The sequence below is a fragment of the Haliotis rubra genome, unplaced genomic scaffold (genome assembly GCF_003918875.1).
Source record: "Haliotis rubra isolate DU_JTF1 unplaced genomic scaffold, ASM391887v1 Scf187, whole genome shotgun sequence".
In the NCBI taxonomy this organism is placed as follows: domain Eukaryota; kingdom Metazoa; phylum Mollusca; class Gastropoda; order Lepetellida; family Haliotidae; genus Haliotis; species Haliotis rubra.
Window position 1 is genome coordinate 160672 of NW_025765858.1, and position 72089 is coordinate 232760.

Genomic DNA, 72089 nt, shown 5'->3' on the forward strand with positions numbered 1-72089 from the left:
GGCTTCGCACACAGACATCCACACACTGATACAACAGAAACGTTCTTCAAAAAGGTATCAAAACCCATTAATTCTCACACACCAACTTTGGGATGACCGTGGTTATTTTTTTGCAACTATTTTGCATTGGATTCTGTGATTCTTTGACTGGCACACCAAGCAACGTGGAAGCGTTCAAGATTCAATGAAACGGGACGAAAATGCCCATAATTACAGATTCCTGATTGGCGGATAATTAGGTGTTTCGCTGATTTGTGGCTCTCCCAAACTGATAAATAAATAAAATATTCATTTTGTGCTGTCCCTCCTCAATCATCCCATAATATTATATTTCGCTTAAAATTAGGTTAAAAACCCTTTAATCATTATTTCATGACATACATTAATACCGGCATGTGTGTGTCTCCTTATTTACAAAGGTGTTAACCAGTAGTCATTAAGTAAGCGCTTTTTGACCTTTCACCCATGAAATAAATGGAATTGTACGAATAATACAACGGACATCAATACAATCGGGTTTTTTTAAATCAGCAGGCTCATTTGGGGCAACCTACTTTATTGTTTTGAGGGAAAATTGAAAGAAGCCTGAGTTTGATGAATCTAAAAGAAAATACTTTAAATGTCAAAGAAGACGACCCCAAGAACCATTATTCCACGTCTTCAAAGATCAAACGCTAGCAGCTAAATTGCGCAATATAGTTCATTTAACTGGTAACACTTCATGAGCTATTCTGCCACTCTCGGAGCCTGTAAGAATTGAGCACGTTTACATATTAGGGGCCCATGAGGCCCCAATGAAGCATATGGTGCATCTGAAGTCGATGACGTTACTCGAGCAATGTAACAGCTACACCATCGCCTCCACGTTGACTGCAGTTGAAGACCAGATTAATATCCTGTGATGCGGACACCCCAGGGTCTTCGTTGTATCCAGATCAATATCCGTTAATCTTTTATCTCCATCTGACTGTGTAACAAAATATGTAGGCGAGATGTAACTCGAATTAACATGGCTCAACATTTAATGTATATAGAAAAACCTTAATCCCTGTATAACACATACATTATTTGATTGTAGGTTTTATTTGTTTGTTTGTTATTTACCGCCATGCTCAGCAATTTTCCAGCTATATGTCGGCGGTCTGTAAACAACGAGTCTGGACCAGACAATCCAGTAATCAACACCATGAGCATCGATCTACGCAGTTGGGATATGAATACACGTGTCAACCAAGTCAGCGAGTCTGACCACTCTATCCCGTTAGTCGCCTCTGACGATAGGCATTGGTTACTGAAGATCAATTTGAACCCGGAACTTAACGGGTCTGGATCATCACAGGTAAAGGGGAAGCGTATTTACGAAACAAAAGTGGTTTTGAGCCAGTTTACAATCTTCAAGCCGTATGAAGACTGTTAGACAACCAATGGACGTCAGTGTAGGCAGTAACAAAACCAAAATTAGTAACGAGACCAAAATGATAGCATCTCTCCACGCTTATTGTGAATCATATTATTATTGTCATTATATTTGTTCGGCAATAATTACAATATGGTTAAGTGACAAGCATCTGAAAAGCAATATCCCTAAAGGTCATTGTTTGACCCACTGGAATCTGTTTCGGCTTCTACTCAACGTCAGCTTCGAGTCTGGCATGGACGTTTTATACTGAAACGATGTCGTATTGGAGGAACTGGTCAATTAGTTAGACATTATTTTGACGTGCCTGTCAAATTATTCTGTCAGTCACTGTATGCTCCCTGTGAACAGTCACAGACTGGGAGTTTGCTTGTATATACAAGAGTGTGTATATTCATTGTGAGTGAGTGAGTGAGTGTAGTTTTACGCCGCTTTTAGCAATATTCCAGCAACATCATTGTAACCATGTGGGGAATCGAACCCGGGTCTTTGATGAGACGAGCTAACGCTTTATTCACTTGGCTTCCCCACCGCCCCCACGGCATAGGGGGATTCCCTAAATGTGACGTCACTTTTAAGACGATTTACAAAACCCACTCAGAGGCGGTCATTGTGCCTTTATTAAGTTTTTGATTTGCAGCAATGCCAAAGGTGAACATTGATGAGGAGACCTCGACTCCGGCAGTAGAGAAACATCCATGTTTGTGTAATGTGGAATCAACCAACAATAAACATGCACACACGTCTTCAAATGCCCAGGACCCGTGAAGTTCCGGGTTAGAATTGGTCTTCAGTAACCCATGCTTGTCGAAAGAGGCGACTAACGGGATCGGGGGGTCAGGCTCGCTGACTTGGTTGACACATGTCATCGGTTCCCAATTGCGCAAATCGATGCTTAAGCTGTTGATCACTGTATTGTCTGGTCCAGACTCGATTATTTACAGGCCTCCGCCATACAGCTGGAATATTGCTGAGTGCAATACAACTATACTCACCCACTCCCTCAAATGCTCAGGGAGCCATGGGCCAAGTGCTTGAAGGAGCAAGTGTATATCCTTGAATTGATAATGCAAATACGTCTGGTTTTCATATCTGTAAAATGTATTTTTCCTTTCCTGAATTTCATTCCTGATGTATTTCCATAAGATAATATAAACATTATTTTACTTAGGTTACTTAGGTCTCGTACTTGTGTATCAGATCATGTCTTCTAGACTCTCTTCATACCCTACAGAATCATTCTACATGTGAAATGGATGCACAGACTGCTTGAATATTGCTGCGTTTTGCGATTGATATTGCTATGTGTAAAGAGAAAATGGAAAATGTTACTTTGCAAGCAAAAATGTTCACAAAGATAAACATTTTTCACAATTTCAAAGACACGTTTTACTTTTTTAACGAATGCAAATCAGCAGAAAATGTTTTAAAATACTGAAATCATAGGAATGATTATTTTACAATTTTACACACCTTACAACAGACATTTCTTGTTTTAATAGTTAAAAATGGTGACTTTAAATGGTTTATCATTGTCCCAAAGCAGAATTTTATTTCAACCTTTCTTTCGGACATCAAAATCACTGTGACTGGTTTATTTCGGCATGGACGAATATAGGACAATTTAACTCTTCTGAAAAAGCTGCATTTCACCTAAATATGAATGCATTTGAGAATGTGCTTTCGGTATTTGCATAAAGCTGTGTTGTTAAGCTTTCTTGTAAACTAAAACCTTCTAACATATCTTTGATAGTTTTTCAGTAATTCATAAAGGTAGGAGGGTAGCGTTTCTTTTTGGCGTCTAGTGTATTTCACGTGGAATCCATATTTGTATCCTTTATAGTGTTTAAACAACAAACAATACTAACGAATCTTTGCAATTGTTTCACAATGATACCTCTGGTTGTCTTAACACGTTATGGACGTAAACAGAATTGTCAGTTGAAAACAAACATATTAAACATTAAAGATCACATATGTTGTGATTAGTCTTACAGACATTTCATGATAAACGTTTATGGAAGATTTCTCAAGGAACAGTTACAAGGTGATTTTCTGATTTTCAAACAGAACGGCAAAGAATAACCGAGAATTAATTTCGTAGAGAAGTACGGGTGGTATGTCAGGTATCCCCGACGAGATATTGCTGGCATATTGCATAAACCATGCCCACTCACTCACTTTCAACAGACAAATACTAAACCGGACAAATGAAAGTACACGCCTGTAAGGTGAAATTGACTTACACATTTACACAAACGTCATCAAAACTTACAATTCTGAAATCACAACTATAGCCTATGATTCCCATATGGAATACATCACTTTCTGGCGGTGGGGTAACTTGTCACGCTGAAGACCCAGAAGGGCGTTGGTGTAGCCTAGTGGTTAAAGCGTTCGCTCGTCACACTAAAACCCGGGTTCTTTTCCCACATTGGTGCAATGTGTGAAGCCCATTTCTGGTGTTCCCCGCCGTGATATTGCTGGAATATTGCTAAAAGTGACGTAAAACTAAAATTCACACGCCTTGTCACTCAAGACCCGTTTCGATTCACTACATGGGTACAATGCTTGAAGCCCATTTCTGGTGCCCCCCTCCGAGATATTGCTGGAGTATTGCTAAAAGTGGCGTAGAAACTAACTCAGTGACTTCACTTTCGAATAACCATTTTTTGTTTGTGTGCATAACAGCCTCTATCAAATATGGATGCACTTCATTTCAGTTCGACAAAAGTTAATATTCTAATTGTAGAATTCGAAAATCACACAAAGGCGGAGGCGGAAGGCGGCCTCGTCAAATCAAGCTGGTGGTTGGCCTTAAGGTATGGGGCGAAGTAGAATTTCCACAGTCTTAGATGAAACCTTCTGAAGATGCGCTTAACATCCCCTGTGGCACAACACGCGCGGGATTCTTCCCCTCCGTCCTGCAGTCGTCCCTCCCCGCCAACGTAGTACAGAATTAGATCTATACCGTTCAGTGCTCCAGGCACCACGGTCTTCATTGTGTTCCGATCGATATGCGTGTATCGGGATGCTGGCAGTCTGCAACCAAGCTCCGCACACAGTTCGGTATTGACTCAACGGAGAGAGGGTGGTTGAAGCAGTGCATTGAGCTCGTTGGATCACTCCCAGCTTGGAACCGGGGATATATTTCTGTATGTAATGAACAGGGGGTACCGTGGTTGAAACTGTGCTGGCTGCCACGATGGAAAGGAATGTGTTTGTGTTTATTCTGTTTGCCGGAGCAGTGACATGCGTCAGAGAAGGTAAGAATCGGCCATTCTTGTCACTGAAACCAGAGTCATTGATTTGGAACACGATGCGCAAGCGCTATTAATGTTGACGTTTGTTTTTATTCTCTTTTATTGAAGCTGGATTCGTGTCAGGGTGTTTCTAAGCTCTTACGCTGTGCAATAGAAAATGTCATAGCAACAGACTCTAAATAGTTGTGCGTGGGAAGTGATGTTCGCCGGCCAACATTCAAAGATGAACAGATCCAGGAAGGTATCAACGTAAACAATATTCAAATGACGTGGTGGTTTAGCAACAGAATTTGACCAGTGATTGTGGTAAAACCGACCCCTCTTGGTCCGACGTTATGTCAAGCGTCCATCACCACAACAAAGATTATTAGGGGACACTCATTGCGACCCACTTCGTGATTGGTTTATTGTGTGACCTTGACCTTTACGTTAGGGCTATTAGTGAGGTTGTGACAGGTCCTCTATTAGTTGCGGTTAAGATGGCAGAAATTGCGTTTGTCAACTTAAGGAGATGAAGTGAATTTAATAAGCGCGAAGACATGCTATTTACCACGAACTTGATTGCACGCGTTTAATAATCACCCAAGCACACTCGCACGGAAAACAAACTGTTGAATGGTGGGTTAAGTGTAAATATAGAAAATCGATGTGTTCTGTATGCAAATGAAATTTTCGACCTGCTTTCAACGAGTGTCTCTATCGACAATCAACGCGGTAAGATGGACGTGTTCTGTCATGGATGATAAAACATGTTTGAGTTGGATTGTTGGGCTTGGCAACAGAGCATGCCCTGGTAGCCCGGATTGCTTGCTTAATTGACGTGCCCATACTGAAACTGTAGCCTGTATTTATAACACTCAATAGCTCTGTTTCCAGGAATGTTACTGGAAGGATTAATATTGTCTGGAGCTAATGTTGACTCACCGAAATACACTAGACTCATAGGACAGTCTGTGGTCAGTATATACAGTACAATACAGATGACGCTGCTGAGTCAGCATTTTGCAAATCTTTGCCTGATAAGCATTATAGCTTGTTTTTGTTGTTGTTGTTGTTGTTGTTGTTGTTTAACGCAATCAGAAATAGTTGATGTGATTATTCCTACAATTCCAACCAGCCCTACCTGTGGTACATTAATAATAATTGATGCACGAATTCTCAGTTCATACTTTATAACGTTAGCACATTAAGAATTGTTAAGCAGGTGTCAACTGCTTTGGAGTATACACTCACCTTTTTGCGAACACCTGATATTGTCTCTATTTGCTGGTATTTCATAAACACATGCATATGCTGTCGTCTTATGGGACAACGGAATCTTAGAGTTATCCGTTGTCATGGAAATGGTTTCCTCGCACTATTTGTGTTAAAATGGATACATACGTGAACAGTGAAACTTGGTTAATCTGGATATTGAATGTATGAAAACACATCCATAAGCTGTGTTACGAATGGGACAAAGGGATCTACCGGCTTCCCCGTTGTCATGGAAATGGTTTCCACGCTCTATTCGTGTTTAAATTAATATATGCGTATAAAGTGAAACTTCGTTAATCTGGACACCGAATGTATGAAAATGTGTCACATGTGTTATTACTGCGGATCAGGTCTGCAGACATACAGATGTACATTGCTCCGTGTCGATATTTCGTTTACCTGTATTCTGTTAAGAACAATGTAGCGGGTACAATCTGTACGGAATATACTCAGAATATCAACCACTGGTTTGTATAACCTGGACACGTTTGGGGTCGCCATTATATGTAAACGTTATTGTTATGATGAATGCTATTGTGTTTATAAACGTAATATATCGTCATTAGACCGTGAACATACGGGTTAGAATTGGTCATCAGTAACCCATGCTTGTCGTAAGAGGCGACTAAAGGGAATCGGGTGGTCAGTCTCTCTGACTTGGTTGACACTTGTCATCGTATCCCTGTTGCGTAGATCGATGCTCATGCTGTTGATCACTGGATTGTCTAGTCCAGGCTGGATTATGTACCGACCGCCAAATAGCTTGAATATTGTGCGGCGAAAAACTAAACTCACTCACTCACTATAGTCATTAGTTACCACGGTAGTGAAAATTCATTATACTATTAGTAAATATGTTGGGCAAGATATGCCCTTGTTCTGAAGTGAAAATTCATTATACTATTAGTAAATATGTTGGGCAAGATATGCCCTTGTTCTGTTGAATAAAAACAAAATGTTCCGCGTCGTGCATTATGGATTCTGGCAATCTGCATCGATGCATAAGTGTCGCACAATGGTATGGCGTAGAATACTGTTATGCATATTTAAGCAAGTTTTGAAATAATTTATAGGTTTGGCATGGTAGATCGATAATATGGCATTGTTGAAATCGTTTCCTTTCATTGCTTCGAGGCTATTAAATTATAAATATATTGTATGCAGATATTTGCTATAAATGATCTGTTTGCCAAGATGGCTTAAATTGTTCACAAATTATATGTTCATATTCGTTCAGAAAATAGTGCTCTTATGAATATTCACTTCAAAAATATTTATTTTTAATATCAATTATGAATGAAAATGTTTATTGGCCCTGTATACAGAGGAACCTAGTGATGGAAATAAAGTAACGTTCAATGCCATATAAGATATTCCCGTTATGATAATGATCACTTCCGTCATGTCAGATTCCTAGGACTACAAGAAATATACAGGATACTTCAACCAAAGTGACTCTTTCAGAGTGGTTTGTCCATGTTAAATTGCAACACGGTACCTAAAACCATTGCTAGGTCGGTCTAGTGAGTGAGTGAGTTTAGTTTTACGCCGCAATCAGCAATATTCCAGCTGTATGGCGGCAGTCTGTAAATATTCGAGTCTGGACCAGACAATCCAGTGATCAACAGCATGAGCATCGATCTGCGCAATTGGGAACTGATGACATGTGCCAGCCAAGTCAGCGAGCCTGACCACCCAATCCCGTAAGTCGCCTCTTACGACAAGCATTGGTTACTGAAGATCAATATTCTAACCCGGACCTTCACGGGTTAGGTTGGTCTAGTACAAGTAGACACATCCAAGTATGCATCCACCGACCATCCACACATACGCGTACGTAGAACAGGCGGACGGGTGAACAAAGAAAAGAAAGGGATGTCCGTTTTACCAAACGGCCCACCTTGACAATAGCTACTTGTTCTATGTAATGCCACTTGTCCTCCATCGCATTACAATGTAACCTCACTAATTCGGAACACCCAACAATGTGGAAAGATTGCAGAAAAAGTATACAGAATCTGAATAGATTTTTGTTACAAATATTAGGTCCATATATCTTGTGATACGGTTATGTTAAGTGTAGTTATGTATCTATCTGTGTACTACTAATTACAGTGGGGCAGTGGGGTAGCCTAGTGGTTAAAGCGTTCGCTCGTCACGCCGAAGATCCGGGTTCGATTCCCCACATGGGTACAATGTGGGAAGCCCATTTCTGGTGTCCCCCGCCGTGATATTGCTGGAATATTGCTAAAAGCGGCGTAAAACCATACTCACTCACTCACTCACTAATTACAGAGACAATCCCAACGAAGTAAGTGTGAGTGGGTGAGTATGGTATTACGCCGTTGTTAGCAATATTCCAGCAATATCACGGCGGGGACACCAGAAATTGTACCCATGTATGGAATTGAAATTCGGGTCTTCAGTGTGACGAGTTCCAAATAAGTAAGAGGTATTCTTTCAATTCAATATATACTCATGCCAATAATGGTTGTCACCCCCTTCAATGTTTTTAATTGGAGAGGGGGTGTGGGGAGTGGGTGTGGGTGTCACCGTGTGTGGGAGGTTGGGGTGGGGAGAGGGGTGACAAGCATTATTGGCATGTGTATGCTACTGAATATATCGGAATATATATAAAGATTGCAACGTGTACGCGAGTAGAACCACGAAATTGGGACGCACAAAAGTGGACGTTAAACACCAAACTTTATGATGATGATGATGATGTAGAACCAGGTAATATAACCCCATTTAACCGCTCATTTCAGATGGTTAGATTACAGTAAAAACTCAAGTTGTTTTAACAGTCAGGCACATAGCTAACACCCAACTGCACTTTGTAATCAATACCCCTTTTCATTTGTTGTTTACAAAACAAGGTGAAATGGGGTTTAACGTCGCACTATATTTCGCTTATATGACGACGTGAATGTGTGTGTATGTGTGGCTGTTTGTACTAGCCCAGACTGAGACTTAACCTGGTTTTATAGTGCTAGCTGACTGAGATACCATGCCGCGATTAAGCATAAATAAATGCCCCACTCTGACACATTATACTGACTCCGATCCGATCAGGCCTTGTTGTACCAATTAATGCCGAGCGCCAGGCAGGGACCAACAAGTACCATAATTTAACGTCTTTCGGTATGACGTGGCCGGGGATCGAACCCGTGAACTTCCACTCTCCGGCGGGAGGCTCTAATCACTACACCACGGAGGCGGTCTTACAAAACAAGAGTCGATACAGTTAGCTTCGAATGACATGTCACTGAGAAAGTAATAAATACAGAAAGTGCTATAGAAGTTTCTGGAAGTCAGCTGTGACAACAGCGCTTACCATCTAAATTTATTTCCTTCAGTAAAACTTACAGCAATCAATTTCACGCCCAGTTATTAATCCCTTCCTAATGAAAAAAGTCCCACAAAACGTGACGAGGGTTTCCAAATCAATTTTGAAAGAAGTTTCATCAAATTGTGGCCGTGGCGTCATTTACCCCTCACGCAGATTCAAATTGGATTTATGAAAATTGACCCAGTTCCGTAGAGCGATGTCAGTACAAAGTCTGTGTTGCACGGGAGTCCGCAAAAGCTCTAAGTTAGCCTTGATGATTGGGGTTAATTCTTATGCATCGAACTGTTTAATGTTTAACGCCGCACCCAGCACTATGTGGCGTAGTCTGGACCAGACAATCCAGTGATCAACATCAAGAAGCATTGACCTACGCAGTTGTGATGCGTTGTGATGCGTTGAATACGGTGATATGCATAAACCAATTCAGCTAGCCTGACCACCCGACCCCATTAGTCGGCTCATACAACAAACATGGGTTGCTGAAGACCAGCTCTAACCCTCTATCTTCACGGGTTTGCATTGCACTGGCGACAAAGGTGGCTCAGGGATAAATATCCCCGGCGACTATCTGCCGCTGTGTCAAGTCCCAATTGTCATATGGGTTCGAATCCCATTTATGATCCTTGATGATGTCCCTGTGGTATTTTTCCATGCTGTATACCCTCCCTTGGACTCGGCATTAAGAGAATATAACAAGAATTAGTCGCCTCCAATTTTGTTAACTGGTCTAGGTTTCCATGTTACACTACGCTGCAGGTTTTACACGAAGTGACGGATGTAACGAACTTTGTGTTCTCCCTTCCACTTGCTTCATGCTTTAGTTGAAAAGCACATACCCACCTGAAACGATGGGTCCCTAAAGTTCGGCAAAACCGTAGTTTAATATGTATAATACGTTGAGTGTACAAATCATAAACTGTACTCTACCCAGCATAAAACAAACCTCGGTTATAACGACCTGAAATGATGGGTCCCTAAAGTTCGGTATAACCGTAGTTTAATATGTATATTTCGTTGACTTCACAAACATAAACTGTACTCTCTTCTGCATAAAACAAACCTCGGTTATAACGACCTGAAATGATTGTCCTTAAAGTTCGGTATGACCGTAGTTTAATATGTATATTTCGTTGACTTCACAAATCTGTCATACAGACCCTGAAACAAATATATTTAAGAAAGCCTATGCAAGTCTAGATTATGTGGCAAGTCTAGATTTCCATGTACAGATTTAGGCTCAGGGCTCATTTTCATTATATTTGTTATTATTATGACTGTTTTTGTCTGTAAAATATGTTCATTTTAGAGTTGTTAGTCTACACTCTTCCCTGCACTCCACTCTCGGTTGATAGTCGAGACGGGTTAATTGCTGGCGGAATATCTTGGAGATGAAGATATAACCTACTGTTTTTACCTGAAATTGTGTACGCCATGGCCTGTTGTGGGAGTTCTATGGTGTCAGTTGGCATTTCTCTCTATTGTTTCCATCGATGTAAATTTAAACGGCAGATTTTGTTTTTTCAAATTGAACGTAATCAATACATAACGTGTTTGTATTTAGCGACGGTGGGCAAGCCTTATTGTTAATGCTTTGGGTCGTCACTTCGAAATACTGTTTCACTTCCCACATATTTACAAAGTGTGAAGCCCATTTATGGTGTCCCTGTTGTGGTATTGATGGAATGGCGCTAAGGGCTACATAAAACCATACCCACTCCATGTTGATTACAGATTTGAGTGATTTTTTTTAAAAATGAAATATTATTGTTTATTCCCTAGACACCAATATTTCATTTGTATTATGGCTGTATGGGAACAATAGAATTTAGTCTGGGGAGCAGTGACAATACCTTCTTCACAATATCTTTACAATCCTTTTAACATTTCTAACCGTATTCACAAAGCAGCACCATTGACTACTCTCCCCCCTTGAACTCCCCACAATCCCCCCTGCCATCGTCTACTAACGTCCCCATCGCCATCCGCCGTTGCTTCCTTTATCATCCACTGATCCAACACATTCGCGCCCAGCTGTTGTCTTTTATGACATCATTTACGATGCGAGGATGTTATTCAAGATCTGCTGATCAATATGCACCAGTGCTGGATCTTCCTAATCAAAAACATGAAGCCTTTTATTGCACACTTCACTCACAACATCTTGTAAATCTGAGACCTTGTTGGGGTTTAGTGGACAAGATGTCGCAATCCGCAATAATCGATAGACCGTAACTCGACTTGTTGTACATCGGGCCTGTGGCCTTAGCGAGGTCTTTTTTTCCTCCTGGAATTTGCTGTGACATGTCTGTGACATGTTGATGAGTCGGCGTTTATTTTGACCAAATGATTGAAAACTAACATTCGATTTGCTATGCTTAAGATTACCCACATGGGTACAGGGTGTGGAGCTTATTTGTTGTGTTTCGTATGTCATGATATTGCTGGAGTGATTGTACATGCGTCACTCACTCACTCACTCACTCACTCACTCACTCACTCACTCACTCACTCACTCACTCACTCACTCACTCACTCACTCACTCACTCACTCACTCACTCACTCACACACCACCCACACCCACCCACCCACGCACCCACTCACTCACCCACCCACCCACTCACTCACTCACTCACTCACTCACTCACTCACTCACTCACTCACTCACTCACTCACTCACTCACTCACTCACACACACTCACTCACTCACTCACTCACTCACCACCACTCACGCACCCACGCACCCACGCACCCACCCACTCACTCACTCACTCATCCACCCACCCAGCCACTCATTCACTAACTCACTCACTCACGTACATGCATGGCGGACGCCGGGACAAACCCGTCGTTAACATACAACAGAATGTCCCAGGCTTTGAAAGTACAAACCGGCAAGACAGACACCTTGCCTGACCACTCCATCCGATTTAGTGACCTCTAATTCAATTCTGATTCCCCTGGTTACAACAGAGGCATGAGGGCATCGATATGTCATGTTCCCATAGCAACGGATAGGTCACAACTGCATGTCATCAATACTCTCTGACCTTACAGAGACGTTCATAACGGTTTATGATAACATAACCACAAAATCATCAATCCGCCAATGTTTAGGTCTCGGTCTATCCCAAGATTCCCAAACGGGACCCTTAGAAAGTATAATCACGATCACTTAAGACATTTGTTCGGATGTTAACTCTTTGGATGTATGTATATATTCATACTGCCTACATCCGCAGCGGAATTGCCTTTCATCGTTTAATCCATTTTCATCGATTATTAGTAGTCAGCGCCCGTGTATGAAATTTATCTTAAATCAATGCATATTAATCACGTAGACATCTTAGAGGCCTCACGTCAAATAACGATTATTGACTTTCAGAAGTATCCTAGATGAGTTGAGGCTGAAAACTTGGTGCCGATGTTGAGATGTTCTGATGGGCAAACCATTTATGATGCTATGATTGTGGGATGGGGGAAGCAGGAATGATGGTGGACACAGGATCTGTTTGGAGTCAGTTCTTGACATCGAAAGGGAGAAGTTACATTTACTTCTCAAGGGAGTGGTCAGTATGGTTTTATGCCGCTTCTAGCACTAGTCCAATAATATTTGGTGATCACCAGAAATTGGCTTCACACATTGTTATCATATAGGGAATCGAACCCGTGGCGTTGGCGTGACGAGCGGACAGTTTAACAATGAGGCTACCTCACCGCTCCTGCATTTTGCAAGAGCGCATCCAGTCATTTTGACATGAAATGTGAATACATAGCAAACAAAACACCCACCCCACCCCACCCACCCCCCCACCTCAAACGGACACCCAACCCAACTCTCTATGTGAAAGTGTGTTTAGTGTTTACTAAATGCCCTTTATTTGTTGCTTAACGCCGCACTCAGCAATATTCCAGACAATCCAGTGATGGATGTTTTGAGAAACTATCCATGCCCTGGGGGTATAGCGACACCTGGTCAAGCAAATCACAGATCCAGATGTCACTATTTGTATGGTCGCCACTTAGTATATGTTGTTTAGGGCGTATTCTTCCATGTTGTCATCACGAGTTGTTTCGTAGAATACATATTCACACTCTAACATTCATTGTTCAGAATGCTGAGTTTCCGGTTTAGCGGCGTCCGGAATAACGAGACACTACCACATCAAAACAAATCCCTTTCGAGTTCGTTAAATTCTCGTCACAAGCCCTGATTGTGTATAGCTATCAATGATTATACACGTCCATTGCAAACGCCATTTAGGTTTGAAAAGCCTGTTGTATTACCGCCGGTAAATAACAAAGAGCGAATAGCGATAATGTTAGCAGATGTTCCAGTAAACGAGATGTACATTTCAAATGTGCTGCGTCCCGGGATGCCAGCAGAACTGACACAATAGCGACAAAAACAAACGGTTCCGTCAGCCCATAACGCTTCGCAGCGCCATCTAATGGCGGTCGCTGGTTGTAACATCGCGCCCTCTAGTGGTACTGTGGCAACCTACATCCCAATGTATTGATTGGCTGGCGTCGGTCTGCGACATACTGACCCCGGCGCTGACCTGTTTGTTCACGCTCATTGAGAGAGCGGGAAGCCAGGAAACGTTCTTGATGAAACAGAGCATCCTTAATTTCACCAGCAACCATGTCAATAGCTGTCAGTGTATTGAACTGGTGGTCTGATTGGGTGCCATTGTTGTAGCATCCTCTCGTACGGCTTAGCAGTAATACATTGCAGATGATCTGATGTGTCAATAGCTGTCAGTGCATGGGACTCGTGTACTGATCTGTTGTGTAAACACTCCGGAGGATGATAGTGTGCAGTGACGTGTGTGCGTACGTGCGTGCGCGCATGTGTGGGCGTGGAGGGGTAGACGGTGATGTGAGGTGTATGTATATGTTGTGTGGTGTCATGTATACATAGAGCCCAGGTCACAAATCAGTTGAAGTTAAGCAACGTTGGTTGTGGAGAGAGCTTGTTTTGGGTGACCATGTTTGGCAGTTTGACTCCTGAGGGTTTCTACAACTTCAGTATTGCGTCACAACGAAGCACACGTGACACATCGTCACCTGAGAACCAGAGTGTTCTTAGTCCCAAAAACCTTGTTTCGAGATAAACGGCCCTAAAGATTTGTATGTCTGTAATTTGAATAATGTTATACCTAATTGTTTGAAACTTTGCATGGAGATGCAGTATGTCAAATATCACCAAACCATCACATATCACTGACATTGTTGACAAAAGCCTTAAAATATTGATTGGAGATAGAACAATTGTCAAAATTCAACATAACTTATCTTGAGTTCCAGAGTGTTCTATGTGCCCCTAAAGCCATTAAACACCAAGAGAAACGCACACAAAATTAAACAAACAATTAATGAGATGTTTTTGTGTGTTTGAATAACACTATCAAAGACACAAAGACCAAATGTGGCCAAAATAGCTTTAATGATCAACATTTGAAAACATGAACATTTCAAAAGGCACAACCAACATTAGCTTCTAATAATTTGATAAGCAAATTTATTAACTAGAAACTAACACGCAACCTCTTTTCCTTTGGATCAGATATTTTGAGGTGTCATTCATTTTGTCTCATCTTAGGCAAGTGAGTTAATGAATTGCCTCTGTTCAACCAGCAGTGAATGGGTACCCGGTGGGACTGTCATGTGACCCGGATTCGATTCCCTGCATGGGTATCAATGTGTGAAGCCCATATCTTAAAGAAATGAATTCTCAGTAATAACTGAAATGAGCTTAGTTCATTTGTCGGTCGGAGTTCTGGTAGTAAATTATTTCATATACGTCATCCAGATGCCTCAAAGTGGTTACCCTGCTCGACACATTATTCCCTACAAGGGTACAATGTCTGAAGTCCATTTCTGGTGTCCCCGCCGCGATATTGCAGGAATATTGCTAAAAGCGGCGTAAAACTAAACTCACTCATTATTTTACCTGTCAGGCATCTAACAACCTTTGTGGTATAGTGGAAAGAGCATTTGTCGGAGAACAAAAGGTCGGTAGTTCGATCATGTGGAAGCGTCATACCAAAAGACGTAAAAAGAAGGTATTTTTTGTTACCATTCCTCGCCCTCGACACCAATGGGGTGAAAAGAGCCTGGTCTGCCGGAATCAGGACAGTGTGAGTGGGGGATCCATGTTTAAAGGTGTGTCAGTTGGCTGGCACTCGAAGTGGCCACTCTCTCCCTATCACCATTAAATCAGCAGTTGACTTTAATTCCTTCAAACGACTTCTCAAGACTCATCTGTTTTCACTGCATTATGACTAGCTACTAGTCCCTCATTGTATATATGTATACTAGTTACTAGTCCCTATTGTATATATGTATACTATCCACCCACTTTGTTAGCGCTTTGAGCTTGGACCTTGTGCATGGAAAAGGCGCATTATAAGTTCACATTTATTTATTATTATTATTATTATAAGCATGATGTGTCTGAAATAATGCTAGCAGCCACACATGCACAGCACTTGAAGGAGACGTCAAACCCAATTACAAATGATAGGTGAATAATCTAATTTGGAAGTGTGTTTGAACCCCCGGGCGAAGATCTACGCCATCAGACAACAACCGCACAATCTCAGCACTCACAGAGCCTGACCTCCCAATCTATTTTGTTGCCTCTTACAACAAGGACCTGTGAAGATCCGGGCTAGAATGAATCTCCAGTAACCCATGCTTGTCGTAAGGGGCGACTAACGGGATCGGGGAGTCTGGCTCGCTGACTTGGTTGACACATGTCATCGGTTCCCAATTGCGCAGATCGATGCTCATGCTGTTGACCTCTGGATTGTCTGGTCCAGATTCGATTGTTTACAGACCACCGTCATATAGCTGGAATATTGCTGAGAGCGGCGTAAAACTAAACTCACTCACTCACTCACTCTTACGACAAGCAATATGGCGAAGAGGACTTCCCACCGGCTTCCCGAACGTTCAAAGTGAAACAGAAAAATCTTTTTGAAAAGAGAAAACAGAACAATAAATGATATTAATGTATGATTAATTAATTTCAAATATTCAAGAGGGTTGTAGAGTACCACAATCATTTGAGATGATTCAAAGCGAATCGATAGTCTTCAGTGTTTTAATCTACGATAATGCAGTCGTCACATCTATGAGTGAATATGATTTTAGTAATATTGCAGTTGTATCATGGCGGAGGACGCTGGAAATGGCCTTCCCACAGTATGTCCATGTGGAGAATCGAACCCAGGTGTGTGTGTGTGGTGGAGGGGAGAGGGGTTAAGACCACGAGGCTAGCGACATGTTTGAAATAACAAACCTTAATTTTTGTCACATATTCGCGTGGACAATTCTTGCCCTGGAGTGATTCTTGTTCACAACAGACTATAGAGACTATTGATTCCAGACAGCGCCAATTAATTTTAGATATAATGATGACAATCGTTACTTGACGAGACCTGTGTTAGACATTAAGTATATCGATTTAAAGCTGGTTCCAGAAATTGCTTGAAAGAAATGATTGTACACGATTGGTACCGGCGCACACTGGAAGTCCTGGAAGATAATGGGTAAAAATGTTAGCCTGCGACACACACACCACCACCACCACCCTACCCACCACCATCCCCACTCACACAGTCCTTATTGGGGAAATAACCCTAAAAACACCCCAATAACAACCACAAATCCAAAACACACACATATACTCACTTTGTGAAAACCAGTTCACAAGCCAACACGGCCACTTCCACCCACAGACCCACACACCCTGTCCCCGACCACCCCAAACACCTCACCCAAAAGCCGGATACAAGACAGTCGTTTCGCCTGATATCAACTTGGTTACAGCAAGTACACAGGCAAATGATTATAACCTGAATTAATAATGAACTTCACACCTGACAGACTACATATTCCAAGGACATCAGTATTGATTTATTTGTTAAATGTTTATTCATCATTTGTAAGCTGAGATCCTATACGCATATTTCAAGCTGCGGGGTATGAGCTGTGATGTCTGAATTCACAATACCGAGGCCTTGAAAGCGACACCCGTTTATCCGGAACCTTCACAGTCGGGACACCCTCCAATAAATACTGTTTACAGCTTGTTCAGCTTGACCTGATCAAGTGAATACTAATGCATAACGTGACTGTGTCACAACTGGTTGGGTCTATTATTGTGAAGGTGTGCACCTTTGTTAGTTGATTGTTAACATGTCCGAGACAAGGTTGCCGTTTGACATCTCTGTGTCGATGTCTTAACTTTCCGATTGATAAAATAGAAAAAATGGTAATTGGACTGGGTGTAGAGAGTGATAGCGAGAGTGATTCGGATTGTGAAAATAACTGACGTCCACACGTACATTGTAAAGTTAGTAAACCAAGCTAGATAGTATAGCATATGACTGTATAAACACTTAAATTAAAACATGAAATGATTGTTTTTTTCAGAAGTGTTGTTTTCCGGGACAAGTTCTGTAACGAATCCATGTATGCATGCTTCGCACGAACGCAACATCAATTACATTCTCTGCTCCCCTATTTAATGAAGTTAACTCGACCTGCGGTTTTTGCCATTTGACGTCCCGGGTTATGCATATGTAGAGTAGTTCAGGCCAAGGGGAACCAGCTGTAGTAGGTTCACATGCATTGAAAGGTACTGGCTGAGTAAGTTATTAAAGTAAATCTGGTTAATTTAGGTAATGGTAGCGTTGATATTGTAACGTCTAATTTTGGAGCATGTGTCACTCAGTCCTCCACGTGCGGTTGGGTGGCCTTGTGGTTAAAGCGTTCGCTCGCCACGCTGAAGCCTGGGTTCGATTCCCCGATTTCCGGTGTCCCCCGTCGTGCTATTGCTGGAATGTTGCGTTATACTAAACTCATCCACTCACTCACTCACTGCAATTCGCCGTGCAGAGTTGCGTCCCTTTTGCACAAGGTCTTTGATTCCGGAACGGGTTGTGCCAGAAACCCATGATTGAAACCCAAATGTTTCGAGGTTTTTTAGGAGTTTTTTGTCTTGACATTTCAAAGTCTAAACGTACAGAACGTACACCAGTAGATGCTAGCTGCAATACAACTATTTAAAGCAGCATTTCCCAGAAGGTCACGTACACCGCTCTATTGTACTGTGAATCATCTCGGACTTTTTTCACTAAGCTGTCTGGCTCTCGGTGGATAAAACAAGAACAGTCTGGCGCGCAGTCAGTAAACAGTGTTTGTGTGGGGTCTCCACATTCAACTGCGGCATAGTACATGTATCTAGCTGTAATGGGGGACAGTGGGGTAGCCTAATGGTTAAAGCGTTAGCTCATCACGCCGAAAACCCGGGTTCAATTCTACACATGCTTACAATGTGTGAATGTCTGTGTCCCCTGACTTGATATTGCTAAAAGCGGCGTAAAATCAAACTCACTGGCTGACCTTTTACAAAGGTTCCATATAGCTCTTTGGTAAAGGGGGGCGGTGGGCTAGCCTAGTGGTTAAGGCGTTCGCTCGTCACGCCAAAGACGCGGGTTCGATTCCTCACATGGGCACAATGTGTGAAGCCCAATTCTGGTGTCACCCACCGTGATATCACTGGAATATTTCTAAAAGCGGCGTAAAACTAAACTCACTTTGCTAAAGGTGGCGTAAAACTAAACTCTCTCACTCGAGTTGTGATGCCCTTTTACCTATCTGAGCGTGCATACCATAATTCCTGTTATGAATGTTCAACTGCGTGACGGTAGATAATGCTTAGTCAGCATGGATGCAGGCAAGGTCTTCAGGAATCCAGCTGTCATTACTTAAAGAGCCGTTATGCTCTTTTGCCAATTTTGGTATTATTAATGTCTGCAATAATATATTTCGTTCCATGTGCATGCATTCACCAGGCAGATATTTGAAGAAGTGTCATTAGTATTGACATGTGTAGTGTAATCAAAGAACACAGGTGACATTCTCCGCCGCCTCATTCTTGAGGCAAGAGCCCCCATTATTCTGGTCATAAGTATTTATAGGAATTTATTTGATCGATACGTTCTGAGCCTTACGCAGAAGGAATTGCGTAATCATGAAATCTTTTGTTGTTTTTGTTTGTTATTTAACGCCGCACTCAGCATTATCCCTTACATATGGCGGCGTGCTGCAAATAATTGAGTCGGCACAAGAAAATCCGGTGACTGACAAGGGTGAGTGAGTGAATTTAGTTTTACGTCGTTTGTAGCAATATTCCAGCAATATCAGGGCGAAGAACACCAGAAATGGGCTTCACACACTGTACCCATGTGGGGAATCGAACCCGGGTCTTCAGCGTGACGAGGGAACGCTTTAACCACTAGGCTCCCCCACCGCTCCCGACTGACAAAATGGCCATCTGGATAAACAAATAAGACAAGATGACATACATTGAACATTGCGCGAACAATGTATCATCGTTGTCATGGAGATAACATACTGTTGAGGCAACTGCGCAAAATGTTTCGATGTAACAGGTCTCGAGGCAAAGTGTGCTTGCAGAATAGGGGCTAGCATAAAAGGCCATCCAGGAAGATGTGATTACAACATTCCTCTTCTATTACACCTCACGTGTGGCTCGTTGTTCTAACTGTAGGAGTTTTTGCATACTTCTAAAAATAACAACAAGAATCATTTTAGTCATTTATTCTGGACCTGTTGCAAACTGATATTAATGACGTTTACCGCGGAGTTAGTACATGTTAGTTTGATTCGCTGTTCATTAGCGGCATCTTGATTATCTGCCGTCTCGATTGCGATCTTCTTTGATGGTGGGGAAGATGTACCCGTGGCCTTCGTGTCCGGTGCTGGTGGTTGTATCATGTCCGATATCTCCCGACATCGCCACCTCCCATAACTGGAAAGGCAAAGACTGGTCCCTTAAAATGTGCTGGAAATGTTTTAACCTCATTGAAAACAATGTCATATTGGTTGGCCATCTTCAAAAGCCAGAAAATAGATGGAATATAACTATAATGTTGCACTGCTCATGCAAATACGGGAAGAAAAGTATTTATTCCGACTATGATATGAGGATATGGGAAGCTGTGTGAGCGAATGAGTGAGTTCAGTTTTACACGCTTTTAGCAATATTCCAGCAATATCACTACCGGGAACGGGAAGGTGAGAAACTGTGCGTTCTTTCAAAGGCCGGACAACAGATGTATAATTATGTTGCTCAAGAGACGCGGGAAAGAGACAAAGTGTGATCACCTATAAACAGGAAGTCCGTATGAATAAACAGTCATCATCCATCAATAGGGCTTTGCACTCCCTAACTACGTCAGACTTTTCCCAAAACCACAGAAAGCTTCATTTGGAGCCCATGTTGAATCTAACCTTGACGTCACAGAATCTGGGTGGTAACATAGTAACAGCGGATTTTGAAATCGGACCAAATATACGTTAGAACAAATACACTGTGATATCATCTTAGTGATATCATCTTAGTGATATCTATGTAGGCGTGGATATCAGTAACATTACCTCCCATCCACCCATCTCATGCTTTACCATTCATTATAATAAACTATACTTTCTTTAACAGGAAATGTTGCTTTACAATCTGTTATTACTCTCCATGTGCCACTTCATACAGATATACAACACTGTAGGGACACTCACAGAATCTTGCCGAAGCAGGAATGGCCCATTACTCCAAGGCACCCTAATTCGCTGTGCAGAGTATCGTCCCTGGTCAAGACAATAAGCTACGATCGTGAGTTCGATTCCCGATTCTCCCCGACAGGTTCTAGTTCTGTCAGCACCATCCCCCAGATCGCCGGTTTCAGGTTTCACCGAAGTGGTTAACTCCTGAGATCATCATATGTTCTGTACTCCAACAACACACTGACATGTAATGATATAAATGGATTACTCTTCAAAGTTACATGACCGCCTCCGTGGTGTAGTGGTTAGAGCGTCCGCCCGGAGAGCGGAAGGTCGCGGGTTCGATCCCCGATCGCGTCATACCAAAAGACGTTAAAATGTGGTACTTGTTGGTCCCTGCCTGGCGTTCGGCATTAATGGGTACAACAAGGACTGGTCGGCTCGGAGTCAGTATAATGTGTCTGAGTTGGGTATTCATGCTTCACTGCGGCATGGTATCTCAGTGAGCTAGCACTATAAAACCAGCTTCAGTCTGGGCTAGTACAAGCAGCCGCACATACACATACACATGCATGCACGTCGTCATATGAGCGAAATATTCTCAAGTATACGACGTTAAACCCAATTTCACCTCACCTCACCTCAAAGTTGCATGAAACTCACTCACTCAAAGAATCTCGCCCCTATCAGCTTAAAAGTGAGTGAGCTTGAATTTATGCCACCTTTACCAATATGTCAGCACTACCAGGGCGGGGGACACCAGAAATAGGGTTCACACATTTTACCCATGTGGTAAATTGAATCCGCTCTTCGGTGTGACGAGCGAACCCTTTAAACACTAGCCACCCAACCGCCCTCTGCTTGAGGAACGCCTTAATCCGGAATCATGATAATCCGGACAATTTCATACTGAGTACAATCTGGATGAATGATTTAAAAAGGAATTGAAAGCATTAATCTTAATTAAAGTTACAAATCAATGGAATACGTTTTACACCTAATCAGATATTCATTGATTTGGGTCAAACGTATAAAATACTGACGAACAGAAAATGAGTTTCACGCACATATTATGGATCTTCAGCCACCGGTTGGCATATAAACACAGATATATAATCTTCCCTGTCTGACTTTGAGACTTGATATGGGATCACAGGAAGCCACGGCGTTCAGAAGGCGTAATTTGCTTCCATCTTTGCCCTTGGGAAGAAAGTAATAAGCACCACGCCCTTTGCGGACTGCAACTGTCGCGATATCGAACTAGCGAAGTTGCTGTCGGTTCAGTCGGGTAGGGGTAGAGACGTTTAGTGAGGCTGAAGCTTACAGCGTGGTCTGGGTAACAGATGACCCCCAAGCCCATCCGCCACAACACCACCCAACTTCTATGCTACAATATCTTACAGCTACTTTCATCTCTAACAAAAGAAGACAGAGGCTGTCGCATAACCACTGCTATTAGATCCGGGTTAGACTTTGTCTTTATCAACCAACCCATGCTTGTCTTGATAGGCGACTAACGGTATCGGGTGGTCAGGGTCACTGACATGGTTGATGCTGACAAACTAAAGACTCATCTTTCAATGTTTTATATTCACTTTTGATAGGATTTCATCAAGTAATAACTGTATGCTTGTATCTATCGGGACATTTGAAATAGATATTTACAGCAACGCTGAGTTTGTGGAATAACGAAGGTCCTGGTTATGGGACTCACTGTATACAGGTGCTCCCCCTTTGCATCCTTGAGATAAAAAGACAAAGGTTCATCTCGATCAGTCAATATCAGTCAATAACCAGTAAAAGTAATTGAAGGTATAAGAGAATTTTCCCGCAGTAACATTTGAGTAATCAATTTTCTTCTCTGGATTGATTAAATGAAATTTAAAGCATTTAAAATCACGTAAACTCGGCCATTGTAAATTCATCCCCAAATCGTGTCCTCACCACCAAGAGCCATTATCCTATATCGTCAGCGTCCCTGATAAATTACAAGTAAATTACTTTCCTTCACTACGCTTATAAACACGGGCATCGATCTGCCGTCGCTAACCATGCTGGTTCAACTAATAAGTCTAATTGTTTCACATAGGAATAGCACAAGACCGCGACATGATGAACAGAGGTTGGATGAGGCAGCTGACTAGCTGCTGAAGCTGTGGATGGTGTCAGAGAACAGTCTTAAGGGTTGAGAAAGCCTTTCGCTTATAATTGCGAAGTGATAGGGTGGTTCAGATAGCAGGGGTGTATTGGCAGAAGAAAGATCATTACGAGAGAAATAGGAATGGAAATATTTAAAGGACTTTTGTAAATGGTTCAGGTGTTAATTCACGCTGCACTATGGCGTATGGTGATGGAACGCTATAAATGTGGTTGTCACCATGGTAATTAATAGCTTCCGTATATGCTAGTGTTTGTTTCAGCTTCAGCAACATTGAGTTTGGACAAATTTACATTGGTTTTGACTGTATTTACAGTATAATCCCTATTTGGAATATACATGTATATACCAGCCACATTGAAATTGTAGTGGAGACAAATGGATATGTCCTCATATCAGTTCATGGGTACCCGGAAGGATGTGATGTTCTGTATTTTTTAATACATCGCCTAGAAAACCACTGGATTGCTTCCATTTACTGCAGCGTCGTTAAGATTTCAAACCAAAAACATACAGCTGTATAAAAGAAACAAATGCAATCTTGGTTTGGAAGGGTATATTGTGGAGGTGGGGTTCACTCGGAGTTTGGACCCGTGAAGACCCGGGTTAGAATTAGTCTTCAGTAACTCAGGCTCGTTGTAAGAGGTGACTAACGGGACCGGGTGGTCAGGCTTGCTGACTTGGTTGTCACATTCAACGTTTCCCAATTGCGTAGATCGATGCTTATGCTGTTGATCACTGGATTGTCTAGTCCAGACTCGATTATTTACACACCGACGCCACATATCTGGGATATTGCTGAGTGCTTGGAGTGTGTCTTGTATGCAATCGCTTCAAGACATGAATTGTTTTCTCGTTGGAAAGAGTGAGCCAGATAGATTATTTGAGACTCTCAATGTATTACAATCAGAACAGTGCCCACCAGTGGGCGATTTTGGTGTTGATAACCCTTGAATTAAATTATACTCTTCAAACATATTCAGGTAGGCATTGCCTTCAAATAGATTTCCAAACCCTCGTCCATGTTCCACCTTCATATCAAATTGGGCGATTGGTGCTATTTCATAATGTGATAAATATGTATTTGCGGAAGGGTCATTTATTTCAATGATCATTCTGTAATGTATCAGTAAATGGGTATTACTACAATAAGGCGAGTTAAGTGCTCAAGTAAGCTGTTGTCTGAAGAAGAATGGGATCAATCCGTGGCTTGGGCGACACCTGAGATGTACATATAGTCACGTCATGGCACTGATATGATGGAAGTGTTTGGCAGCAGTGTGACTCAATGGGTTAGTGTTCTGAACTGGTGTAAAGTTCAAATCACTCTTCCATCAAAGTAAGCTTTCTGTTCTATTTCAGATGATTTCCTTGACTTTTTGTACCATACCTGCGACCTTTAGAAACATTACATTACGTTTCTGTGCTGAGTGATTTTGAGTGAGAGAGTTTGAGAGAGAGGGGCCAGAGGGGAAGATAGAGACAGAAAGAGAGAGAGTGGCGGGAAATTAAGAGAGAGAGAGAGAGAGAGAGAGAGAGAGAGAGAGAGAGAGAGAAAGAGAGAGCGAGAGAGAGAGAGAGAGTAAGAGAGAGACAGAGAGAGCGAGAGAGACAGACAGAGAGAACGAGAAAGAGAGAGAGAGTAAGAGAGAGAGAGTAAGAGAGAGAGAGTAAGAGAGAGAGAGAGTAAGAGAGAGCGAGAGAGAGAGAGAGAGAGAGAGAGATGGGAAGAAATATGCATTCCGCACCTGTACCTTCGTCTCTATGCAAAATTCAGCGTATTGTTCATTGAACCGTGACGGAAGCTTATGTTCGCATGTCCTGGTACAAAATCGATAGACTGCACGCAAGCGATCTTGCTCATGGGTTTTTCATGTTGTCGATCAAAGTAACTAAAGGAAATATACAGTTCGTTGCTATGGTGATGTGTTTATTGCCTACGTTGTCGTTGCGGTAGTAGTAGCTATATCTGCAGTAGTAGTACTAGTAGAAGCAGAAGTAGTAGAAAGCAAAGTAGTAGTAACAGTTGTAGTAGGGTAGTATTAATAGTAGTGACAGCAGTAGAAATAGTAGTAGTTGTAGAAGTAGTAGTAGTAACAGTAGTAGTAGTAGGGTAGTAGTAATAGTAGAGTCATCAGCAGCAGTAGGTTAGTAGTAGTAGTAGTAGTCGTGGTGGTGGTGGTAGTAGTAGTAGTAGGTTAGTAGTAATAGTAGAGTCAGCAGCAGCAGTAGTAGTAGCGGTAGCAGTAGCAGCAGCAGTAGGAGTAGTAGTAGGGTAGTAGTAATAGTAGTAGTAGTAGTAGTAGTTGTAGGGTAGCAGTAATAGTAGTAGTAGTAGTAATGGTAGTAGTAGTAGTGTCGTAGTAATAGTAGTAGTAGTAGTAGTAGGGTAGTAGTAATAGTAGTTGTAGTAGTTGTAGGGTAGTAGTAATAGTAGTAGTAGTAGTTGTAGGGTAGTAGTCATAGTAGTAGTAGTAGTAGTGGTAGCAGTAGGAGGGTAGTAGTAATAGTAGCAGTAGTAGTAGTAGTTGTAGGGTAGTAGTATTAGTAGTAGTAGTAGTTGTAGGGTAGTAGTAATAGTATAGTCAGCAGCAGCAGAAGCAGCAGTAGTAGTAGTAGTAGTAGTAGCAGCAGCAGCAGTAGTAGTAGTAGTAGTAGTAGTAGTAGTAGTGGTAGTAGTAGTAGGTGGTGGTGGTGGTAGCAGTATCTACACAGGGGCTGCACCAGGGATAGATATACTTCCGCCCGATCCCATCTAGAAAAGAACAGATCATTGGCTCCTACACAAACCCTCTCTGCTTGGTGATTTGCGAACCCTTCCATGGAACAAATGTTCATATTCAACCTTTAAGTGAACAAATGGATTTAGCACTTTTGATGATGACTCCATTAACATCAGCTTTAAATGGAAACTTATCACTAAGACCAACGACGGTCAGCTTGGAACATGGACACATTACAGACAGGATCTCCATGGGAAATTAGGTGGCTGATATCATAAGTAACACTGGCTCCATCTTCAAGGTCGCGCCGTCAGGGTACGATGACATTCAACTGCCCAAATATACAGCATATGTATTGTATCGCGTTTAAAGACCAGTAACGATACCCAGGGACCTGCTCTATTCCAGTATCCCCCCTGGTAAGCTGTATTATATCTGGTATTCAAGAGAATGATCGAAGCAGCATTTTGGGAGGATCACAAATCAGTCTTATTAGCAAGGTCTCTAATACAGCCTCGGAAAGGTGAGCGCAAAAACATGGCAATAAATCAGTCCGTGACTGGAAGCTGGGACAATGTGCCCATTAACATCAATAATGCATCAGTGTTATTCCCCGTACTGAAATAGTTGACATGGTGCTAAATGTAACAGCCGATGCCAAACCAGTGTTTTTGCCAAATATGTGACATTTTCATAGGTGGCCATTTCCCACATTGACCGTCTCGGTTCCAGTGAGACGTGATGCCATGTCTGGGGCAGATGGATATTTTTCTGGGACTTTGCCACATTTGTCTAAGACCATTATTCACTGAGTGAAATATGTTCATCCGTTCCCCGGGTTTGAAGAGGCTGCAGGGTGTTGGAAGTAACTCCGAAGTGGAATTGGCGTCAGACGTTTACCACTTTCAAGAAACACTTCCTCTCTTTATTCTAAGACCCATGAAGATTCGGGTTAGAATTGGTCTTCAGCAACCTGTGCTTGTCGAGAGAGGCGACTAACAGGACCGGATGGTCAGGTCGGCTGATTTAGTTGACACAAGTCATCGTATCCCATTTGCGTAAATCGGTGCTCATGTTGTTGATGACTGGAGTGTCTGGTTCCGACTTCATTATTTACAGACCGCCTCGTGATCAAAGCGTTCGCTCGCCACTCGGAAGATCCGGGTTCGATTCCGCACATGGGTAAAATGTGTGATGCCCATGTCTGGTGTCCCCCGCAGCGATATTGCTGGAAAGTTGCTAAAAGCGGCGTAAAACTAAACTCACTCACTTCACTGCGAACGACCAGGACCGATTTCCATGAAAAAACATATTTGATGCAGTTCACGACCAATTTAACCGCAACGAAGATTCAGGGCAGCTGCTCTTTAGTAAAATCGCCAAACTACGTCCCGTAACGTTCAGTTACAGAGCCAATTTTAAGTGTTTGGCATAAGCCAATTAGGCCGCGCCAATGTAGATGTTCAGGATCGATATATCCAATCCAAATTATTGACACTGTCAGAACTGTCTGCAAAGGATGGAACGAAATCCCCACTAGATCTTGAACCCTGAATCCTTGTCAGAAACTGAGCGAATCCGGCGCCTTTTATCACAGACAGTGTCGGTTTCAGAAACGTGTTGTTTTTTTCACTCAAGACATTTTTACCATGATGGCGCCAATGATTGACCGTTCAGTGCAACATCTTGTATCGGATGAATCTTTCATGTCTGCTGTCCCACAGCGCCACAGACGCAAGAATTACATAAATACCACGCCGATGACGTTAGTGGTAGAGACTTCATGGACCGAAATAAAAAAATCCACGGAATAAATACCATTTATTACAGCATCCATGTAATGGAGATCTCTGGAACAATTTAATGGTGACATAAACGCAGAAGAAAGCGTTCAGAATCTGGAATATGTATATGGATACAGAAAGCAGAATAATGGTAATTGCAATAACTTTTATATATCTCGACAGAACTGTTTAGAAACGGACGTTATCATGTCTAACCGTGGAACTATCGATATCTATCTAATACTCCATTTTCTGTGGTAAATGTCAGAGGATGTCGATTTTAAGTAAAAGATCCTGCACACATCATTAGCTTCGATTATACCTCATCCATCATTGTTAGTTTCATTATGGAAGTAGGCAGGTTGATTGCACTAGATGGCGGTTTCGAATAGAAGGCTAGTATTTTCTGCATTTTCGCTTTATATATAGACAACCCCATGTTAATCTTTTAGACGAAACGGCAATGGTACATGAAATCACGTTTAGCGCTCGAAACATTAAAGGGAATTTCAATGCATCATTTATCAAAAGAAAAAAAGAACTTCCACGCTCATGTTCAATGCATATGATTTCGCATTCCGTAAACAACAAATTGAAAAATATGATCAGCAGATACGCATGGTCCACGTATAGATATTTGACATTTGCAAAATGCAAGCTGTGTCGCACAGCTGTGAAGATCCGTTGATTGTGGGCTCGTGTGAGGCACGTAAGTCTCGCGAGGCGCTACGTCTGGTACTAAGTTGGTTCACGGCTCTTTTTGCGCGCGTCAGCTTGTGATATGCGAGCTTACTTCCTCTACCAGATGTATATTCAAGAACCAGTTCTGGTTCCAAATTGCGCGACCGCCAAACATGACTTTACTAGACCGGATCAAGTGTACAACAATGCTTGGCTGTCACAGCTGCTGACAACCGTAATAGTTAGCTAATTTTGCGATGGTTAGATCGGAAATTTGTTATTCCTGCAAGTATTGTACTTTACTGTCAACTGACAACCCATGAGACAATTCGAAAAGATGTGGAACGTTGTTCGTCGCTGAAAGTACTAAGGTCTCGCGAAGTGCCGTGACATACCTACTGGCCCTACTGTCATGTTAGATGTCGCCTGTATCCACCACCTCACCCTCCTCCACCCATGTGACAACCTGGCAAACACTGCAGAAGTCGATACTGTTCAAAGAGACATTCAAACTCAACTCTCTCTCTCTCAGTCGTGTCAGTAAAAGATCATGTGATATCATGGTCAGAATATTAGCATGTGATATCATGGTCATGGATCTATATACATTTCAGCACCATAGTCATGCTAACGGTTTTTTATTAGCTCAGTGTTACAATTCTAAGGGTGAGTGAGTGAGTGAGTTTAGTTTTACGCCACACTCAGCAATATTCCAACTATATGGCAGCGGTCTGTAAATAATCGAGTCTGGGCCAGACAATCCAGTGATCAACAGCATGAGCATAGCGTATCGCAATTGGGAACCGATGACATGTGTCAACCAAGCCAGCGAGCCTGACCACCCGAACCCGTTGGTCGCCTCTTACGACAAGCATGGGTTACTGAAGGTTCATTCTAGCCCGGACCTTCACGGGTATGTTTCTATATTCGACCAGCAGACACCGACGGAGATCATGTGTTGACACAAACCACGGAGTATCCATATTATGAACTTTAGTCGGTTGTTCAACGCCACACTCAAGGACATTCCAGCTACAATACGGCGGTCTGTAAATAATCGAGATCGGACCAGATAATACAGTGATCGCCATCCTAAGCATCGAGCTACGCAAATGGGAAAGGCTGACTTGCATCAACCAAGCCAACGAGCCTGTTCACCCGATACCGTCAGTAGATGTAGGCATGGGTTGGTGAAGACCAATTCTAACCCAAATCTTCACTGGTTCGGTCATCAAGTAATAAATAATACAGATGTTAGAAAATATAGAACCAACATTAATATGGGCAAAAACGGCCTGGTGAGGAAATAAACTGACGTACAAAAAACAGTACACACCTGGTGCTTTTGGATTACTTTCCAAAGAGCAACGTAAATATTTGGAAAAGAGTTTTTACAGTGATATACAAGTCACAGACTTTCCTAATATGTTACCAAAACACCACAGATATCGTGCCCAATTGCGAAGTTGCCAGTTAAATTCACAACACTTTTCAAATAATCCCAAAACACCAGGTGTATACTTTCTTTTGTACGTCAGTTTATTTTCCTCAGTCATAGTGACTCCTATCCCAAATCGTGTCTTAAATTATATCAATATTGAACCCATTAATGTCCAAGAGCTGATATTTGTGTTTACTGTGAAGTGAGAGAGTTATATTTTCTTCCCAGACTTTCCATATTTCAGTCAGATCTCTACCCTTTGGGACCCGATTTAAATAAGGTCCCTTGTATGTTTTGGTTTTCCTTATTCATAGGATGAAGCTGCTGTTTCCTCTGTTAATCTCTCAATCGCAAACCGTTTCCTTGCCGTCGAATATCAATCACTGTGACAAAAATCGTTTTCAATTCCAGGTCCTTATGATTTCTACAGAATCAGTTTGAAGACCATTTGACCCGATTGTTTTGTTTTTCATTATAATCCCATCCACTACGCAACATATATAGAATCTCACACGAGTGTCTTTTGATATCAAATATATCACCACGAGTTGATAAAGTTATACATACCCGAGGCCTGCCGAAGATATTATACTTTTATCAACAAGTGTTGATATATTTGATATCAGAAGACACGAGGGTGACATTCTATTTATCATAAAAATCACTCTTCATTGGTTTTCACTGAAAAATGTACATCTCTGAACGCGGTACTGCCATTAGACTTGCAGTGCAGCGATGTCATAGCATTCAGACGTCCTCAAGTTCATGACGTCATAGCATTGTCAGGGCATAGTACAAAATCTACTGTCAAAGCGATATCTCCTAAGATCTCACACAAGCAATATCTCATGTGGAACACAGTTTTGGATGATAAATATCAATCCTTTGTACTGAGTATATGTCACAGAGGATATGGTTACAGCGTACGCTCGTCACACCGAGGACCCGGGTTCGATTCTCCTCATGGGTACAATGTGTGAAAGCCCATTTTTGATGTCCCCCGCCGTGATATTGCTGGAATATTGCTGAAAGTGGCGTAGGACCCAACACCCTGTACCTGTTCAGATTCCATGTTATACAGGCCTGTGTAACACTGTCTCGTCCTTCAGTGACATAACTGTTTTGTCATGCGTTACACAGATTATTCAGATTATTGCTCGTCTATCTTAATATGGACGGGGAAGCTGATGTGTGTTTGGGTGAGGTGAAGTCGTTCTTAACAGTAAGTCCAAGATTATCAAAATGGACAAGTATGCGCGAGGGTGATTTGTAAAGCTTTAAAACCTATAGTGGTGCTGTTAAGGCAAAAGCTTATTTTTTGCAGCCAGGGGGCACTGCTGCGGTGGATCTATATCCAGAAATGGTTGGAATTGTTCGATGTATCATAGGGCCAAGTGCTTTTAACCAACGTGCACAAATTTGACAAACTCCTGGCCTTAAACTCCCCACTACAAGCTCAAGGCAAAAGAAAACAACAAGTACTACCTTTTAATGTATTATAGGCTGAGATAGACGCTTTTCCATTTAATATGGATGGAAGATCAAACCAGGCAACACGTTGAACAAACTGGACCAAATTAACCAAAACGGAAAGCAAACACTCTTTGGTTTTGTTTACACCAGTGCTTTCTGCTTTACAGATGTGATATTCGACATGCAGGCTTTGGATAAGTTAGGCTGGGACAAGTTTACCACCAGCGGCAGAAGTGAGGTAAGCTACAGCATAGGGACAATTAATGTCTTTTTATTATTGATCTGTAAAATATTATCAATATTTCCTCGGAAACCATAGAATACAAATTGTATCATAGCTTCAGTGTCTAACAGAAACCGATCGGATTTTTAATATCCGTCCCGACGGCCATATTGATATTGGCAGTACTCAAGCAGTTCCGTACGTTGCATTCTGATTGGTTGGCTGGTTGTTGATAAACGCTGTACTCAGCAATATAGTTTGGTCTGTTCGGTCACAACTCGTATATGGAGTGTTTCAAGAAAGTTGTATGCGTCTAAGAATTCACTCACTCACTCACTAAGAACTCACTTCAACTTTCTGATGAAACAAAATTAGTGTTTAGATTTGTTGGTTGGTTTGTTGTTTAACGCCGCTCTCAGCAATATTCCAGCTATATTGCTGAGTGTGCAGATCGATGCTCATGCTGTTGATCACTGGATTGTCTGGTCCAGACTCGATTATTCACAGACCTCCGCCATATAGCTGGAATATTAATCAAAGCAAAAACATTTATCTGCTGAAGGAGAAAGGATGTACTCCGAAACGTTTGACATCCATAAAAACTCTCTTCCTGATGTGCATCACTTCTAAATGTCATTCGACCGCCTCCGTGGTGTAGTGGTTAGAGCGTCCGTCCGGAGAGCGGAAGGTCGCGGGTTCGATTCCGGACCGCGTCATACCAAAAGACGTTAACATATGGTACTTGTTGGTCCCTGCCTGGCGCTCGGCATTAATGGGTACAACAAGGATTGGTCGGCTCGGAGTCAGTATAATGTGTCTGAGTGGGGTATTCATGCTTCACTGCGGCATGGTATCTCAGTGGTCTAGCACTATAAAACCAGCTTAAGTCTGGGCTAGTACAAGCAGCCGCACATACACATACACACGCATGCACGTCGTCATATGAGCGAAATATTCTCAAGCACGACGTTAAACCCAATTTCACCTCACCTCTAAATGCCATTAAAAAATCTCATGCAAAAACAAACAAACCATGCCTTTCATATTGCATTTGACTGTTACAGTGGACGGAGGTAACGCAGAAAACAAACAAACGTCTGCATAAAGTATACTCCGTGTGCTCCAAACGTGACGCCAAGGTAAAGGACTGGGTGATCACCCCTCCTATACCCACCAATGGTAGTGACACTGTTTACCTAAAGCTAAAATACAGCATCCGCGAGTGTCTCGGTGAAGACGTCCCAGTATGTCATATTGACATGTACAGCTACCAGTCCACAACCGACGTGCCTATTCCCATCTACAGCAACTGGGACCACCTCAAGTACATCAACACCTCCGCTCCCATATCTGACGTTACAAGCGTCGTCGAGGTGAACGAACTGTCAATGGCGATCCCCTTGAGAAACACAGGCAACAAGATTTCATTCGGCTTCAAGGATGAAGGATCGTGCTCGAAAATCATATCCCTGAAAGTTTCTGTGATATTCTGTGAAGCCGTCACGACGTCAATGATGACGTTTCCGGAGACGTCGACGATGACGTCTGACAGGGTGGTCAATGGAGAGTGTATTGATAACGCTGAAGCCGCCACGCCCGAGATACAATCTGTATGCAAACCAGACGGAACCTGGGGTGAGGTTACCGGAGAATGCGCCTGCGTTGAAGGTTACGAAAAAGAAGGAGAAAAGTGTTCTGGTAATTGTTGACTTATTTTGTATGGTCCATCGGTTGCTAGGGTGGCATGTCATGACAGCGTGGCAACGATATATTATTGCCCTTTAAGGCAACAAACAAACACAGACGTGTTTTTTTGCAAATTTTGAATTTGGAGAATGCTAACTGTATTGCGAGACATGCCTATACCATGTCCTTGTGACCCCTCAGTCTTTAAACGGGGCGGTGTGGTAGCCTAGTGGTTACAGTATTCGCTCATCTCGCCGAATGCCCGGGTTCGATTCCACACTTGGGTACAATGTGTGAAGCCCATTAATAGTGTCCTCCGCCGTGATATAGCTTGAATATTGCTAAAAGCGGCGTAAAACTCAACTCTCTCACTCACTCACTCACTCACTACGATTATCCCTTATGCAATTTTCATCGCACATTTGCCTGAGAAAGATATTTTATGCTTAACTATTGTTTCATTTCAGAAATTGTTGTTTCTGCCTGTGGAACCACTAGCCTCTCAACAGTTGCCATGACAACCTTGCTGTTCCTGTCAATGCCATGGATTTGAACCGATGCAATCTTAACTGACGACTCAGGACTTCATGTGGAAGCTCTTTAACACCTCTGTTTACTTTGTTACGTTTGTCTCACCTTTTCAACAGAAATAACCTCATTTAGAACTCCATCTGTTATTTGTTTATGTTAACTCTATATTTATTCACAGGAATCTTGTCGGTAGTCTAAATGGTAGACTTTGTAGAAAATGTTTCAAGCATTCGGTGAATATTTGGAGAAGGCATGTTTTTAAGGTTTCACAAATACTCACCGGTTGGCGTTGAGGAGATTACATGAATATCGGTGATGATTTTTATGACTGTATAATATGACAACATGGCTTTTACAGATGAAATAGCCTTTTCATGTGTATTGAGTAGAAAGGAATCGTACACAAACGGCTGGAAATATTTTAAAGAAGAACAAAGTAATTCCACCTTTCAAAAAGAACACAAAAAGTTAAACATAATTTTAAAACTGAAAATATGAAACAGTTACATTGTTTAGTTTCATTTAATCTGAAAATATTTAGAAAGATTATTGGTTCAAGCTGTAGGCCAATAAAGATTGACACTCTTCAAAGAGAAACGTTTCGGTCTGCACTGATTATATTGCCAATGCGAGAATGAGAACATGTCATTTCGGTTTTCAGTATCCTGCAAATTCTCTTTCATCCTGACACGTTCATGTTGTGAGTTTGCGATTCCAACACGGCAAGCCTCTAACTAGAGGCGACTAACGGGATCAGGTTCGCTGTCTTGGTTGGCACATGTCATCGTATCCCAAGTGGGTAGATAGATGATTATTCTCTTGATCACTGCATTGTCTAGTCCAAACACGATAATTTACAGACCATCGCCATATAGCTGGAATATTGCTGAGTGCGGCGTTAAACAACAACAAACAAACCAATCCTCAAACACTGAAAACATGTTCATCATGTAATTCCAATATCCGGACACGTTGAACGTAGAAGATAAATTCAGATGGTTCTTATTACGAGTTAAAGCACACAACTAGACGTACGTCCAAGTCCTTTGATCGCACTTCAGATATATAAAACCTTAAAGTCTTTTTTGAAAATATGGTGAAAATTTACGAAAACAATCATATTATTACATATATTGTCATAGACTATTTCGCTAAAACTGTACCTTAAGATGTCGAATTTGCTGTAAGTTATGAAAGTATATACTTTTATTTTGAGTCACACTGCTGTTTTGGTCAATTTGTATGAGAACCATGCAAAGATTGACTTTGTAAATTGTAACTGTAAACAGTCGTACAGACCCCCAATCTTGATGTTTTTTGAAAACATTGTTTTTGTTAATAGCTTTGATGTTTCTTCCTGAAAACATCTACATATAACCGAAGGAACATAAATCAATTTGAAGTTAAAAATACGTATATCTGTTGAAGAATTATGAAAGTTTTATGGACAATATTATACCTAATAAGATTGAGATGCATGTTGTGTTATGAATATTTTATCACATGAACTTGCCGTTAAATCTGCATTAAAATCAAATGTGTTTTTCATTCCTATTGCTGGTATATAAACGCGTGATTAAATCAGGTTAGTAACTGATTTGCAAATAAATGGCAGGTTTGTTGTTGGAAATGTTATTGTTAAATGTATCTGCGTTTGTTGTTTAATACAAGACATATTTTCAGATTCTTAAGTATTACTCAAACTGTGAATTGTAGTGGAACGGGTATGGCATTTGTTATTCCAGTCGGAGTGCTCAGTTCATCTGATTGGCTGAACAAAGGGAGGATGTGTGTATATATAACTACAAATTTGTTATTGATTATATAGGCCATGTAACCAAACATCGTTTACACAAACTCTACTGCCGCATCATATTATAACATTATTATTTTTTAACATTATGACGGTGGGATATGTTTTTCCTTTGGAGTGTAGTCTCCTTGCCAGACTCGCTACTTAGTTGACACATGTCATCGTACCCCAACTGCGTACGTCGATGCTCATCCTGTTGATCATTGGATTGTCTGGTCCAGACTTAATTATTTAGAGACCGCCGCCATATAGCTGGAATATTGCTGAGTTCGGCGTTAAATAACAACCCAAAAATATCATGTTTCGAGCAGATAACTTGTAACATGAAACTTATTTAGGATTTGGAGTTGGCAATGTTTGGCTATCATTCGACAGAACGCTTAACCGGATTACATTCAGGATCGCCAGTCTCCAGTGTTTCATCTAGTTATTATTGACAAAGATTAACCACCATGTAATGTTTCGGTTACATGACATTACATTGTCATGACATACACTACCGGGCAAAAGACAGTGTACACTTGAAAATGGGATTATATATAACCAAAAATCACAAACAAGATGTAAACGCCATGACAGACCACAAATACCACTGTGACTTCCATGTTAAATTGATCACCATCAAATAACCATTTCCTTTTCGCTTCATGTTTAATTACCATCAAACGTGAGTGTTGACTTTCTTTTTGCCCGAGGTGTAGAAATGAAGACATTATTTATTCTTCACTGTTCTGTTAATATGTTGATAATGATAACCCAGTACAGAACTGTTTCGGCTATTTATTTTTACTGATATATATGTGGTTAGATTTGTACAGTTTGATTATTTGTTCATTGTAATTGCTTCAGAAGTTTCATTTGCTTGTAATACTGTGCTTAGTTTGTATAGCCAGTTCAGTTACGAAGCAAGACATAGACACAACTGAGACACTTACAGCACATACACCGGCATTTCTTTGTCCGGGAGACACAGGCAAGAAAACGGTTCAGGGCGTCGTGTGTAGTCATTTGGCATGCCAATCTCAATGTATCGAGTCCGGGTTGGACATGATTGCGTTTCAAGACATGTTACCTAGAAAACAAATATTCGTGTTGTAACCAATACAAAATGTGTCTAGAACTGAAATGCTGTTCAAAAAGTCAATATGTAAAACCGCTTTCACTCGTTAATAAAGCAAATATATATTGTCAAAGTAAACCACAGTTTCAACACAAAAAGCAGATGCAAAAGAAAAAGGTTTTATTTCTTGTCAATTTATGTAGTTAACCTTTACGTATATACATATAAGATGTGCCGTCATCAAGTATATAATAGTACTAGAGAGCTTATAGTTAATAAAATATTTGCATCACGTCATATATTATTGGGCAAAATAGATTGTGCAATGCGCATTTTTGAAAGTGTAATGGTTGCTAGACTTATATCAGCCTGAATAGACAACACTGGTGGATCTAATTAGACTGATGTTTAGACACATGTAACACCACAAACATATGTTATTGTTACATGATGACAAAATATCATTTTGACTGATTTTAAGGGCATCAGCATAATAAATAACTGTTCAGTGAATTTTGCCATTACAATTACACGACATTGTTATTGCTTGAAGAATATAAACAATATCTGCTTGTTGTACAGGCTGAGTTGCGGCTTAATGCATGGTGTAGTTGTGTTGTAAATAAGGCGTGGACAAAAGGCATCCATCGCATGAAACTAGCAAAGAGATCGACAACCATTTAGAATTTACTTTGAGAATAATGTTCGTTCAGACAGTGCTTCAAAACAGATACGTTTGTGTCAACGAGTTCATTGGCCCTATGCACACTCTTTGAGGCATAGAGCTTGTCCATCGTCAGTTGTTGTCCCTCGAGAATTCTTTCATAATTTTCCGGAATAAAAGTATCAATTTAACGAAAAACCTCAATCACCCTTTTCTTACAAGAATATGAAATTGTATTTTCCTTTTTTAACATTTATTTGAATTTATAACTGTGGAATAACTAGTTTGAAATTATACAAATTTATGACAGCACCTTACTGTCAATACTGAGCAATGTGATAATACAGTGATGGAGAAACGGACCCAGGGTAATACCAGATTGTCCAGGTATGATAATTGTATTTGTTGTATCGGTTCAATATGCTTTATTTATTTACAGTGGTTGCATTGATTCAGAATTTCATGTTTATTCATCATGTGTGGCTTGTCGTGACATAAAACAGTCTGACCATATTCTTCAGATGAAAACTGTCAGAATTTGAAACCCATGTGATAATTCTCCGTTTTGTTGTTCCTTGGAAGGAAGACAAGATTATTGCTGTTATGACAACGGTTTTAACAAATAAGAATGGACATATGTTCATTTTCAATTGAATTGTATGTAGAATTTGAAGTATTTGTTCTTATTAATATACGTTACATGCTCAGCTGTGTGACTGACTATTTGATAGTGGTTATGGAGTGGGGTTGAGTTATGCGGGTGGTGGTGTGTTTAAAGATGCAAAAAAATAATTGTTACTCTGGTTTTAGAAAACAAATGTTCGCTCGATTTCCAGAGAAAAGCGAATTCATATAAAAAGAACATTAAAAGATCTCATTCATGCTTTCAGAGAATGATTTTGAAGCAGGTACTCTTACTCTTACACTCCCACAAGAGGGGCGGTGGGGTAGCCTAGTGGTTAAAGCGTTAGCTCTTTACACCGAAAACCCGGGTTCGATTGCCCACTTGGGTCCAATGTGTGAAGCCCATTTCTGGTGTGCCCCACCGTGATATTGCTGGAACATTGCTAAAAGCGGTGCAAAAGCAAACTCACTTACCCACCCACAGGATGAAATACACAATGCCACAGGATATTAACTATTTTGAATACCCCACTGGATGAATTATAATTTCAAGTGAACACTTATTTGCTTTGAATGTGTGGCATTGATTTCACAGGGTGTGTACATTGTTTTGACAACGCCTTGTATGATCACGATTTCAAAGTGCTTCATAATCACATGCGTTTGACATAGATGCTTTTAAACACGTTTTTATAAATATATATAACTCACACTTTGCTAAAAATCACGAAATTCGCAACTTTACTTAAACGTAGATTTATAATTTGAAATTGTATCCATTTAAAACTAGATACATAATGATATGGTAACACTTGAAGCTAACCGTATGCACTTGATACATGAGTAACCATAAAAAATGTTTCTCATGACACCAATCAACCATTTTGCAAATCATGGCACGGGTCATTGATAAGTACACAACACCTGTCAATAGCAGGTATGGGGTCCACCAGGCGAAATGGAATACTGAAAACTTGGATGCATGCTTACAATAGGCTTAGATATTTAAACCAAATTTGACCCAACATCATAGTGTTCTGTTGAATCAATTATTTGATCCTTAGCAAAGTGTGAATAGTATAGTTGCTTTCAGCGGAGACTTCTTATGGTTATGGAATTGTCCTTTAGCTTTGTATTTTTGTACTTAGAAGAAACTATCATTTAACACATGTATGGATTGATCCAAATGACGCATAATATACTGCACATTTATACAAGACCATGTAATCAGCTGCGAAATGTTTAGTGCGATAAGTTCCATATTGTCTGAAATATATTATTCCTAACTGTACATATGACACTTTTCATTTTACAAGAATAATGCAGTAAACTATTCGCCTTGTTAGAGATGAAATGATCACATTAAATGATGTTTTGGGTGTTCTTATTGTTCTGGGGTGGTGGGGTAGCATAGTGGTTAAAGCGTTCGCTCGTCACGCCAAAGACCCGGGTCCGATTCCCCTCATGGGCACAATGTGTTAAGCCCATTTCTGGTGCCCATTAGAATCTGTATCTAAACATCGCACTCAAGAAATATAGAAGTGGTTATCAAAAGTTTGTCTATACTGAAAGAAAACGTATTTCACCCGAATGTCAACTCTCTCAGTACACGTTTACAGGCAGCAGCTAGGGGAAATAGGCTTTTGTCTAGCGTATATTCCAATTTGTTGAAATATATTACATGTACGTCTTTGTATTTTTGTTAAAATTTAAGTGTTGGGAAATAAACTTCATGTCTTATGTTTTCTTTGTCGTTCATTTTGAAAACAAAAGCTTAATTATCACCGTTTTCGTATATATGTATGTCCCGAGTGAAATATGATTAGTTTCGTTCCTGTCAATAGAAGCCAGCGCATATTTCGCTCATATGACGACGTGCATGTGTGTGTATGTGTGTCTACTTGTATTAGCCCAGACTTCAGCTGGTGTTATACTGATAGCTCACTGAGGTACCATGCCGGAGTTAAGCATGAATACCCCACACAGACAGATTATACTGACTCCGAGCCGACCAGTCCTTGCTATACTCAGTAACGATGAGCGCCAGGCAGGGACCAACAACTACTATATTTTAACGTCTTTTGGTATGATCGAACCCGCGACCTTCCGCTCTTCGGACAGACGCTCTGACTACTACACCACGGAGTCGGTCCCAACCAAACAGCAGGATGGCATTATGACATATACGTATCATTTTGAAGTACCACTTGGGTAATAATTATATTTCCGTAACGTTTGAAGAATCTGTTGCCTAAATTAGGCATGCCATAAGACCACTGTCGTGGAATAGAAAGTATCCACTTGAAACAGAAAATGCACAAACACTGATCACTGAGGGAGTTTTCTGATTCTTTGTGCACAGACATGATCGATCTATTCAGATTTACGTCATGCGGATGCTAAGTTCTAAGACCCGTGCAGATTCGGGTTAGAATTGGTCTTCAGTAACCCATGCTTTCTGTAAGGGGCAACTAACGGGATCGGGTGGTCAGGCTCGCTGATTGGTATCCCAATTTCGTAGATAGATGCTCATACTCTTGTTCAGTGGACTGTCAGGTCCAGTCTCGATTATTTACAGACCTCTGCCATATAGCTGGAATATTGCTGAGTGCGGCAGAGACTTGATCTACCTCCAGATAAACCGAGACATCACTTATAGTCCGTTTGGCTCAAAAGCGGACCGATGAATTGCAATCTAACTCGAAAACTTATAAACATAAAATACTCAATGAAACACTGATCATAATGAAAACGTCAGACCAATTCTGAGAGGTGTTTGCAGAATTGATGTCCTAAAAATAAAAAAGTTGTTTAACAAACTATCATTAAAATATCGACACAGTTCACTATTTGTTACGAGGAAGGAGTGCATAGAAAGGGACAGCCGGGTGTGCGAGAAAGGATGGAGACGGCACAGCACAGGTTAATGAATCAATAACTTTGTCGGCACTTGTGCACGTGCTTCTCTAACACCTGGCTGTCCCTTGCTCTGCACTCCTCCCTCGTAACAAATAGTGAACTGTGTCAATATTTTAATGATACTTTGTTAAACAACTTGTTTAATTTTAGGACATAAATTCTGCAAACAAATCACAGAGTTGGTCTGATATTTTGATTATGATCAGCGTTTCATTGAGTATTATATGTTTATTAGTTTTTGAGTTAGATTGCAATTCATCGGTCCGCTTTTGAGCCAAACGCACTTATAAGTGATTAATACTCCTTATGTTAAGGGAAATGCCTATACCGATATCATTTTACCACTACTTCTTTCAGTTTCTCTATTTCCTTTAACATGAATGTTCTGACACTTGCACCGGGATAAATTTAAGTGAGGAAATGAAACCAATACACCATTCAATTGACAAGCATGGAAACCTGATACTTTATCCCTTTGCTATTATATTTTCCAAATTCATCTGGATATTGTATGCAATATTTTAAGGTATACATTTTGTTCCTAAAATGTGAAAAGTGTGAGCCAACCAATCTTAAATATAATGTTCAGGTACGAGTACAACAAATCAGTTCATATTTACAAAAAAATAAACGTTTAATATTGAATTAAAGCTCATAATTACAAAGCTTGTAGTTTTGGTTTTTCTTGTACATATAAGTAGGACGCGGCTAACGGGATAAGGTGGTCAGGCTCGCCCACATGCCCAATATCGTATCCCAATTGCGTAGATCGATGTTCATGCTCTTGATGCCTGGTTTGTTTGGTCCAGATTCGATTATTTACAGTCCGCCGCCATATAGCTGAAATGTTGCTGAGTGTGGAGTAAAACTAAACTCACTCACTCATTGTAAATATAAAAGGATTTTACCAATACTTCTTTCAGTTTCTCCTATTCCCATGTGATCACTGTTTTAATATCTCCCCAGTGTCAATGTCAGGAGGAGTGTATACTTTCACAAAGAGATACACATCAATAATTGTATTTAAATTGTAACCTGTTTTAAAGATGCGATGTATGAACTGACATTATCTTACCGCACACATTAATGTCGCTTTCTGATTGGCTGAGCACTCTTCTATTATTTTCAATGTACACCGCTTACAAGCGAGTAACATTTCAATGTACCCCGTTGTCAATGGTAACTCATTTGGTACTTCGTGGTAGTAATTCTTTATCTCGAATAACATTGACTCACGTATGATGTACGGAAATTACCGATGTTTTGCGAATGCAAATCGATGGAAGGGAGATAACTCTAAATCTGTTTTTCTTGTCAGCTAAATCTAGCGATGGCTACAAAAAGGTTTGTACCCGTGCTTCAAACAATTCAAAATTTACATTAAGATGTTCGGTAAGATAAATGCGTTGTTCACTGGTCCCTCGGGCTCAGGGAACATAAACAAAGATCGAGGGTGCATCAACCCATGCCCCCCTCGTGACCAATGAACAACTTATAACCCACGAAAATTGGTCACTGCAACACTGACACTGTTTATGCCTGACAACATTTTAGCTTCTGTCTTTCCCAACCACTAAAAAGGTTTGTTTTTTCATACTTCTTTCAGAAGAGACTCCAACAGAAATGAGATTGAACAAGCATTGTCACTAAGGTGAAATGACCGCCTCCGTGGTGTAGTGGTTAGAGCGTCCGCCCAAAGAGCCCGAAGAGCGGAAGGTCGCAGGTTCGATCCCCGGCCGCGTCATACCGAAAGACGTTAAAATATGGTACTTGTTGGTCCCTGTCTGGCGCTCGGCATTAATGGGTACAACAAGGACTTGTCGGCTCGGAGTCAGTATAATGTGTCTGAGTGGGTATTCATGCTTCACAGCGGCATGGTATCTCAGTGGGCTAGCACTATAAAACCAGCTTAAGTCTGGGCTAGTACAAGCAGCCGCACATACACATACACACGCATGCACGTCGTCATATGAGCGGAATATTCTCAAGTACGACGTTAAACCCAATTTCACCTCACCTCACTAAGGTGAAATAAACCCTCGCCGCAAATTATCAAATCAAACTTAAAAAGTAATGAAAGTGAAGGTCGTAGTTTAGGATGAAGTTAAATGTCAACAAAAACATGACCAGTCAACCTCCCTTGATATCTTGCTCAGTAGCTGTTCAAACTCACAAATATTTTCAACACTCACTATGACCTTGACATGAATGTCATGGTGTATAAAATATGCAAAAATAGTAACAACGAAATTGCTTATAAAAAAACATTCAAGAGAAATCTTGAACGTCTATGAAGCAAATCCAGTGAACCGTTCTTGAGATGTCTTGATGTCAATCTTAACATGCAGGTTAACATGCGTGAATCTTCAAAGTATCGCTGTGACCTTGAAAATTGTGTGTGTTCAAGACAAGGTTGCGGCTTGAGTCCAATCCTATTAAAAATGGAATCCAAACGTACCCAGATTTTGTAGAAATCATAATGTTCCTTTTTGCTGCCGACGTTAATTTAGTTTCGGATACTGGGATCAGTTTACAAAAATCATTTAAATATGTTAAAAAGCTATACTAAAGAATGGAAGTATGCAGTTAATTTAAGTAAAACAGAAATTGCAATATTTAGGAGGGGCAGTCCTGTGACCACAAACGATTTTATAGTCAGTTGATTAATATACCCGATCAGTATTCTTACGTAGGGTTTTTGTTTTCAAAATAAATGCACACAGAACCTGCTTTCAGAGGAAACGGCTTTAATAAAGGTTTTATCTGTTTTATACAGTGTTGGAACCATGCCACCCAATGCGTTTTGTAAAGACATTTAATACTTAGATTCAACCCATTTTATTATATGGGTCTGAAATATGGGGTTTCAGCGTTTCGATTGTATAGAGAGGGTTCATCTTTTAGCCTGTAAAAAGTACCTAAATGTAAGTCCAAAGACACCTAACTGCATGATATATGGTGAATGTGGCAGATTTCCTATGTATATTAATTCTCAAATAAGATGTTTAAAATATTGGTTTAAGATTCTAAATATAAACGAACAACGTCTGCTAAAACTAGCTTACAATATGCTTTTAAATCTGGATAATTTGGGAAAAAAACTTGGGTAACTGATATCAGAAATTTATTATTTTCTCACGGTTTCGGTTTCTTATAGATGTGAGAGACAATTGGCTATATGAACAGGTTTATTAATGAAATTCGTGTTAGATCGATAGATATGTTTAATCAAGAATGGAGTTCCACCTTAGATTCCATCTCACGATATGAACATTACAGGATCTTTAAAATGCTAGTCCAGCCAGAAAAATATTTACCAATAATTACAACATATTGTTTAAGAACAATGTTCGTAAAATATCGTTTAGGTTTCTTATCTTTGATGATTAAGGAGGGTAGAACAACCTCTGTCGAGAAAGTTGATATTGTCCTTATTGTAACGTAGGGATAGAAAATTAAATTCATTTTACACTGATATGTCCTTGTCATCATGAATAAGACCAGAATATATACCAGATCATTTTCTTGCAAAGCATATGCATATATATCTTTGTTACAAACTCATAATGAAAATATTCTTGTTCAATCGTCATTGTATATAAATCATGCCTTAGCAAAAGGAGATCTTCATATAAAACGAATGATATACCCTTAAATATATATGTAAATATCCAAAATATTCCTTTATCACTGTAACTCTCATTTATTTCGGCCGGAGGCCTTTCATACAATAAACAACTTTTGACTTGGAAAACAACAGGATGCAACAAAATATAGTTTCACCAGCATCAAAGAGTTTGGTGAGAAACCCAATTCTTGAGTTTCAAACAGTATGCATTACACACAAGCATTGTCACTAAGGTGACATAATCTCCCGCCGCAAAGTATCAAATCAAACGTAAAAAGTAATGGAAGTGACGGCTGTCTTTTAAGATGAAGTCAAATGTCAACAAAAGCATTGCCAGTCAACCTGCACCTTCCCAAGATGATGCTTTGTGTCAAATATGACGAAAATACAGTGAATCGTTTGTGAGATATCTCGCCGATAAGGTGAACACGTACGTTAACAAACTGAAATATTCAGTGTGTCGCTGTGACCTTGAAGAATACAATAAGCTCACCAAAATCGACTGGGTCCTGCGCCTTCCCTAGACGAAGTTTGTTGTCAAATCTAAAGAAAGTCCAATGAACGGTTCTTGAGAATGTTCAAAGTGTCGCCGTGACCTTGAAAACTATATGAAGGTCACTAACATCAACTAGACCCTGCGTCTTCCCAAGATAAAGCTTGGTGTCAAATATAAAGAAAATCCAGAGAATGATTATTGAGATATCTCGCTGACAAGGGTAAAACGTTAACTCATTAATCCCGAGAGCCACCTCACTACTCAACACCAGGAATCACTCGCTGATTGCCCGGCTCCCTGTGGCGAGGCTATTTAGTGCTATTCACACTTGATTTCCCTGGCAAGTTTCGGGGATGACAGGAAACTGTCTAGTCGTACAAACAAGCTCTGATTGCTTAATTGTGTCGTAAAGATGTATCTTGAAAGAAAGCAGGTGTAAATACATATCATGTATTGCAACGTTTTATGTAATTTTATTGCAAGTTTCTCTTGTAGACCTTTGGCGGCTTGTACATTTATATTTTATCAACATATGTATGCATTCTTTGTATGCAAGAGATGAGACATACATAAAACATTCTCTCTCTCATATCATTGTGCGAGGTTTAATTTTACAAAACATCTATGACATTGACAGACTGTAAAGAAGTATTTACTAACATGCTTTATAATCTTCTACAAAAATTAGCGTCTTTGCCGATACATTTCTAGTGTATACTGAATATTTTAAGGAAAGTACTATTAAGCTAGACTGTGACTAAGATAGAGCACATTCATAGCTTGGCACTTTGTTTCATCTAGATTTAATGCAAAAAAAACCATACGTTACCATACGAACGTACATATAAAGATTGTATAATACATATTCCTTGTATAGACATAAAACAAAGAGTCACGTGATAGGGCGTCATCAAATTTCCCGAATGGGACGTTCGGTATCTCAACTGTTCAATATAGTGGCTGATCATTTGTTATCTATGACCAATCGTATCATGATATACCTGTCACAGAGGAAAGGACAGGTGATGGGGCGTGGGCGAAATTTCTGAAGACCGCGTTTGGTGAGGTGAGGTGAAATTGGGATTTACGTCGTACTTGAGAATATTTCGCTCATATGACGACGTGCATGCGTGTATATGTGTATGTGCGGCTGCTTGTACTAGCCCAGACTTAAGCTGGTTTTATAGTGCTAGCCCACTGAGATACCATGCCGCAGTGAAGCATAAATACCCCACTCAGACACATTATACTGACTCCAGTTCTTGTTGTACCCATTAATGCCGAGCGCCAGACAGGGACCAACAAGTACCGTATGTTAACGTCTTTTGGTATGACGCGGTCGGGGATCGAACCCACGACCTTCCGATCTCCGGGCGGACGCTCTAACCACTACACCACGGAGGCGGTACCGCGTTTAGTCACTCAACAGCTTGGATAGAGATTGATTATTGACTATATCGTTGACCAGTCGATATGCTGGGTTTCGGCTCTATCAACTCAAGCTATCATGTAACAGTTTGTGTATTGTAACATACATAATCGTAACGATGTATGAAATAATACACATGAGACAAATAGGAGTAGATAGATCTCAGAGATCGAAAACACGTTTTAGTGTTTTTCGATAAGTAAAACAAAGCGATTGAAATCCAACCATTGAGCAGAGATAGTATTTAATTTCATATACATTTTACGCACACAACTAGTACATAAAACATAATGGTTTGCAGTACATGTAAATATAATGTTCACCTTGATACGAACGAATATCCAATTAAAGTACACATATTATAGAATTAAAAAAGTGACATGATACTGAATTATACTATATAAACTTGCAGTTGAATCCCCCCCCATATATTTATGAAGATGGGCGTGCCTATATTTATACTGAATGCAAACGAGGTTAATAAGATTACAGATGTGCATGTATGCATAAAGAATTACAGGGAGGGGCGTGACTCCACAAAGCTGGTTGTCCAATGATATAACAGCGCATCTGGTTTATTTTACTCTTGTCATGGGACAAACCTTTCAACAAGGACGTAACTACATATGCATTCTACCGGAGGCTGTTATTTCAAGGTCGAAAGAGGTGTTCAATTATCTCATTAGTGTAATCTGATTGAATGATTATACGCATGTGTATCGAAACCGTAACTGATATACTATCCTGCTTTTATTGACGATGGATCAATAGAGACTGAATTCATTGATACAGGTGATAATTACATCGGAGCAGGTAATTACAGAGATCAAATGCAAACGTTTTTACACAATCCTGATGTAAATTGCATAGAAAACTGACAATTCAAACCAACATGAAACTTTCAACAGCATGAACAAAAATGCTTGAAATACCTTTGTATGGTTTACATGTAATAACTGATGATAATACTTCTGTCTATGTCTAAGATTTTGTTAAAATACCAACTTACTGTGAAATACACAATACCATTATTTACTAAAAAAGTGTAATCCCGAATATAACATATGTTGCCAACTTACTTTGTTTTGTAACAAACGTAGTAAAAGATTTCATTGTTGTAATAACAGTGACATGTATATAAATCGATGCAAAGGCGCGAGTTATCACATTGTATTCGATTAGGTAACGTTATCAACTTTAGATTATGAAAAAATTAATAGTTACAATTCAGTAAGCTTTAAATTAGTAACTTTATTGATGTCTAATCTGTTCGAGCTTAAATGTATAATTATTTGTTGTTACGATTCATTATATGAAGCATGACAACGTAATAATGCCTAAAAAGTAATTTAAAATATTCTATTGTGTTTGAGTTCTTTGTATGTCGTTCGTACCTTGTTTCGTATTTATTAGGTAGTTTAAGAAAATATATTCTTCAGTAACCTCTAAACCATTACATCTAATTTATTCAATATGCATAAACTAGTACTTTAGCATCCACTCCCAATGAAGAGTACCAGACACTTACCTCTGTAAAAATATCTCACAATCCCCTTTCTCGCCGAGGTGTGTTCATACCAAAACTCTGATAATGATTAGTAATTGCTATCAAAACACTTCCTGTGATCAACACTAAAGGTAGCATCTCACGTAGGAAATGCTAACCTTTGCTCAGTACTTCTAAAGTGGTTGAAATAATAGGTATATTGCAATTAAAAACTGTAATGGCACACATGTGCGTCACTCGTTGAATAAGAGGTGATTTCTATTGACGAATATATGCGACTCTCGCTGTGAGAAACTGCCAATTACCTGCCCCATAAACACGTCACTCGCTGTGAGGAACTGGTTAATTTGCTCCATATATGAGTTCACGAGTTAAAGTCCCCTTGTCACCTTGAAATGAAGGTGAGGATCACCAAACCGAAGTGGGACCTTTCTCATACTGTGATGAACCTAGGTTCCACATATGAAAAGAATCTAGTAAACGGTTCTTAAGATATTCCAATTTTGGTACGGCAGAAGGAGCCTATTCTATATCACCCGCTTCGTGCTAAACGCGCGGAAGGTGATAAAATTGAAAATGTCACAATAAAATATGTCACACACCCATTGAAATCACGTTGGTATGGTAACGAACACCTCAAAACCAATCAAAACGTGATGCGCTCACTTCTAATGACGTCATAGAAGTCGCCTTTTGGATACAAATATTCAATACATGCTCAGGGTTCATGATCTAGCAATTCATGTCCCCAAAACATGAATATGTTATCAACAAATAGAATATACTCCCCGAACTCGAACATGTACTATCATTACTTATTGAGACTTAAAAAAGTAGTAAAGTAGATCGGCTATTTGTGATGGCGCAGAACTGCATCTTCAGGCAAACATGCCGTGGCAAAAGAGATGCTAAATCTCTCAATGTCTTAGTCATGGGTGGTGATGGCGTAGGGAAGCGTACTCTAATTTCCAGACTGATGGATTGCTGGAAAAAGACCGCCACGTCAATTTCTCAACTGGCTACAGATGATATCTTGGGCATTGGTGGAAAGACCCTGGACATACGTACCCAAGAAGCGTCCACGGGTAGAATGTCCTTTCTTCAAAGAATACCAACAAGCGATGTTTACCTTCTGATCTATTCCATGATAGATGATGCTTCTTTTCAGATTGCAGTGAGCATAAGAGAAAGGATTCTGGCACAGAAAGGACCAAACGTTCCTATTGTGTTCGTGGCCAACAAGACAGACATTGGTCAATCGGTGGACCAGATCGAGAGAGTTTATAGGGATCTCAATATCAGCTGTGAATGGGAAAATGGACATGTGGAGATATCAGCTGAGAAAGATGAGAGTGTTTACAAGGTACTGGAGCAAATTCTGAAACGTTACAAGAAATATGTTGGATTAACGTCAAGAACTGAACGTACACCAGAAAATCCATCAAGGTTTCAAGCGTTCAAGAAATTGTTCTTTAAGTAAGTGAGCCGAAGAAACGAGTGAGTGAGTGAGTTTAGTTTCACGCCGCACTCAGCAATATTCCAGCTATCTGTAAGTAATCGGGTCTGGACCCAACAATCCAGTGATCAACAGCATGAGCATCGATTTGCGCAATTGGGATCCGATGACATGTGTCAACCGTGCCTGACCACCCGACCCTCGACGAAATGAAGCATACTGCATCCTATGATAGGAATTAGGAAGTATTTGAAGATAGATTTTTTTCAGCATCTATTATCATTCTCGCTATATGTAAAATACATGTCCTTGTTATATTGTTGCGTTGAAAAGCCACTTAGAGTAGCTGTTATCTTGACGACAATGTGATTGTTTTAAAACTTGTCGTTTTCTCGGTTTCATGTTTGCATTGATGCATTTCATACTCAATTGAACTACAAATAAATCCCCCTCTGTTTCACTTGGATATTTCTTTTGCAATTTAGTTATTCCTCGATGCCTTGTTTGTGAGAATGAGTGAGTTTAGTTTTACGCCGCAACTGAGCAATATTCCAGCTATATGGCGGCGGTCTGTAAATAATCGAGTCTGGACCCGACAATCTGGACAGTGATCAACAACATGAGCATCGAACTCCACAACTGGGATACGATGGCATGTGTCATTCAAGTCAGCGAACCAGACCACCTGATCCCGTTCGACACCTCTCACGACAAGCATGAATTGCTGAAGTCCAATTCTAACCTGGAGCTTCACAGGTCATCTTGTTTGAACAGAAGCTCAAAAACTTAGTTAGCAGGTCTCACACTGGTTCTTATGTTCTAGGTTTCGTCATGGGTATATACTTTCCACTTGTGTTAATTCTGCATAGATTCTTCTGAAGGTTCATTAACATTAATGTCATGTACCGTTTTGTCTTCTACTGAACGGAAAGATGGATTTTAATGGCAGAATATCTGCTAACATTGTATAGTTTTCCTATTGAGAAAACACTCATTACCTAAACCAGTCCAATGTGCTATTGTTTGAGAACTGACTGGATAAACCGAGATAGATATATCAGCTCAACAAGTACAGCCTGCTGTCAGTTTTTGGAATCCTTCCCATACAAATGAACTGATCATTTTACAAGCTCAACGAAATGATCAAGTAGTAAAATTGCTTGAAGATATAAGCAGAGACTTATCAGTGAACTCATGGTCTCTTGTTAAGGTTCATATAAACGGTGATTATATGCCCATTGTGTTTCTACCAAACGGATAGATGGATTTTAATTGCACTATATCTGCTAACTTTGTATAGTTTTACCATTAAGTACATAATTATTACCTGAACCATTCCAAAAAGCTTTTTGGGGAACTGATTGGATAAATCGAGTCATGGGATTAAATAAATGAAGTCAACAAGTAAAGGCTGATGTCAGTAACGTGGACTCTTTTCCATATAAATAAACTGATAAACTGGCCACCACATTATAACACCGATCATATTCATACTTCATCAATAAACTTTGACGGTGTTACCGAATTATTTCAGGTGAGCAATTGACTAGACTTACCATAATTTGTGAGTCAGTGAGTTAAAATTTTACGTCACGTCGGGAATATTTCAGCCATATCGTGACGACAAAAAGTCGTATTGTAAATACATATAGTTATACTTTTTTAAAAAGCTGTCAGCGAAGGCCAGTACAACAACTGGTGTATCACATATAAATTAAAACTAATCTGAGTTCAGTGTAAAATGCTTAATCATTTCCAAACAACACAATGTAAAATTGGGCTATAGATCGCCAGCAACTGAACGTAGATCACCATGCTGGGGACCATTGGGACTTACATTACTTTGCTACCTGCATGGACCCTAGCTGGATTTACATAATATCTTCAGCTGTTGGTGTCCTCCCATTAGTCATACGTCCAACTACTCATACGGATTAAAACTCCACATGGTATGGTTGACTGCACCAACAACTACCTTTGTCATACCTTTGTAAAAATGGAATGATCCAAGAAACAAAAATACAGCTTCACGTCAGTAATCTGTCTTCAGCATGGTATACACACATAATCTGATCTTGAACATAGTATGCATGACCTGTACACTTAAACGGTATCATTAACACATCATGCGTGTTGACAGCAGAAGCAAACGCCATATTAACAGCTCTTAAATATATCAAAAAGACATCCTAAACATAAACAATAGATTACCTGAGAATAGCTTTATTTTTACAGCAGAAGCAAACGCTATATTAACAGCTCTTAAATATATTTAAAGCCATCCTAAACATAAACAATATATATGGTAAGACAGGTAAGTATATTAGCTAATTCTGTTTTTATTCATGTATTTATTTACAACTTTCTTAGTCACGATGTGGCTGAAATACTGCCGATGTGACTTTAAATTCTAACTCACTCACTCACCACAGACTGTGGCATTCTGTGTTAGAGATTAAACTAACCTCAAGATCTCAAATTAGCCGGCTAGTCCATTTTGCGCTAAGGGTATATGCATGTTGTTTTAATTAATCCCTCATTGGCTGTATGACTAATGAGCGTATGACTAATGGGAGTATGACTATTGGGATACGACCCAGCTGTTAGCGGATTTTGAGCAATTTAGTCATAAATTAAATCACAAACATTCTATGATAAAAACTCTGGCAAAGATCAAATACATTGAATGATGTGGTCTTAAGTACCCTCTTCGGCGAACAATTATCTTACGCTACTTCAACTCCCTCTGAGGGTATAGCCACTAACAATCACAGTTATTTATTCATTCGTCCAAACTTAAGAAAAGAACGTATTAATTATAGTACATGACAAAATATAGTGAATCAAATCAATTTCCTTTAAAAAGAACAAGAATGAAATGAGGACTTAAATTAGAACGATCCTTCAAAGATGAAACTGTGAAATATCGATACAAAGTAATGGAAACATCAATACAGTCAAGCAAGACATGCCTGACTGAGAGGCATAATCATGTACTGTGATTATAAAGCTAACATTCGATCCTATATCCGTTCGAGGGTCGTCCCAAAAGTAGTCGGCCTCACCTAGAAAATATTACAAATGCAGCTGTTTTTGTGTTTTATTTTTCAACAACTTATCTGTCAACCTCAAGCAAATTGCTTTTGCCATGTTTCATCCTCACGATCCCCAATTTGTTTGACTCTTTATCTTGGCACCGACCCCACCCCACCCCTCACCCCCCAAAAACACACAAACAAAACAACAAACAAAAAGAACACACACAAAAAAAATCAACGAAAAACAATAAAACCCAACACATACACACACACACACACACACACACACACACACACACACACACACACACACACACACACACACACACACACACACACACACACACACACACACACACACACACACACCCCGCAAAATCTGCAATAAATGCATCACAAACTTCAGGAAACAAAATATGCAAGAAACATTTTGTTTGTTTGAGATACGCAAAAGTCCTCCAGAATCAAACGTAGATTTTAAAGTGCATAAAAATGCAGTTTGAAGCTACAGGAGAAGAAGAAGTTTATTCAGTATTTGAGGCCACATGGTCAAGAGTACAAACATATTATTATTTTATTATTATTGCGGATGGACAGAAAAAACAATGTAATTAGTTCATTTTCATACAGGCAGGTTACGCTTTAGAAATATTGCTATTGACTTGTTAGAGTAACTCAAACTAAATACTGAATGGTCATACAAGTGTCAGCACTCAATAAATTGTATATAGTGGCAGCTTCAATATCTGGATATAACGTTTTGAAAGATTATAAAAACAGTGCCCCTTGAAACAGCCAAAGCTAAATATAAATCAAGCAATCCAAATCTGTGAATGTTGATTTTGGCTGGAAGTCATCCAATACTGTAATGAAGATATTTTATATGATAATATCTGAGGGCACACCATTATCCAAGGGGTACAAGAACTATCCAAGAAATATTATACCCCAATGTGTTGTGATGACTAATATCTCGTTAACCACATTACCCACATACGTGAAATTTTGGGTATGGCTTTGCTAATGATTCCTTCAAAATAAAATCTGACATTGGACAACGATAATATAGTAAGGCCGACTACTTTTGGGACGCCCCCGTAACCTGATGCAAAAGAAGTGGGACACCCAAGTGGAAATCAATAAATTACATCAAATAAAACCAATTATCGGTTAGACCTACTTGGGTTGTCAGTCCAGATTTGAAAAAGGTCATGATGCGGCGATATCGTATTGGCCATGCAAGATATACTCATGAATATTTGTTAAAAGGTGAGGATCCTCCGTTTTGTATCCCTTGTGATGAGAGAATCACGGCCAAGATTGTCTTGCTTGAGTATTGATTTTTCCATCACACGGGATAAGTATTTTCAATGTCAAAACATTGAAGGATCTTTTCAGTCTGAATTATCATTTAATTATTGGATTTTTGAAAGAAATAGAGTTATTACATAAATTTTGATTAAAGATATGTAATACGTTAAGTCCCAGAGGTGGAACAAGAGAAGACTTCTTGTTGTACAAATCCTCATAGAGGGGATTGAAGACACAGTTATAAGCAGGATTTAACTGGATATTTTTGTGATATATTGTGAAGTAACTGTTAATTTTATACGGCGTTGGGTAAAAGATGCCTCGTCTGCCTCGACGTAGAGACTATCAGAAGAAGTTTTATAGGACCCAAGACAAAGTCTTAGATGTTGGTGGTGGACAGAATCTAGTGGGTTCAGGCTGCTTTTGCTGGCACCACCATATACAATGGAGCCATAATCAAGTTTCAGTTGTTGGCGATCTACAGCCCATGTTTCATATTGTATTGTTTTCTTTAATCAAAATCTTTTAGTTTGATATGCTAGTCTTATGTTCATATATGTGATATTCTAGTATTTTTACTGTTCATCGTCGACAGGTTTTACTCTTCAAAATGTTTTCATTTTTTATTGTATAAATTGTTTTCGTTGCGATATGGCTGAGATATTGCCGATGTGACGTTAAATATTAACTCACTCACTCACTCACTCATAATCAAGTTTCGATCGGACCAATGATCTATGTAGGTGTAGCAGGGTAGCTTGGTCCCCTCCCCGCTTTAAGTTTGAAACGGCTTTTCACAAATCGAGTGCCTTCAGGCATTTGGTTTTTAGGTATTTAACATGTGACAGAAAGGTTAAGTGCCAGTCAAAGATGAGACCTAGGAACTTAACTTCCTTTATAACTTTGATGGGTGTGTGCCATTTAAAGATATTTCCGGATCTATATTGGGCTTGTAAAACACATTTCTACAGAAGTGTATACAATTCGTTTTGAATTTAGAAAATTTAAACCCTTTCTCCAGGCAATATTTATGAATTTTGTTGAGACAGATTTCTAACTGTCTCTCAATGGTTCGCATGTTTTTGCCATGAAAAGAAATATTAAAGTCATCCACGAAAAGGGATCCATCGACTGAATCAGTTGAAACCGTTGAAAGACTATTTATTTCAATACTAAATATAGTGACAGATAAATACTGCCTAGTGGAACACCCCGATCCTGACAAGGCATGTTTTAATTTCTCGGTACTCTGTGATGTGAAGTCGTTAGCCGTTTAAAATTTCCACCTTGATGAAGGTGGAACGTAAAATGGGTTACTGTTAGAAATGTAGGAAAGTGGTCACTTGCACATAAATTCATGCACAAGCTTTGCCTCTGTGAGTGTTAGGTCCAAGGCAGAATAGCTACCCGTCGCAGGGTCTAAATATGTATTGCTGCTATCATTAAAAATATATGAAATGAAATGAAATGAAATCCTCTACTATTTCACCTTCGGTATTAATACCACTACTTCCCCATAAAGGATTATGTCCATTCAAATCCCCCATGAGTATACAGGGATGAGGCAGTTGGTCAAATAGAGATTGAAGTTCAGATTGTAGGAGGTTTGAAGATTTAGGGATATATAAAGAACATAAAGTGAATGCTATGTGTAAAGCTATACGAACTGCAACAGACTGAGGATTAGTGGTAAGATGAACAGGACTATGCATAATGAAAGACAGGAGAAACGGCGTTATATTGGAAATGACATTTAAGTATCAATGGAGCATTTGAACCTATTTTATATAAAAATACACCGGAGGTCAAGTTTAAGGAATACACCAATCGTGGTTCAATTGTTTAGGCTCTTTTGCACAATAAACTATTGTTTGAGATTTAGGTTAGAAATGTTTTTGTTTGTGGAAACGGAAGAATTCGCACAAACACAACACTGAAGTCGGTAACCCATGCTTGTCGTAAGAAGTGACTAACAGGATCGGATGCTCAGGCTCGCTGCCTTGGTTGACACATGCTATCTCAATTTCGTAGAACGATGCTCATGACGTTGATCACTGGATTGTCTGGTCCGAATTCGATTATTTAAAGACCGCCGTATAGCCTCAATATTGCTGAGTGCAGTGTTAAACTGCAATCCAACCACACAAAACTAATTACGCCAACTTCTTTTTGCAAAAACAGCAGTATCCTGTCTGGGGCGTAAAATAACAAATTGCAGTGTCAGAAATCACATGACGTCATTCAATTGAGACGTCTTGGTGACCAATCGTCGCAATAGCCCGCGTAGCATTGTTATATTATCTTCACTTTATTTGACTGTACAGAAGTGATATATCCCGTCTCTCTGTGTGGAAGCCGCGCTGGCTGAGCGGGCTAGGCGTCTGACTATGTGTGCTGGCGATTAGGTGCCTGGCTGAGGGTGTGGCTTCGAATCCTGGATGGGACTCAAGTTCACTGAACCCAACAAAGTACAAGAATCTGTACCCTTTTAAGAAAGTCTAACCCCAAAAATAACATACATAACCTTTCTTGGTGGCAGAATTACCAAAAGTTTAAAGACATGGAATGACAACAATATGGACGCAGGAACAAAATGCAGTGTTGATTTATTTATTTTTACCATAGAGCGTTCGGGTGTCATGACAAATGTGGCACCTTTGTAAAGATGAAATGATCAAAGAAACAAAAATACAGCTTCACATGTGAACTTTAATAATCTGTCTTCAGCATGGTATACACACATAATCTGATCTTGAACATAGTATGCATGACCTGTACACTTAAACGGTATCATTAACACATCATGCTTGTTGACAGCAGAAGCAAACGCCATATTAACGGCTCTTAGATATATTAAAAGACATCCTAAACATAAACAATGGATTACCTGAGAATAGCTTTATTTTTACAGCAGAAGCAAACGCTATATTAACAGCTCTTAAATATATTTAAAGCCATCCTAAACATAAACAATATATATGGTAAGACAGATAAGTATATTAGCTAATTCTGTTTTTATTCATGTATTTATTTACAACTTTCTTAGTCACGATATGGCTGAAATACTGCCGATGTGACTTTAAATTCTAACTCACTCACAGACTGTGGCATTCTCAGTGTTAGAGATTAAACTAACCTCAAGATTTCTATTTAGCGGGCTAGTCCATTTTGCGGAAAGTGTATATGCCTGTTGTTGTTTTAATTACTCCCTAGTAATTTGCTGTATGACTAGTGGGATTATGACTAGTGGGCGTATGACTAGTGGAAATATGACTAATGGGCGTATAATTAGTGGGAGTAGGACTGATGGGAGTAGGACTAATGGGATACGACCCAGCTGTTAGCGGATTTTGAGCAATTTAACCATAAATTAAAATCACAAACATTCTATAATTAAAACTCTGGCAATGATCAAATACATTGAATGATGTGGTCTTAAGTACCCTCTTTGGAGAACAATTATTTTATGCTACTTCAACCCCCTCTGAGGGTACAGCCACTAACAATCACAGTTATTTATTCATTCGTCCAAATTTAAGAAAAGAACGTATTAATTATAGTACATGATAAAAAATTATGAATCAAATCAATTTCCTACATTTGATGAAATGAGAACAAGAATGAACTGAGGACTTAACATAAAAAGATCCTTCAAAGATGAAACTGTGAAATATCGATCCCAAGTAATGAAAAAATCAATACTGTCAAGCAAGACATGTCTGACTGCTGACTGTGATTCATAATCATGTACTCTGATTGTAAAGTTAAATTAGATCTTATATCCGTACGAGGATCGTCCCAAAAGTAGTCGACCTCACCTTGAAAATTATGCAAATGCAGCTGCTAGTGTGTTTTATTTTTCTGCAAATTATCTGTCAACCTCAAGCAAATTGCTTTTGCCATGTTTCAGCCTCACGATCCCCCCCAAAAAACAAAAAAACAACAACAACAAAAAACAAACAAACAAAAGAAAAACAAACAAACACACCACACGTACACACACACACAAATAAAATGCAAAAAATGCATCACAAGATTCAGGAAACAGTGCTGTTGGTGGCGTTGTATCGCTGCCTAAGACGTCGTATCGTTCGTGACTGAAAGTGACTGAAATATTGCTAAAAGCTACTTAAAACTAATCTCACTTACTCACTCACCTGAAATGGACATAAGAATCTTCATCACAACATCTCTGGCCGCAGTAAACAGTAATAGTCAGTAAGCTACTCGCCGGATTTTATAATCCTGACCAAACAACGAACTAAATATGCTAAAACAGAAGTTATGAACTTTCACCGAAAAGCAACAATGAAATTCGTTCACTTCATTGTTATACTGAGTATACAGGGGTAGTGGTTTCTTCATGATCCGCCCTATCTATATACGGGTATATATGGCTGGCACTTCAAACTATGTAAAATATGAGTCATCATCAAACATAGCGAACTGTGTAATGGCCAACAGTAAACATTGATAGGAAGGGCTTATGGTTAAGATTTCGTCGTATATTTAGATGTATTTACATTGTGACGCAGAAGATATACCAGAACTATACGCTTCAGGAAAACTCTATTCTTCAGTGAGGATAGAAATCAGTCCTAACTAAAGTACGAAAGAACTGAGATTGTCCGACACTGAAATATGAACAAGTCACACGGTCAGTACTCGAACGGACAAAACATTCCAGTTGGCAAATCATCGAACTGATGTGTGATTGATCACACTTGTATCAGAATAGGTGGTGACATTACCTTAACGTTAATTGCCCTTAAGTGTTTTGGATCGCTATGGCAATATACACTATTTCTGAAATCGTAGACGTGAAATCGTAAAGAAAAAAAATGGGTGATCACAATATCTTATGTCTCACTATTTGCATAAACATGCCCACCCGTGAACATCCGGGTTAGAATTGGTCTTCGGTACCCCATGCTTGTCGTAAGAGGCGACTAACAGGATCGGATGCTTAGGCTCGCTGCCTTGGTTGACGCATGTTATCGTATCCCAATTGCGTAGAACGATGCTCATGACGTTGATCACTGGATTGTCTGGTCCGAAATCGATTATTTAAAGACCGCCTTATAGCCTCAATATTGCTGAGTGCAGCGCTAAACAGCAATCCAACCACCCGAAACTAATTACGCCAACTTCATTTTGCAAAAACAGCAGTATCCTGTCTGGGGCGTAAAATAACAAATTGCAGTGTTAGAAAACACGTGACGTCATTCAGTTGAGACGTCTTGGTGACCAATCGTCGCAATAGCCCGCGTAGCATTGTTATATCATCTTCACTGGGTTAGTTGACTGTACCAAAGTGATATATCCCGTCTAACTGTGTGGAAGCCGCGCTGGCTGAGTGGTCTAGGCGTCTGACTTTGTGTGCTGGCGATTAGGTGCCTGACTCTGAGGGTGTGGCTTCGAATCCCAGATGGGACTCAAGTTCACTGAACCCAACAAAGTACAAGAATCTGTACTTTTGAAAGAAAGTGTAACCCAAATATAACTTACATAACCTTTCTTGGTGGCAGAATTACCAAAAGTTTAAATACATAGAATCACAACAATATGGACGCAGGAACAAAAATGCAGTGTTGATTTATTTTATTGTTACCATAGAGCGTCCTGGTGTCATGACAAATGTGGCACCAGAAGATACTTCATCGACTCATTCAAACCCCTCAGGGGGTCCCTTTACTAAATTATGGCATCCTAACTGACCGTTAATTTCCTAAAAGGTATAAGTCACCCGATCTATTCTATCCACTCATTACCCTCATGGTATTTGTTATTTGCAAGCGAAATGAATCGATGTGAATTTGTTCACTCTGATCCGTGCACTTTCCATACACATAGACCCTTCTCAACTGACCTTATATTGTCCTTAAATGTTTATCACATTTCTAGACAGTATTCTATTCTAAATAGCCTAGGTTATAGTATAGCTTGTGTGTGTTTGAGAAGCAGCAATACAAACATAAAGCAAAAGGAAATTGGCAGTGGTGTGTCAAAGTATTTGGTGGTTATTAAGACAGGGAAACTGAGTAAAAATGTGCTTTACTTTAAAAGACATTAAAACTTAAACATTATGACACCGTCTTCCAGGTGTGTGTTCAAGCAAAACTACGTTGTTCCCGTTGGCTGACAAATCTTCACTCTGTCCTATGTATTATTTGTAATTAGCTCTTAAATTTTCAGAAATAATCCCAACAAGTTTCTCAACAACTCAGACAGATCAGTCAGATCGGTCACTGGTGATTATGAGCACATCTATCAGGCCTACAGTATTAATGTATAATTTGCATATCGTTCAGATAAGTTTTCATGAAACTATTTTGATTATCAACATTAGCATTGTAAACCTTAGTAAAACTGACAAAAGTTATAAAAATGATTTATTTTTTGTCATGAAATGTATATGCACACATTTTTAAAGGAATTGTCCTGTTCATTGAATTTATTTATGTTGTTTTATAGACAAAACAATGGCGTATAATCATTGGCCAGGTGCGCGTTTGTCACAAATGTTTTGACTATCATTGTTTTCGATAATTCCGTGAACAAAACATCACGAAAATATAGTGTCCTTATCCACAGCAAATTCTCACCAAGTGATCTGCGTTACAATGACTTACTCAGTGTTAAGCATAGCGGAGTGATGCCCCCTTATCTTTATATGCGTATGACTTTTTATAATCATTGACGTCACAGAGGAAAATCAATTTTCAACACATATAGTGAGTCATATTTTAGATTGAGTGTATGCGTTATACATAAGTACACAAACCATTTTAATATATACTTATGTCGTTCAGATATCGGACATTATTTTGTTTGTTCACACTTTCCGTAAAGATGCCAAATTAAAAATATAGTAACACAGTACTTTTATCAGTGCACGATAAACAGCCGATGAATTTATTGTTTTTAACGCATAACGAAATGCGGGATAACATATATTAGTGTATATTTAATAATAATTTAATAGCTCTAGGTAGATCCAGTGCTGCACAAACGAAATTCAACGTCAACTTTTTGGAAGTTAATGTCGCTCTAATGATACCCAAGAACCTTCATTAAGTTAAATGACACGCTAATGACAACACGACATCATTCAACATCTTAGTACAACAGAATTTAATGACACATTACTTCATGAACGTTTAATGGCACGTTAATGCTTCATGAAAGTTGGATACAACCGGGTCGTGGTTATAGTATAGCTTGTGTGTGTTTCAGGAGCAGCAATACAAACATAATACAAACGGAAATCGACGTCATCGTAAAAAAAATTCAGGTAGTTTGATACTGAGTAAAAATGTCCTTTATTTTACAAGACATTAAAACTTAAAAAGTATGACACCGCCTTCCAGGTGTGTGTTCAAGCAAAACTACGGTATTCCCGTTGGCTGACAAATCTTCACCCTGCCCTATGTATTATGCTCGTAACTTGCTCGTAAATTTTCAGAAATAATCCCGATACACAGACAGATCAAACAGATCAGTCACTCGTGATTATGGGCACATCTATCAGGCCTGTGTATTGGCAAATACATTGCACTGGAATATATTGAGATACTTGCCGCAGTATATCGGTAGCTAAAGGGTTTAACATTAAGTGGCACTACCTGTTTATGGACATCCTATTTTCTACATACTATGGGCAGTTGGGATAGCCGTCCGCTCGTCGCGCTGCAGTTTCAGGTTCGATTCCACACATGGGTACAATGTGCGAAAAAATATTTCTGTTGTCCCCCGCTACCTGACAATATTTACGCACTATATATTTTTTAAACCTTATCCAAGATATTCCAGAATCAGACATTCTTTCTGGAATTACATTTCACTTATTACTATATTTAATCGATTCTTTCTATGTCATTTGGTGTTTTAAGACATTATGTTTACATATATCACCATATACCATATATTTTTATCGTATGTGCAGAAATTTTGGCTATACTTATCAGATATAATAAAAATATAAAAGGTATTCAAAAAGGAAACATTGAGCAATTGCACAATTTGCTGACGATACTTCCCTACCTTTAGATGGCACTGACAGTAGTCTATGTGCCTTGCTGAATACTTTATCTTTTTTTTGTATGGTTTTCTGACTTGATGGTGACTTGAAGCTACTGGGGATTATATTTGATGTTGACATTGACAAAATGGTGAAATCGAATTACGATAATAAGTTTAAAAAGATAGAGAATGAAACGAAATTATGGTCAATAAGCATACTTACTCCAATCGGTAGACATGTTATTTTGAAATCACTTTTAGGTTCAAACTTAAAACATCTGCTTTCCTCAATTCCATCACCCCAGAAGAAATAATAAATACATTTCAACAAGCCTGTTTCAATTTTTTTATGGAAAGACAAACCTGATGCAATTAAAAGAGATGCATTTGCTATGACACCTGAACATGGAGGAATTAGGGTCCCACTCATAAAGAATATAATTTATGCACATAAAATTTGCTGGGTAAAGAGATTATATTCCAGTGGCTGCTAAGTGGAAAGCATTATTTGAAAATTGTATACCTTACGACAGAAGACTTTGGTTAGCTGATCCTGAATATATGGAAAAACACATAAAACCTTACATAAGAAATCCTTTTTGGGGAGATGTAATCTCTGCATGGGATCATATTTACAAAAGCTATATGAGACATTAAACTCACATGACATGTTAAACCAATGTATTTGGTTTAACAATATGTTTAACATGGGTCACGAGACAATTTGTATAAACAATTGGTACAATGCAGGAATACACTTTATTTATGATCTAATGGACCCAACTCCACCTGATAATTCACCTGATGAAGGAGCAAGCATACACTAAGGTCCGGGTTAGAATGAACCTTTAGTTACCCATGCTTGTCGTAAGAGGCGACTCACGGGATCGGGTGGTCAGGCTCGCTGGCTTGGGTGACACAATGTCATGTCATCGGTTCCCAATTGTGCAGATCGATGCCCATGCTGTTGATCACTGGATTGTCTGGTGCAGGCTCGATTATTTACAGACCGCCGCCAAATAGCTGGAATATTACTGAGTGTGGCGTAAAACTAAACTCACTCACTCTTATGGGCCCAGGGGTTGTAGGGTAGCCTAGTGGTTAAGCATTCGCTCGTCACGCCGAAGACCCGGGTTCGATTCACCACATTGGTACAATGTGTGAAGGCCATTTCTGGTGTCCCCCGATGTGAAATACTAATATTCCTAAAATCGGCATAAAACTAAACTCACTCACTCACTCTTATAGGCCCAACAAGCATTGAATTGGCACATAAATGCAGTTCTATATGAGTATTGAGCATAACGCCATTGTGATACATATAGGGAGGGAAAAATGAATGTTGCGTCAATTAACTACTGAGTTTCTTCGTCAAGTGTCCATCTCAGTTATCGTTTCACGATAAAGTGTTCTTAAAAGTGTTCAAGAGAGCATCAAACCAACCCTGAAATGGTATCCATTAACTTAAGTGTGATGTATATCGCATCTTCAAGACTGGTTAAATTTTAAACACCACGTGATGTGTATCAGTGTGGGAACTAGGCAGATATTGCGCATGCGGTACAAAAGCAATATGTCCGATTATCGGGCCACTTATATTAAACGCCAAAAGAAACGTTACCCTCCTTCCTGAATGACAGAGGTACCTATCTACAGCTGGCGTTGTGATGTGTGGACGTCCATTTCTCGGTCTGTCTACGGTGACCCCAGTCTGTCTGAAGTCCTGAATAAGTCTTATAACCGTGATAAGGTGGCAGCCGAGGGCGTTGGCAACAACATTGTATGTCGACCCCATCTGACCACTCCAAAGGCTCTCTTTATGCCGACCCGCCGTGATGTTGCTGGAATATTGCTAAAAGCGGCGTAAAGCCAAACTCAATCAGTCAGTCTTTATGCCCAATAGAATCATTTTACGTGTGAAATGGATGCAAATATTGTTTGTATATTGCTGCGTTTTGGCGATTGATTTTGCTATGTGTAAACAGAAAATTGGAAAATGTTACAGGGATAATTTTAGATGTTCCCAAACATTTGTTCACAATATCAAGACACGTTTTAGTTTTTTTCAGTAATGCAAATTAGTAGAAAACGTTTTAAAAGACTGAAAACATAGGAGTGATTATTTTACACACTCCACAACAGTTGTTTCTTGTTTTAATAGTTGAAAAAGGGCGACTTTAAATGCTTTATCTTTGTCTCAGAGTAGAATTTTATTTCAACTCTAAATCACTGTTATTGGTTTATTTCGGCATGGACGAAAACAGGCCAATTTAACTCTTCTGCACAAGACGCATCTCACCTAAATATGAAGGCATTTGAGAATGTGTGTTCATGATATGCATAGAGCTGTGTTGTTAGGCTATCGTTTAAACTAATAAATTCTAATACATCTTTGATAGTTTTGAAGTAATTCATAAAGGTAGGAGGGTAACGTTTCTTTTGGTGCTTTGTGTATAAGACAACTCCACCTTATAGTTCCTTGTTGCTCTTTTTAATCATGAGACATTAGCTTACTGCAAATCCACTGTCATTGTTCTGTTGCTGACCAAGAAGAAAGAAATAGTGACCAAGAATAAAGAATTTCACAAAGATCTAATCACATTATAAACTGTTTCTCCTTTTTAAAACATGTTAATTTCTTTCTGAAGGTAGAGAATTCAATGTGTCTCACAATACTCTTCATTTTAGTTCCTCTGTGAGATGATCTACTTTTTCAGTCAGTTGTATAATTGCCTCCATGAATACGTCCGTTTACAAATCAATAAAACATTTCCGTCGTTATACAAACTGACTGTGCTACATGACAATTGCGAAACAGATACGTAGTTTCTTAACATCTGGATGCTTACTGTCAACAACTGGACATGTGTGACTAATATTTGAAGGGTTGCAAAGCAAAACAACCTTAGTCACAATTTCAAACTTTTCAGGAAAAGAAAGAAATCGAGTTTTTAAATCTCTTACAGTTCTTTTACACAATTCATTTTTAAATCTTAGCCATGCTTGAAGCAAAGGTACCTGACCATCCGATTCTCCCAAAAATGTAACAAAAAATGAAGAAAACGATTATTGTGTACGTGCGGTACAAAGCAGAATCACCTTAGTCAGTGAAGTTTCATGCCAAAAGCGCCACGGTTAAGTTTGATCTATAATACTTCAAAACTGCCCTCTGTCTTGTCAAAAGTTGACTTAAAATATGTCTAGTGATTGTAACATTCTATAACACTGACAGGTTTCAGTACTTTTACCACCTCAAATTTCAAGACTTATTGTGGTTGAATCGTAATTTTGTAGACGTTGACAATGATCCTGTTTATATATGATGTTATTAATACTGTGATGTGTTGCTTTTACTCAGTATGTCCTGACAGTTTAGCCCGTGGCTTCCATATGTGCACAGTGTCATCCTTGCCTTATCGCTCCATAAATGTATAGGTATCTGTAACTGTAATGTGCATTTGCGCCAAACTTTCTCAACCCAATAATTCAAGACTTGCCTGTGTGTAATGTTAGTTGGCGATATATAAAACGAATGCTCTCACAGATGGTACAAATTTAACGATTCAAAGTCATTCCATATTAGACATTTTTCCAACAGTCTTGTAGGATGTCTGGGTTCAAGACAATAAAGAGCTGTTTTGTGGATTGGAACTATTATTTGGCTGTCAGTTTTATTGCATGGTCATGTTAACCTAAAACAGGCATTACTGCATCAAAATACTATGGAAACATGATATTAAAGTACTGTCGTAAATAGAAAAAAACTCTTTTTAGGCTCTTACACTGTATCATGAAATGCATGTGCTGCCTACAGGCAGCAATGGGTCATCTCAAAGATATTTGATGCTCTTTCTTGTGTGCTGGGTATGTCTCATCTATCTGGTGATGTGTCTTTCTTTGATAAAGTGTATATTGAGATATGTAAAAGAGTATGATAACCCATAGAAAAGATTAAATCAGCCATCGTATTAAATGTCTGAAAATATGCATGTTGCATGACTACCCGAAGATCGACAACATTTGATATTATTTGTAAATTGTTATGACATGCCGTTTGCTTCCCTAGTTTAATTCCCCTAAATGATTATCATTCTTATCTTAGCTGATATATCTATCCCACAGCTCGACCCCAACCACCGTCTACGACACCCGTCCTGGTTTTGCTTTTGAGACGACCCCTCCTACCTGTTTGTTTTTATAGTGAGATTCCATGGTAGCTACATCCTTAAAAGTTTCAGTATTTCATTTATTATTTTACGTCAGCTATCGTGTAAAATGAAGGTAAGTCTAATTTCAAAAAGGGTATTTAAAAAGTGTCCTTTGTAATACAATATCATCGCACTCTAATTTCCATAAAGCCAAGGTCTGTTCCAAAAAAGGTCGCATTGGACGCATTGCTCATTTCTGCACTAATCTCTCCTAAGTAAAGTCCTCTTATTACGTTTCTTATTTCCCTATCACTGAGACTGTAGTTAGACCGAACCTACTTTAACAGATATTTCACAGTTCCACATAAAATACATACATTGTAAATATAAATGTGAAAAAACAGTGTTTTTTCTATTTCCGACAGTACTTCAGCTATTATAATTTCTTATTATGTCTGTAACATTGGTTTTGTTACTACAATGGCTAGTTGGGCAATGTAATGAAAAGATACAGCTGAACGTATTATGTATTAAATCATAACCTGTTAGCCATGTTTGAGATAAATATAGGGAACCGAAGTCAACATTAACATGAAAGTACATAGATCATTAAACAAATAACACACACTAATATACATCCGAGTGATATATCAGAGACGCAGTTTATCTGCAGTAAGATCCACAAACTGCCACAAGAGATTGCATTAAGCATGAGTAAATAGTATATGTGCAAGAATAATGTCATATTGATGACACTTTGAGTAGTTAAAGTAGTTTGATTGATATACATCCCACATGCTAACACTTCACCAAGCGATCGCTTCTGTGTTGTGGACTGGTGTGTTTAAACAAGTGGTGAAAGTACTTCAACCTCTCCTACAACAGTAGATACTGCTGTTAATTCTGTTAAAGCAAACTGACACAAACACGTGAGGGAAATGACATGGCTGACTTTCACTGCTCTTGTAATGGTGAAAGTACGAGACCACCGTCACTTCAACCTCTCCTACAACAGTAGATACTGCTGTTCATTCTGCTAAAGCAAACTGACACAAACACGTGAGGGAAATGACATGGCTGACTTTCACTGCTCTTGTAATGGTGAAAGTACGAGACCACCGTCACTTCAACCTCTCCTACAACAGTAGATACTGCTGTTCATTCTGCTAAAGCAAACTGACACAAACACGTGAGGGAAATGACATGGCTGACTTTCACTGCTCTTGTAATGGTGAAAAGTACGAGACCACCGTCACTTCAACCTCTCCTACAACAGTAGATACTGCTGTTCATTCTGCTAAAGCAAACTGACACAAACACGTGAGGGAAATGACATGGCTGACTTTCACTGCTCTTGTAATGGTGAAAGTACGAGACCACCGTCACTTCAACCTCTCCTACAACAGTAGATACTGCTGTTCATTCTGCTAAAGCAAACTGACACAAACACGTGAGGGAAATGACATGGCTGACTTTCACTGCTCTTGTAATGGTGAAAGTACGAGACCACCGTCACTTCAACCTCTCCTACAACAGTAGATACTGCTGTTCATTCTGCTAAAGCAAACTGACACAAACACGTGAGGGAAATGACATGGCTGACTTTCACTGCTCTTGTAATGGTGAAAGTACGAGACCACCGTCACTTCAACCTCTCCTACAACAGTAGATACTGCTGTTCATTCTGCTAAAGCAACTAAAGTACAATCTGATTGAACTGACGTGCATATGACTCACATAATGATCCGGAAAGACCAAAATTATCTTTCTCCATTCTATTGTTGATAGCATGTTCATTTTGAAAACCTTAGCTTGTAAGTATCAACGACAACAGATGAAGGGGAATTTCATTGCATCTTTAAAGACTTGAGGAAACGTTACAATACCTCAGATGACAACTATCTAAAAGAGAGGGGAAATGCCATTGCACCTTAATAGACGCTTACAAAACCCCATTGAAATACAAGGAAACTGTTAATGCATATCTACAGACTTTAAAGTACCTTATTTTTAAGTATAGTTGTAACAATTACAATGGGATTTTATTGTATCTTTATAGTCTAAATACGTCAATTGTTTTTACAATATCTTAGCTTACAACAGTGAGTGAGAGTATGGTTTTACGCAGCTATTAGCAATATTCCATCAATATTAAGGCGGGGGACACCAGAATTGGGCTTCACGCATTGTAGCGAACCCGGGTCTTTAACGTGACGAGCGAACTCTTTAACCACTGGCCTACCCCCACAGCCTATAACAAGAATCTTAGGTAAGAATTAGGAGAATGTCTGTGAGTCCATTTTGTATACGATCGAGAAAAGAATGTACGGTCAAAAGAGTGATGAATCTGGACGGAGGGCATTAGGATTGCGTATTTAGTAACATTGCGACTTTGGGATTTTGCAAGGGGCAGGGGCTGAATTTAGCATGGTGACGTATCGGTTAGTAAGGTTAACGTTTTTTAGATTGCTGCTGTTGGTTTGTTTGTATGTATAGAAGTGGCTTCTGCTTGCTTCCCATGTCAAGAACCCACCTGTGCTATCTTATCGGTGCCTTTCTTAAATGTACATACTTAGCCATCTGCTTCCTAGATTTCATTCAGTGGATGAAGAAGTAAGTGTATACTCCAAAACAGAAGTTGACATTAATGAATTCTTTACACTGTTTTTTTTAAAGAAAATGAGAGGGGAAGTATATAGAGAGGAATGTGGGTAATAAGAGTTGAACCAATGGAAGCTGTCTCCTATTAAAATAGTGGTGCATTATATTTTAGGTAGAAATGTCTTATCAATTGCTTTATAGCCAATACATAGAATGATTCATTGGTATGAAAATATTAATGTAAACACTTATTTGTATTAAAAAAATACATTGCTGGAAAGCCCGTTCTGCACATGGGGATGTATTGGAAATCCAAGAAGATTTGGGTTAGAATTGGTCTTCAGCAATGCATGCTTGTCGTAAGAAGCGATTGGGGGGTCAGACGTGCTGACACATGTAATCGTATCCCAATTGTGTAGATCGATGCTTATGATGTTGATCACTGGATTGTCTGGTGTAGACTCGATTATTTACAGACCGCCGCCATATAGGTGAAAAATTACTGAGTACATATTTAGCCATCTGCTTCCTAGATTCCATTCACAGGATGAAGGAGTGAGTATATACTCCGAAACCGAAGTTGGCATCGTCTTATTCTTTGCCCTGTGTTTTCAAAGAAAATATTATTTTCAAAAGAGGAGGTTACGTAGTGGGTACTAAGAGTTAAACAAGTCAAAACATTCATTATACAACAGTCTCGTTTGTTTTTGACTGGGTTCCGTCCTATTGCGCAACTTAGTACAATAACCAGTCCAGAATTTTGAGACCAATTCATTTAACCGGATACATAAATATTAATCAGTATTATTTGATACATCTATGCACTTGTATACTACACGTCGTGCAGCGTGCTCTGTCGTACAGCGACAAACTGACAAACGGAAACCTGGAAACCTGGAAATCTCTGTGGCGTCTTAGTTAAGGTCATGCTGCCAACGCTTTGCCATAAAGTATAGAAATACGATGTTGTTAAAGTTTAAAATTAAAGTTTTTCATCTCCAAACACCATTTTCTTGTGACACAAGGAATTGGAATTCAGTGTAACCATAGTTGTTTGTGATGTCTATTTCCACTTTCACCCGAGAAAAATCGGATCGGCTTAAAAGAAAGTTGGAATTAGTAATGTTTTTGTATTAGAATTGAAAAAACGGTTGTTAGATATATACTGACAAATCCCTTCCTTGGTCCACTTGGTAATCGGCCGCCTCCGTGGTGTAGTGGCAACAGCGTCCGTCCGGAGAGCGGAAGGTCCCAGATTCGATCCCCGACCGCGTCATATCAAAAGACGTTAATATATGGTACTTGTTGATTCCTGCCTGGCGCTCGGCATTAATGGGTACATCAAGGACTGGTCGGCTCGGAGTCAGTATAATGTGTCTGAGTGGGGTATTCATGCTTCACCGCGGTGTGGTATCTCAGTGGGCTAGCACTGTAAAACAAGCTTAAGTCTTGGCTAGTACAAGCAGCCACACATACACATACACACGCATGCACGTCGTCATATGAGCGAAATATTCTCAAGCACGACGTTAAACCCAATTTCACCTCAACTCAACTCACCTCACCTGGTAATCTCCGCCAAGAACAAAATATCTACTGGAAGATTTCCACGAGCAAGTGTTTAAGAATCACGATCAATTAGTGATGATACCAGGTGTTCGGGAATAGGTGAGCATATCCTGCCTCGCTGGTGGCACCTGCCATAAGCAAATGCAAAGGATAGTCAACAGTGAACCTGTAACAGGAGGATAACATAGTAAAAGTCAAAAACAGGTCATTTTTGCAGCTGATGTGTCAAATAATGACACATACTCCACATGATAAGTTGTAACCTCAATAAATCAATCAAGAACCGAGGCAGATTTACACGCTTTGAAATCATGGTAAAAGTAGTATGTTTGGGTGTTTCTCAAAGGTTGTGAAATGTAAATACCAAAGGCAGGAACAAAGGTATATTGATTAACAAAAGTCTTACTTGACTATTGCAACACTGAAGTCATCACTTTCATCATACAATGTTGTGGAGAGAAATTAACATTGAAACCAGGCCCATAGGGGAAGGGAAGGCTACCAGCAAAGAGCATAATCCCATTGGTTCTTTTTATATCTAGCTGCTTGAAGATGTGCGTACTTAGGACATAAATAACGAATGACAGCATCACATGATATAACCGCATATCGTAACAGTAGCAACACAATCTCTTACAGAAGTCTTCAGAATGAGGTGTGTTCAATACGTTTTGCAGTTGGGAGTTCTCGCACGGGTTTTGGGATTTGGGCATTCTGAGAAGAGTTTCTTAGATAGAAGTCCAATTGGACCAAGGATGTGCGAGGAAGCGTGTCGTTACACAGTGGGTTGCACATCTCACTGGTTCTCGGCCTTGAAACTAAAGTGCTTTCTCAGTAGTGACAACTTTGACAAGGACAAAAAGAAGAGGACGTTGGATGCAAAGAGTATATGGGTGAGTGGCTTGATTCTCTGCAAAGCATGGTGTCACTAGTTTTACAAAATACATATTACGTCAATGTAGGACCTTGTCATTAACACACCAAATCTTTTATACATGAACTTTGATGCGCCACATCGTTAGTTCCCGTTCAATTAGTATGTGTGTTCATGGTTTAATGGCGCAAGTGCTAAGATCCAAGAGTAAATGTATCAGCTGAAGATACTGTAAATAGATTTATTCTTATTCAATATTATTTAATCATAAAAACCTAGCCGCATTGTTTGTTCCCATTCAATTATTAGGTGAGTGTATGATTTTATGACGCAAGTTTTAAGATCCAAGAGTAAAAATATCAGCTGAAGATACTCTAAACAGATTGTTTAATTCCAGCTTAAAAGTGACTTAATGGGCTGCCCGAAAGGTTCACAAATAGTATTCACCAGAGCAAAGCAATTCAAATGTTTGTACTACTCACCTGTTCCCCTCATCCCAACTCGTCAAAGCGAAGATCCTGCCTCGACATCTATCGCCACTACTTCCACCACTGGTGCAACTACCACTTATTCTACTACTGCAGTAGCAACTGCTGTCACTAATTCTAGTACCAGTGTAAAAGCAACTACGTCAACTACTGGTAAACGATTTCCACTTCACCTACCACTTGTATCATTTTAATATTTTAATCTGCAACTGACAGCTCATCAGCCTTATGAACGCACTTGTTTTCTACGTCTAATGTACATACAGTACTTATGTCTGGAGTTGAGTGAGTTAAAGTTTTACAACCATATCGTGACGCGACCACTTGTACACAATAAATACACATTGTAATTACAAAGTACTTACTTAAAATCCATTTCTGGATTTGAAAATGCACGAAGTAATAGGCGTCCGTAACAACTCAACGCCTAACCACCTGTTAGTAAAATACACCAAGTTCACGACTTCTGGGATTTCAGATCAGTTTGAAAAGGTTTTCAACCAGTCACACTATAGCCCCAAACCCCATTCGTTTTAACAATTGATCTAAATGTTTCGTTTGATGAAATAGCTTTCACATTAGTTCATTGCAACTACTGTTTTATTTACAATAACTTCCATTCTTTTCCATCCAAAGCATATAAAAATGTCCACCTGCTATATTCTGCTTGTACAAATCCGAAATACTAAAGCTATTCTTTTGTTCTATTCAGCAGAGCAGAAAACACTGGAAGAATATTACACGAAGACAAGGATTCTGTTCATGCGCCAAAGTGATCATAATATTTACCAGTTGCACCTACATGATAAATCCATGCATACATTAAGAGTTCGAAATTATCCTATAGCTTTGGC

The 72089-nt window shown here is 39.6% G+C and overlaps 2 protein-coding genes and 1 long non-coding RNA gene across 3 annotated transcripts; 2 read left to right on the top strand and 1 right to left on the bottom strand.

Annotated features, from left to right (window-relative positions):
* Positions 1-4459: 4459 nt before the first annotated feature.
* LOC124274022 (ephrin type-B receptor 1-A-like) lies at positions 4460-33659 on the top strand. Its single transcript, XM_046709353.1, has 4 exons — positions 4460-4683; positions 31316-31386; positions 32436-33069; positions 33525-33659. Exons 1-4 carry the CDS (start codon positions 4623-4625, stop codon positions 33608-33610), a joined length of 852 nt encoding a protein of 283 aa, XP_046565309.1. The 5' UTR covers positions 4460-4622; the 3' UTR covers positions 33611-33659.
* LOC124274023 lies at positions 19911-21089 on the bottom strand. The gene is made up of 2 exons (XR_006897815.1): positions 20904-21089; positions 19911-20136 (listed from the first exon to the last, which is right to left on the bottom strand). It is a non-coding gene; the product is annotated as an uncharacterized LOC124274023 (long non-coding RNA).
* A 14928-nt stretch (positions 33660-48587) lies between the features above and the next one.
* LOC124273998 (GTP-binding protein Rheb homolog 1-like) lies at positions 48588-49208 on the top strand. Its single transcript, XM_046709331.1, has one exon. It carries the CDS (start codon positions 48588-48590, stop codon positions 49206-49208), a length of 621 nt encoding a protein of 206 aa, XP_046565287.1.
* Positions 49209-72089: the final 22881 nt, after the last annotated feature.

Excerpts from the sequence above, each read along its gene's own strand:
- LOC124274022 (XM_046709353.1), top strand. The coding sequence starts at position 4,623 with ATGGAAAGGAATGTGTTTGTGTTTATTCTGTTTGCCGGAGCAGTGACA. Across the intron at positions 31,387-32,435 it reads CCACCAGCGGCAGAAGTGAG|TGGACGGAGGTAACGCAGAA; the intron begins GTAAGCTACAGC and ends TGACTGTTACAG. Across the intron at positions 33,070-33,524 it reads AGAAGGAGAAAAGTGTTCTG|AAATTGTTGTTTCTGCCTGT; the intron begins GTAATTGTTGAC and ends GTTTCATTTCAG.
- LOC124273998 (XM_046709331.1), top strand. The coding sequence starts at position 48,588 with ATGGCGCAGAACTGCATCTTCAGGCAAACATGCCGTGGCAAAAGAGAT.